The sequence below is a fragment of the Lissotriton helveticus genome, chromosome 8 (genome assembly GCF_964261635.1).
Source record: "Lissotriton helveticus chromosome 8, aLisHel1.1, whole genome shotgun sequence".
Taxonomy (NCBI): Eukaryota; Metazoa; Chordata; class Amphibia; order Caudata; family Salamandridae; genus Lissotriton; species Lissotriton helveticus.
Window position 1 is genome coordinate 289,666,653 of NC_136069.1, and position 72,089 is coordinate 289,738,741.

General features: G+C 45.2%; 1 protein-coding gene across 1 annotated transcript; it reads left to right on the forward strand.

Annotated features, from left to right (window-relative positions):
* Positions 1–13,715: 13,715 nt before the first annotated feature.
* Positions 13,716–28,928, forward strand: LOC144772617 (thread biopolymer filament subunit alpha-like). Its single transcript, XM_078657057.1, has 10 exons — positions 13,716–14,314; positions 16,507–16,718; positions 19,016–19,076; positions 21,299–21,394; positions 22,479–22,658; positions 23,743–23,868; positions 24,158–24,271; positions 25,896–26,002; positions 27,632–27,924; positions 28,159–28,928. The coding sequence occupies exons 1-10, from the start codon at positions 13,745–13,747 to the stop codon at positions 28,191–28,193; spliced, it is 1,794 nt and encodes a 597-aa protein (XP_078513183.1). The 5' UTR covers positions 13,716–13,744; the 3' UTR covers positions 28,194–28,928.
* The last annotated feature ends 43,161 nt before the right edge of the window (positions 28,929–72,089 follow it).

Consider the following 72,089-nt stretch of genomic DNA (forward strand, 5'->3'; position numbering starts at 1 on the left):
TGGAAAAGCGGCGGACTGTCTTCCCGTCCACCGCAGTACCCACCGCCATACTAATGTGGCGGGGGGATAAATGCGTGGCGGGCGGGGACAGATGTAGGGCAGATCGCCACCGCCATGCGGCCGGTGGCCATCCGAACTACATCCTAATGACCCCCAAAGTTTGCAAACTTCACAGTCTCTCTGCTTCATGCACAAGCACTTTTAACATGTGCTACCTGCTCTGGAGCCACTGGAATTATGCAGCAATGGGGGACGAAATGATGCGGCAGTGTTGACTAAATTATGCAACAAAAAATGGCTGCTGCGTAGTGCAATATATATTTTTCTACTTCATTATTTAGACATTTTTACACATGTTAAGTCTGCAAAGATTCTGCCTCATTAGTATCAGTATACCATACAAATTCAGCAGTGAGAAAGGTGATCAGTCAACCTTTGCAAAGGGCCATCCATTTTGCAGCAGCTCAAGTCACATGTTTTTTGTAACTTTTTATCAGTTAAAGCTACAAAAATGATTAGTTAAAACTGTAAGATTATGCAGTGGATGATGTATTATGTGGCAAATATGGCAGAGCCATAATTATATAGAAAACATTTGCAAACTAGGATATTTTGCCATTCATGTTTGAACTGCTCTTGTGGAAGAAGGGAGGAGAAGTGCTAATGAGATAAACTGCATGGCTTGGAAACAAATGGCTTGTGATTCCACTTCTAAGCGTATTTGGGACATTGTGTGATTGGAAATATACCCCACTTTGTGAATGTATTTAAAGGCCAATAGCTCCTATTAAACCTTAAATAATCAAGTGTATCCATTGGTTGAATTAAATAACACAATAAGCTGTAATTGGTTGGTGAAATGCCAAACAAATGCTAAAAATTGGGATGTTTGGCACATTCTGGCCACACCTCTGACTACGCCCACTGATCCAATCCTTGGGTTATCCCCGCCCTTGGAGTCTCCACTCACAGTTCCCCTATTTTTTTTTTAGTCATTTAGTGTTGTAGCCAAGCGCTGTGCCTGAATCGTCTCATGACGTCAGGAAGCTTCTGCTAAGGAGCAGCATCCAATCCAATATATAAACCTGGGCTCAGGTCCAACTGTGACCCCTGGGGCAAGATGCTGCACTTTTCACTGTCCCTCTATCGATTGAAAGAAGGTCAGGGAGCCTTCTTCGTTGTTTTAATTAAACTGCTTTCGGTGGAGTGAACAGACGGTTGGGCCGGGGGTCCCAAAGCTCCTAAGATCCACCAAGATCTTTTTAAAGGTAGTGGGGTAAGGATTAAAGGTCAGGACATTTTCATCTCTGGAGGAAATTTACCCCAATCAAGGGTGGAAGGAGGGGTGTGAAGTGGCACCCCTGTTGGCACCCCTGCCGTTCCATCTTGAGACAACTTCCATCGGGTCAAACTCAGTGGAAACCAGGATATTTTCCCCCAAGTATCCCCATCTCCCTCCCCCATCCAGTAACCAATGAAATCGACCCGCTGATAAAAACCCCAAACTCCCCTCCTGCACTAAACCCAGAGAACTCACCGATACCTGTGATTATCCTGATAAACCATACGGAGACCGTAAACACAGGAAACAGCACCCACACCGACATGCTATCACCACCAAACAAAACAAACCACCCCCAAACACAAATGGTCAGACCCGGGTCACACAGAGATCAAACCCCCCCACCACTTCCTCCTAGAGCATCACTCAAAGACTGGCTCGACTAGAATTCCAACTAGAAATAGTTACGCAGAATATTAACAGAATCTTATCCAAACACAACATCCCCTCCACCCAGGGGCCTCCCCTCTCACTCTCTGGCACTCCCAATAAACACAGATATCACCACAAAAATCTACGACTCAGATGGAAGACAACCCCCCTAAGAAACCAACCACATAGACCCAAGAGGACGAGCGCTGCAATGTCCATGCAAGAGGCGTGGGATCTTGCCGAATCCTATAAAGCAGCGCCTATCACCACCCCCAGTTCTGTGATCCCAGTAATCACTGGATTTGGTAGAGAAAACACAACTACAAAAATAGCGAGACCTCCAGCGCACCTCACGAATATTCCTAGGGCTCCCCCAAATGAGGAACTAAACAACAAGAAGGTGGCCAACTGCATGCTCATAAACTGCAGATCTGCGAACAAACACGCAACAGAACTGGCAGAAACCATCCTAACACATGGCATAGACATCATGTTCATCACTGAAACATGGTTGAACGAATCCTCTCCCCCTATCTTCGATATGCTCGTACCCCCGGGATTCTCTATCATCAACAAGGACAGGAACAACCAACGAGGGGGAGGGACCGCAATCATACATAAAAAGAACATCTTTATAACAGAAATCGACTCCTTCAAATTCCATAAACTGGAGTACCTTACAGCCACCATCAAAACATCGGATAACAAAATGCTTCACTGTCACCTCATCTACCGACCACCAGGAAACAATACCATATTCGGTGAACAGTTGGCTTACCTGATCTCACACTGCTCACTCTCAAACGAGAACAACCTAATACTAGGAGACCTAAACCTTCACTGGAATGAGACCAACAACCTTCAAATACATACCTTAAATGAACTCCTTCACAATAACAACTTGATCCAACACTGCACTGAACAAACCCACGACAAAGGCTCGATCCTGAATGCCATCATAGCCCACGAAGATGCAGTCACCATCGATCGCACCCTCCCTGTCGACTGGTCAGACCATCATCTCATCCTCTTCCACATCAATCAAAAAACACATTGAACACCTCACGCGAATGATCACTTTCACTGGACGAGAAACCTGAGACAGGTTCCCTTGGAAGAACTAGAAGAAAGACTGAGCACACTCTTCCCCTCCAACGTAGGAGAAAGGTCCACAGTAGTTCTACCTCACAATATAATGAGGCTCTGACCAACATGCTGGACAAAATAGCACCTCTGAAACAGAAAAAGAGCAAGACCCTACCATCGAGATCGTGGTTCAGCACTGAACTAAACCTGGAAAGAAGGTGACTAAGAGCAGCTGAAAGACTTTGGCACAACAACCCCTCGACAACCCACCTCGAACTACTCAAAAAGGAATGTAGGAAATACAATAAGCACATCGCGCATGAGAAATCCTTCTTCTTTTGCGACACACTGAATGCGAAAAAACGCCCCAAAGAACTCTTGAACATTATCAGACAGCAAACATCCAAACCACCATCTGCTGCAATTCCGGCCTCCAAAGACCTATGTAACAAATTCGCCAATTTCTTCAACGAAAAAATACTAAAGATTGAGCTCTCACTGATGGACCACTCTCATCCCTCAAAGGTAGGCCTGCTGCTCATCAAAGAAGACATAAACCCAACCAGCCAATCAACCAACAACTGGCTAACCTTTGCACCCACCACTGAAACGGAAATTATTGAACTAACTACCGGATCCAAACCCTCATCACACCTTGAGGACCCCCTCCCTGCTGAACTGGCAAAAAAACTCAAACATTCCTTAGCCCCTATCAGGACTGAGATTATAAACAGCTCCCTGGAAACAGGAATCATGCCTGACTGCCTCAAAATAGGTCAGGTAACACCATTAATAAAAAAAGCAGGTGCCGACCCTAACGATCTCAACAACTACAGGCCTGTCTCCAATCTTCCTTTCCTAGCAAAATTACTAGAAAAATGTGCTCTCCGTCAACTCACCCACCACATGGACATTAGCAACCTCCAAGACCCTCACCAATCAGGCTTCAGAAAAGGATGTAGCACAGAGACTGCCATCTTAAATGTCATAGATGACGTGCACAAATCACTGGACAAGAACCGCTGCTGTCTACTCATACTCCTTGACCTTTCGGCGGCCTTTGACACGGTCGACCACAAACTACTCATCAACATTCTCCAAGAAAGGGTAAGAGCAAAAAGGGTGGTCTCACAATGGTTCACCTCCTTCCTACAAAACCGCTCCCAAAGAATAAAAATCGGAAACTCCACGTCCGACCTACACCCTATAATCAGAGGTGTTCCCCAAGGCTCAGTTATTTCACCCACACTGTTCAACATCTACATGGAGCCACTCACCATCATCCTCAAAATAGCCAACATTCCATTCCACCTCTATGCCGACGACACCCAGATCTACCTAGAAACCTCCTCCATAGCAGACATGCAAAGACTAAACAACACCCTAAGAGGAGTCCAAAAGTGGCTGTCCCTAAACCATCTGAAACTAAATCAAGACAAAACGGAAATCCTTCTCATAGCCATCAAAGAACAGACCCCCAAAATCGCGGAATGGATAAAGTCTATTGATGCTCTCTACTGATCCCTCATCACAGCAGACTCAGTGAAGTCATTGGTTATCACTCTAGACCCCAACCTGGACATGATCAAACACATCAAGAACACCGCAAGAGGTGCCTTCTTCAACTAAAAGCTACTGAACAAAATCAAGCACTTCATCCCACCAACTGACCTTAAGCAAGTCAAGCAATCCCTCGTTCTATCCAGATTAGACTATGGGATTGCCACCCTCACAGGCACGGCTAAACTCCACCTTGCTCCTCTCACAACAACCCTAAATGCAGCAGCCAGAATGGTGTCGGGAGTAAAGAAATACGAACACATCTCCCCCGCTCAAAAAGAGTTTAAGTGGCTTCCAATAGAAATACGGGCCAATTTCAGAACTGCTTGCCTCACACGCAAAGCTCTGCACACTGGCAAACCCACCTATCTAGTTGCCAAATTCAAAAAAGCGGGACAGACAAGAAACCTCAGAAGCACCAACTCTCTGCAACTCATCCCCCCGAAAACCTGCAAACAAAAGACCTTATCTAGGTCCTTCACCTGTAATGAACCCAGAATTTGGAATGCCATCCCTATAAATATCAGGACGAACCCTTCCTTCAAAGCATTCAAGAGCCAGCTCAAAGCGCTCTTCCTCAATCGAGACCTCACAAAGTGACAACGGACCTACTTGAATTTCCTACCTCAAGACAGAGGACCCAGTGACTACGATAAGATCACTCCTTACAACACCTTCCCCCTGTCCCGCACAGTACTCCCCCTATTTTTACCACAAACTTTCAACTCTGTATTGAATGCTACTAGACGTATACTGATTAATGAACCTCCTTGGAATCACTGTTTTCCTGGACACTCTTGGTATACTAGACTGTTATGGACAAATGTTGTAAAGTGCTCAGATACCTCCAGGTCTGGCTAGCGCTATATAAAACTCAAAAAATAAAATAAATAAATAAATAAATGAAGCCCGGAGGGTTTGTGGCCTCTTACTATTACTGAGGGGTGGAGTCTGGCAAAGACTGAGCCGCAAACGTCACAGCGCAAGCCTAGAAAGGTCCGGGCACCTGTGTCTCACCTCCTCAGGAGCCCATAGATCAGTCTCATGGTTGGTGCCATGCCATGTTGGGATCAGGCAGTCACGTATGTGGAGCTCTCCAGCCAACGTGGGCGGCTTCAGTCCCCACCCCACAGCACCTCGACCACGGCGATCATCAACGGGTCACAGATATTGTCCAAGTCTTTTCTTTGTTGAGGCCGCTGTTAATTCGGATGGGTATTTCCAGTCGTCGGAGCCGCCCTCAATGCCCCCGCCGCTAGTCCTCTCTTTTTTGACACATTTTGGGTCTCCTACATGCCTGCATGTGACAAATAAGTACAGTGGAGAGCGGAGCCTGGGAGGATTGCGTCCACATGCCCATGACAGTGGGCCACACCACGAGCCTGCTTTTTCATGCTCTCAGAACTGGTGCACAATGTTCAGCAACAGTACCAGATTCCTTGTATGTGTGTGAATTGAGCATTAGCATAAGTAAGCAAACAGCTTTTAATGTACATCCCGACACTTCCTGAATATCCTTCTTACATATTTGTACATATTTATGTTCTATTTTTACTCAGTTTATATGTATATCTGTAAATTTTCACAGGTATCGCATTCCAGGTTGCAATAAAAACATACTTAACGATGAACCCAGTGCTTCAGTTATAACAATGTCAACATGCATAAGCCCATATATGTTGCTTCCTTCTCCCTTAAGCATTTAAATTAAGTTCTTCATGTACATGGTAAAAGTTAGACTTCTTGGCTTTATTGCTGTTTGCTTGTTAGGCTCAGAGCGGAACAAATAATCATTTACCTTTTACTTGAACAGAGAAAGTTCCTAGGTAAGGTATGTATCCACCTTTGACACACAGCTTGCCAAAACAATGCACCTGCAGGAGTGGGTTTCAAATAATTCTATAAATTGAATATAGGCTGGGATTTCCTCTAATCTATAGGGAAGGCTCGCCTTGACAGTCTATGAAGACTCTCACCATAGGTTTTAGGTAATTTTATTGCAAAACGAATGCAAACAATGTGTTTGGAGTGTATGATTTTGTTGGCTGTAATCATAATCTTAAACAATCCTATGTAACTCCCAGTCTCCCACATATAAACTTTGATCCCTGGATTTCAAGCTGCCTTTATTGAGGACTGAAGCCTCCAGATTGGAATCGCTCTAAATTGAATGACGTTGTTTCCTGTATTAAAAATAGGAATGACGGGGGGCGTGGCTTGACCGGCGATGTGAGCAGACGTGCTCTTGCGGAGCTCCCGCCGCCGTTGGCCTCTTCATAAGCATTCAAGGCGGAACTAGGGGTACCCAGGCCCCCCCCGCGACACCCCTGTGTGCTGGCCGGCTGAGGTCGAGTTTTTGGGGGCATCGGCTGCGCAGCAGTGACCGGAGAGACCCGTGGTGCGAGTGAACGGCTTGGCGCGAACGGAGCCTACCTTTCCGCCATCTTGGGCCACTGCGGAGGCGACTTGCTGCCGATCCTGAAGGAACGCGGAGGGCGCCTACGGACGCCTGCAGACCTCTTCTCTGCCCCTACAGCGAGGTGAGACTGCCGGACCCCATATCTGCGGACTTGCGGGAGGGAGGAGCGCTCTGGCTGCACCCTTCGGTCGCTCTGCCCGCCTGGCGCGATCGGCACCCGCCTTCTTGAGGCATCGGGGCGGAGGTGCAAGACTCACTATCCGGACCTGCTTCTGGGAGATCCCGTCCCCCGCCGTGCACCGGAGTGGAGGAGCTGCGCTGCGGCTGGGGTCCGGACGGTGCTCCGGTGCAGGCGGTGCCCCCGGGGCACATTTCGAAGCGGACGGCACTCGCCATTTTCCCAGTCCGCGCAGTGGTGCACCGGCTGTGCGGCGGTACGGCTGATTTGCGCGGCGGGGAGCGGAGAAGGTGGGCTGCTGCTCTTGGTACTGCCCGGGGACGGTCTTTCCCTCTGCTGGCCCTGCTGACTCTCAAGAGGACAGGACTTCGGCTAACTCCCCCCGCCATCACCGGCGAGGGACAGGAAGAGGCGGTGCGCGGGGCCCTAGCAGTGTGGGGTGCCTGATACTCTGCTGGAGTGGTGTGCTGGGACGAGGGCTACTCCCCCAACGCTGACCCCGGACTGTGGGGCTGGAGCGGAGGGCTCGCCCTGCAACGGTGTGATCGGCCACAGGGTGCTGTTGCCGGGTGGGTCCTGTGGAGGGTACGCTGGGGCCCGCTGTTACAGGAGTCGAGTGAGCAGAGCCTTGGGCCCTCAGATACCCGAGGTGTGGGCTGACCCTCGGGGCTCCACGCCTGAGTTCCTCCCCCCCCCTCCTGGCCTTGCTCCCACGAGCTACTTTAGACGGGAACCCCAAACCACAGCGATGGTCTGCGGCCTACAACGACCTCCCTTGGCCACGGCAGACGATGACGCGCACGAACAGGGGCGCTAGGGCGGATCAGACGACGGCCCCCAAAGATAACCCTGTGTTAGCCATGTGGGGCAAGGCGGGGGCGCCGGCGGCCGGAGAGGGCCCATCCAGAGGAACGGCGGACTCCCCACCAGTCACACAGGCATTCATGGCCGCCTTTATGTCTGACCTCAAGGCAGAGATCGGCTCCCTGAGAACTGAGGTACACTCATGCGTCACAGAGCTCAAGCGAGAGGTCACGGAGCTGGGAGATCGCGTGGATAGCCTGGAAAGGACTATGGACACGCGCACGGAGGACCAGGAACATTTGTGGCAGCGCTTGTCGGCCCTTGAAGAGCAGAACATTGAACTCCAGATCAAGCAGGAAGACTTGGAGAACCGGGGCCGGCGCAACAACCTCCGTATTCGCGGCGTGCCACTCGGCGCAGAAGGGAAGGACGTGATGGACTACGTGGCGCAGCTCCTCCACGAGGTGCGGGGTGATGAGGATGTATCGCCCCCCACTCTTGACCGAGCACATCGGGTGGCGGCCCCTGCAGGGAGGTCGGGCCTCCTCCCGGACATTCTCACGAGGGTGCATTTCTTTGTAGAGAAAGAAGAGATCTGGAAGTGCGCCAGGGACAAGCCGGACTTGCAATACCAGGGCCATAAGATCCAAATTTTCCAGAACTTGGCGCCCCATACCCTGAAGCGGCGACGTGCTTTCTGCCCGGTGACGGAGAAGCTGCGGAGCATGAACATTCCGTACCAATGGGGCCATCCCTTTGCGCTTATCTTCCAGTGGGAGGGGGGACGCAAAGCTCTGCGATCATACGATGAGGCGGCGCGACTTCTCAATATCTCGGGCTCTCCCCCGGAGAGTCCTTCTAGGAGCCCATCCCACAAGAGAACGCCGACTGGGCCGGATTGGACCACGGTGCCGCGGAGGCGACGCGGACCACCTGCTGATGCGCCCACGAACAGCCAAGCTCGGCAAGACGTCATAGCCCACATTAGAGCTCTGGAGGAAGCAGAAACCAGCCCTGAGGAGCGCTCTCCTAAGGAGCATCCCCCTACGCCGTGAGGATGGCGAGACGCTTACTGCACTCTGCTTGAGGTACTGTTGTCACACGCTCCACCAGCGGACGGAGGGTTGTCGGACGAGGGGGTGGGTCTGGTGGGCCCCTGATCCCTCGGTGCTGGGCCTAGGTGGGTGGGGGCTCCATACCTCCTAGTGCTTTCTGTCAGCCATGTCCCTCTGGAGCTGCCCCCTGGGGAGTGACATCCCGAAGGACATTCGAACCCGAGGGTGTAGGATGCCCTATTCTGGGGACAGCGAACTCTGGCCCTGTTGGCCGCACCTTTACGGTTCATACTTCCAGCCTCAACGGCTGACGAATGTTTGGTTTTTGTACTTGGCTCTCTCTCTCCTCCTCTTTATCTCTTTTCTTCCTTCTCTTATCTTCTATGTGGGACCTGGGAGGGTGGGTGTAGGGGCGGATGGGGTCGGGGAGGGTGGGACCCTTGTCTGGGGTGTATGGATGGTGTGTGACTTGTTGAGGATGGCGCTGATTGTGTATCCTAGTGCTCCCTGCCATGGTGAATACTGTGAATAGACCCCTTAAGATCTTGTCCCTTAACGTTAAGGGCCTTAATTCGCCCAATAAGCGCAGGCAGATATGGCATTACCTCTTGCGGCATGACCCAGATATCCTTTTCATACAAGAGACCCATCTCCTTCAGGCGGATACTGGGCGCATGGCGCACCCCAGATACCCTCTCCAATATTGGGCAGTGGCAACCACGAAAACGGCAGGGGTGGCAATTTTGTGCAAAGCTGGCATCAGGCGAGGTACCGATAGGCCCTTCCGAAGTGGTGATGGCCGTTTCCTCAAGGTGACTGTTGAGGTGGGACTTCGCCGTCTTACGCTATGCAATGTGTACGCCCCTAATCAGGCACAGGATCGTTTCCTCCGAGACCTCTTGCGAGACCAGGTGCTTCGGGGTGGGCCCTCTATTGTCCTCGAGGGGGATTTTAATTTGGTGTGGTGCCCAAAGATAGACCGGAGTGAGGGCTCCTTTCATGGGGCAGGGGCGATGTCTCTGGCGCTTCGCAAGCAGATCGGCGACCTAGGCTTATTTGATGCATGGCGATACTTCTCCCCGGATAAGAGAGAGTACTCTTTTTATTCGAGTGCCCACCGCTCTTACTCTCGCATTGACCATGTCTTCCTGTCCCATGATTTACTTCATGACGTGGTAGATGCTGGGATGTCGGACATATCCATATCGGACCATGCTCATGTGGAGCTGCTTCTTAGGGACCCGCGGGACGGTCCCCCCAGAGAGCGGAAGTGGCATCTACCCCCGCACCTCCTTAGAGATGCAGCATCTGTTGAGGACATTCGCGCGGCCATTACCTCCTATTTTGAGTACAACGACCTATCAGAGACGCCTTTTCCGGTGGTCTGGGACGCCTTTAAGGCCACGATCCGGGGCCACATTACCTCCCTCGCGATTGCGAGGGCGCGAGAGGGGAGGGTGGTGGAAGACGGCTTGGTGAGGGACTTGAAAGAGGCGGAGACGCGGGATCAGGAGGGATCCACCTTGAAGACACGGCGACGCCTGGCACATATTCGGGGCCAGCTGCGACTGCTGCGTACAAACAGAGCTGAGGGCTCCCTTTTGGCTCTGAAGCAGTTGCACTTCGACGGAGGGGATAAGGTGGGGAAACTATTGGCGAGGCGGCTGAGGGTCAAAGCGGCCAGATCCCACATAGCGAACGTGAGGCTCCCCGATGGGTCTCGAGCGACGGCGGCAGGGGACAAAATGGGAGCGTTCCGGGACTATTACGCCACACTCTACACGGCGGACCCACCGGCCCCCGCTGTGTCGGAGGCAGTGTTGGAGCACTATAGCGGGATGCGGCTGCACCCCCTTACGGCTGAATGTCTGGAGGAGCCGTTAACGCTGGATGAGGTGACCTCGGCCATTAAAGAACTAAATTTGGGAAAGACACCAGGCCCTAATGGCTTGCCGCTCTCCTTCTATCGCCTATTCCAATCTCAGCTGAGTCCATACCTCCTCCGACTCTTTGCCTCTTTCGATGGCGGTCAGGGCCCCTCCCCGGATATGGGGATGGCGGAAATAGCTTTGATTCCAAAGCCTGGGAAAGACCCTGCGCTCTGTTCGTCGTATCGCCCGATTGCGTTGCTTAATACTGACTTTAAAATATACACCAAGGTGCTGGCGAAGAGATTGGATCCCCACATGCCTGACCTCGTGCACCCGGATCAGGTGGGCTTCATTCATGGCCGCCAAGGGGCTGATAACGTGCGGAAGGTTGCTCATTTGGTGGGGAAGGCGAGCCATTGGCGTATCCCGGCGTGCCTCCTCTCGTTGGACGCTGAGAAAGCGTTCGACCGCGTGGACTGGTCATTTCTCTGAGCGGTCCTTTGTAAGATAGGACTCGGTCCACTGATGGTTGCTAGGATCATGGCACCTTATGCTGCGCCTAAGGCTAGGATCCGTGTGAATGGAAGGTTGACAGACCCGATTGACATCGGGAGAGGGACTACATAGGGCTGCCCTCTCTCGCCCCTACTGTTCGCCTTGGCGGTTGAACCTCTGGCGGATATGATCAGGCGAGACCCGGGCATCCACGGCATTACGATGGGTGGACAAGTCCATAAAGTGGCGTTATATGCCGATGATCTCATCCTTACCCTTACGGAACCCCGACAGTCCTTACCAGCGCTCCATGCAGCGCTCTGCTCCTTTGAGGGCGCCTCCGGCCTGAAAATTAACCATGATAAATCGTGGGTACTTAACCTTACGATCCCCCCGGCCGATGTCCCCTCGCTAGAACAGTTATGCCCCTATTGCTGGACTGCTCGCCATATTCGATACCTCGGCCTGTTCCTGACCCCTCCCTGGAAGATTGGTCGGCACTCAATTGGGCAGATTGCCACAGGTCCATCCTTGAGGACTTGCGACGCTGGAAACCACTTATCCCCTCGTGGCTGGGAAGGCTGAACGCCATTAAAATGTCTATCCTTCCTAAGCTCCTTTATCTGTTCCAGTGTCTTCCCACACCTATCCCCTTACCGAACATCCGAGCCCTGCAAAAAGACTGCACTAAATTCGTATGGGGAGGTAAGAGACCCCGCTTCTCTCAGGCACTTCTTATGGCCCCGCGAGATCGCGGCGGCCTTGCGTGCCCTAATCTGGTGGATTATTACTGGGCCGCTCACTTGCGTTTTGTGATTGAGTGGGGCACCAGGAGAAGTGAGAAGGGGTGGCTCCATATGGACCGGGCGGTCACAGGCCGCACCATCTGGAATCTGGCTTGGACTCATAAGGCGGGGCGATCCCCTAGTGCATACTTGGCGGTGCCCACGAAAACAGTTCTGAATGTATGGGACAAGACAGCGGTACAGAGAGGTCTTACGACCTTCCCCTCACCGCACACCCCTATTGAAGACAACCCGTGGTTTCCTCCGGCTAGCCGCACTACTGCCTTTCGTAAATGGATGCAAGGCGACTGTAGAGTCCTTACAGATCTCTTTGATGGAGGCACCCTTAAGACTTAATGCTTGCATTGCACCGAGTTGCAGTGAGTAAGTGAAGTGAAGAACATGGGATTAACTAGTGCATTTTAAAGTTAAATGCTCACATACATTTGCTAAACAAATAAGCATTGGCATAGCCTATAGGTCTCGCTTTTGGGACCTTATAAGTATTTAGTTATGCAGCACAATATCCTTGGTACAACAACACCAACCGTTGCATGGCTAAACACTTATAAGGTCCCAAAGGCGAGACCTTTTGGCCACGCCAATGATTTTTTATTTACCATTAGACACTCCGGTAAGATTAAATAAACTGCACTGGCAATGAGCAATATTACGCTGGCGGAGTTAATTTTTCCCCCAGCAAATTTGCAACGAACTGTTCAAACCAAAATAAACAAGCTTACATGCTGTCCAATGCAGAAACCGTTTCACATTATTGATCATTCTCATTCGGAATTGCCTAGCACCAGTCCAAGGGTGTCCTTCGCCGACCCCTCTCCACCGCCCCGGAGCAAAATGCTAGTTAGTTTACATGATTTGGTCTAGTGTGCGTTTTTGTTAGCTGGTCTAATAAACTGATATCAGCGCTTTGGAGCAACCCAGCACCACAAAACGTGATGACAAGCATCGTAATTAATGTGAAAACAGAGGACTTTCTTTGCTTTAAATTTCCGACAAATATGTTAGGCAAACTACAATCCACAAACAACAGATCTATCTGTCAGGTAAAGCAAGTCACATAAATTAGCCCTGTATATTTGGACACCGAAGCAAAGTATACCCTATTTTCCAGTGATAATAATTTGGTGGTTATGACCCTCAGCCGAAAGTCCGAAAACTGAACATTGTCCTACTGAGTATGTACTGGAACGCTTGCATCCATTGGAATAGAAATTTTTGGTTCGACTATCATTCCATGACACTTTGAAAACCTACAAGTGAATAGTTGCTGTTTCAGGCAGTCTGAACCCAGCACTCGACCTTTTTTATTCAGATTCTGAAGGAATCAAATGAAGACAGGTATGCGTTGTAGGCTGTATCATATGTGTGCCTCCATCTCCCAGTGCCTTACAACGTGGCAGCGGCTGCATTTTTGCTGTCAAGTGCAGCTCAGAGGAGTGATGCCTCCGAGGCACAAAATGAACGCGCTAGATACAGTATGCGGCCTACAAGTATCAACACCTGCCGCCCGGCCCCGGGGCAGCGGTGCTGCAGCCCTCCTCCCCCACCAACGCGCTCCCCGTGCCGGCCCGGGGCTGCACGCTGACACGCGGTGCCGCGGGGCCTTGTCAGGCAGAGGCCCGACTCGCAGGCCAATGGCAGCGGCGGCCGTGGCGTCCCCCTGGCTGGGCGGCAAAGTATAAGAGGCTCGCCCCGGCACCAGGGGACTCGCTTTTGGGTCGTTCCTCTTCTCCTCCCCGCTAGCACAACAAGCACCATGGCCATGGAAAAGCAACACAAAGTGCAGGGCGGCGCCGTCCGCATGGGCATCGTCTACGGGAGCAGCAATCTCTTCAGCAAGAGGGCCAGCTCCTTCGGCGGAGGCGGTGCAGGCGCCGGCTTCGGGGGAGGAATGGGGGGCGGCTTCGGGGGCGGCGGGGCCCGGCTCATGCGGTTGTCCGGGGGAGCCTATGGGTTCGGCGGAGGCGGCAGGGCAGGGGGCTTGGGCTTCGGGGGCTCCAGCATGGGCATGGTCCTGGGAGCAGCCGGTGGGGGTCACGGCGCCGGGGGCGCGGCAGCCAGGGCGGGGGCGGCGTACGTCGCTCTGCTCAGGGGCCGCACGGGCGGCCGAGTGACCAGGGTGGGCTCCTACGGCGGCGGCCCCAGCCTGGGCTTCTTGAGCTTGAAGGCAGGAGGGCCTGGAGGACCAGGGGGGCCGTCGGCGCCCTTCAGCATGCCTTCCATTGACCCGTCCCTGCCATCCATGGACACAGTGCAGGTGACCCGGCAGCGCGAGAAGGAGGAGCTGCAGACACTCAACAACAAGTTTGCAGCCTTCATCGACAAGGTAAGGAGAAATGTCGGGACACTAGTGCCACTCCAGATGTATGAGGGAGGCGTGCACCGAGTGACACTCCAGCTGTGCTTGGGGTAGTCCTAGCTGCCTCTCCACCCGTGTGCCACTTTAAGTCAACATCAGCAGTGTATGGAAGCAGGGCTTTAAGTGGGCCGGGTCTCAAGGGGTCTGAGCACCGGCAGTTTTTTTCAGGGGGCCTCGAAACGGGTCTCTATCGGGCTCTGTTTTGAGCCCTGGCACAGGCGGTCCGTTTTTTTTCCCTGGACTCTGTCACTGCAGTCCAGGGGAAAAAAACGGACCGCCTGTGCCAGGGCTCAAAACAGAGCCCGATAGAGACCCGTTTCGAGGTGAAGCTGTCACTGCAGTCTGGAAAAAAGTGCCAGAGTGCCAGAGCCCGATAGAGACCCGTTTCTAGACAACAGGCACACCGATGTGCGCTGCCCACACTGCTTACTTCTCAACTAGTGAAGAAGTTACGACATGACGTCATGCAAGGTGAGCTGTAGGGGAAGGGAAATCCTTAAAGAGAGTCGTTTTCTCTCTGGATTTCCCTTCTCTTTATTAAACTGCAGGAGCAGCAACATTGTGTTAGGGTCACCAGGGCTTTAAGTGGAAGTGTTTTCAATATTATATGTAATACGTCATAGTTGCAATTTATTTATCTTATGCAACTAATAACCATTGACAAAGCCAATAGTCCTGGCTTGTTGTAGGTATGATGTTACTTGTTGTATCTTATATCTGGATGCAATGACAAAAACAGCAAAATACATGTTGGGCGGCACACTATGCTAAGCACCGATTTTGAACATAAATGTTTTAAAGCCACGCCCCTAATTACACTGACCACACCCCTTTGAGAGACCCCCCACTTTTTTCATCCCACTTAAAGCCCTGTATGGAAGCGAGGACAGAGACCACTTCAGCAGTGTTTGAACTCTTCTTTTTTGTAGCGAATTGTAGCAAAAACAATTGGTGCATCTTAAGTTGTGCTTGAGGCAGGCGACTGGTGCCTCTAAGAGCGAGAAGGCGCTAGATATCACTTCATATGGACACGAGAAAGGACTTAGTGTTATGCCAACTGTGTTTGAGGTGGGAGGAGTAAGGGGCAGGTACTGGGCATCACCCCAGCTGCATACGTGGTACTGAGTGATATTACAGCTGTGTGCGGGTCCATGAGATTATTCAGCAGACATTCAGCGGGGCAAGGAAACAGGCACAGCGCGGCCCTCCGGTCTGCACTTGGTGCCACTCAAGCTATGCACGAAGGAGGCGACGGGTGCCGCGAAAGATGTGTCTAAAGTCTTGCATTGGATGTCACTTTAGCTGTGAGTGAAATGTGTGATGGGTGACACCTCGGCTACTTAGAGTCCTGCATTCCGTGTCACTTGAACTGTGAATGAGATAGTCCTTGGATGGCACTTCGTCTGTGCATAATGCCAGTACTGCGAAGCTCTTTAGTTGTGTATGGGCAGGGCCGGAGTGCCCTTTCATTCCATCAGGCATTTTCCCGGTGGGCTGGGGCCATTTGAGACGACTTTGAAAGTCCAGGTCGTTGATGGTGCATCTGTCTCTTTCCTAAGCTTCTTGCTGGCGCATTGAGGCAAGTGCAGGGTGCTTCAGAAGAGAGAGAGAAACGTGAGAAGGGAGGCTTTGAGAAAGAGATCAGAGAGGAAGGAGAGTGAGAAAGAACTGATGGATGCAGGAGACAGAACGAGAAGAGGAAAGAAGCGGGACTGATTTGCACATTTTTGCCAGGGCTGATTTTAGACCCCCATTCTGGCCCTGTTCATGGGACATTCACCGAGTGCCAGGACAGGGGTTAGACGCCATGGAAGCATGCACTGGTTGTCATTCCAGTTGTGTTTAAGGACAGTTATTGCCTTTCACGTCAGCTTGCCAGATGTGCATTAGAAAGCGCCTGGATGTCACCTTATCTGTGTTTGGTGCCTGGGCATGGTTCTAGTGCCATTTCAACTGTGCATAGGCAGAGACGTGCTGTCACTCCAGCTTTTCTTGGCACCGAGTGTTATTTTAGCTTAATACGGTGAATGTAATAGATGTGAAGTCAGCACTGCACTGGTCTCCTTGAAGCGGGCCTGGCGGCTGCGCTATTCAAACATTTATATTTTTAAAGACGTAATTGGAAATAATAATTAACTCCTATGATCGTTTTGTTGCAGGTCCGCAGCTTAGAACAGCAGAATGCTATCATCAGAGCCCAGATCTCCGTCTACACCACCACTGACCAGTCCGGCCCTGCCAACCCAGCAGTGGTGGCCACTACAGCCACAGCCGGCTACAAAGCACAGCTGGACACCCTCACCCAAGCCAAGGCAGCCATGCTGGCAGAAATCGACCACTACAGCAAACTCATTGAAGAAATCACAGCCAAGTAAGTCACGTTGTTCTGTCAAAGGTGAATGATTAAGGAAATAGGGTATAACAGCTACCACAAAAGCCCTCCCTGTCGTATTTATGTTCATAGTGCAGTCATAATATAAATTGTACCTTCTTTTATAACAAACCCAGCTTTTGTTTTACCAGGGCTAAGAAGTGATATTGACTCCAATAATGTACTCATAGGAAAGAGGTTGAAAGGGATAAAGTATGATTGCCTTGCACACTATATTCAGACTGGCAGGAGTTTTTTTTCCATCACACCAACCCATCTTAAACTTCACTTTTAAAAATGCCGAGCAGCTAATTTGCAAATTTTAATTTGAAATGTAGATTGTCAACGTTGAAAAAGCTGCTTTGCGGTTGATATGCTTAAGGACAGTGCTGGTTGCCAATTCGTTTCCATGTGCAAACATAGCTGGTAATGAATAGGAATTGTTTAACACATCTTTCCGAAGTACATTTCAGTAACACCTGCTTATCATACGACCGTGTTGGCTTGTGTACCATACTGCAAGTGCTGCTAAAATCATTGTCTCATTATATCACTGTGAGCAATTTTTTACACAAGTTTGATCTACACTGCTTGGTCATTTCATACTCAGTTATTGTGTTAGTCACTTACTGACGACAACTTTCAATGTGTCTGTAGCCTTTGCGAGTACTAGTATACAGTATCTGATGCTGCAACACCCATACGTCTGAGAGAGCATCCCAGCACGGCTAGATAAATGAGCACAACTTTATCCTTGTGGCTTCAAGTCTAAAATTGTCATCATATTAGGTGAATATATCATCGAGTAAAAACCTAGGCACTCAAAAGCAGGAACCAGAAGAGGTAAACTAGAATACAGGAACCTTCTTTGATGGGCTCTCCAATGTGGGAATTCCAACCCACACAAATGACCGTGGGGACAATTAGCCCAAATTTAGTAGAAAGCTCTAAAGTAAATATGTGGCTTATTTCACATTACAATGGGGGTTTGGGGGGCTTGCCAACCACAGGCAGGTCTCCCCCCAGCTATAGGTTGAGGGTGGTCAACCCAGGAGACTGCTATCTTGTTTGGGCTATTTCTCATGCTTTGCTTAGCCAACAGGTTTTATATGGGCTGTTTTGGCCTCCCTGCCACGATTTTAGGTACAGGTGACCTGGTGACTGGTAGCAGTAAACATTTTGCAAGGCCCACCGATCCCTAATTTTTTAGTTTTCTCTGTTTTCCCCCCATTATGGTTCTTTTCTTTTCTGGCTTCCTGGTTGGGACAGGTGCGCAATTGAGGGTCGTTGTTGTACAGGTTTGTCGCTCAACACGTGGTTGGCGGTGGCCTGGAAAATTTTGCATGAGTTTACAGAAGTTTGACTGCCATTGCCATTGGCAAAACACATGGAAATCGAGGGGGTGCACAGCCTCTCACCTCCTGGACTAGATAGGAAGTTCAAGGTGAAGTATAGGGAGTTTAGTTGCTTAGATGTTAATACATGCAGTCATGGGATGTAGGGGAAATGTAAGGTTGCAAACTGCTGAACTGCAGTACAATAGGAAGTAGATAGTTGCAGGGTAGGGTGGTGTATGTGGGGGAAACATCACTTACAACGAAACTTTTACAACGCACTACCATTACAACACGGTCATTACAACGCAAACTATTACAACGCATTGCGCTGGGGGGCGCTCTAGGATAGGGAATAGGTTAATTTACTATCCAATAACCTTCCCTAGTGTCCACGGGGACTGGAGTTGGAATAGTAAATTAAACTATTCACTATCCAACACCCAAAAGCGCTATGCGTTGTAATGGTATGCGATGTAAAAACCGCGTTGAAAAGGCAGGCGTTGTAATAGCCTGCGTTGTAACGTCATACATCCGTATGTGGGTATGACAGGAGAGGTGGGAATATGAGATTGCATAGTTAATTTGATGTATAGGGAAGCTTCAATTTTGTAAGGCAGATTACCCTGTAAAATATTATGATGTGCACCTGTTTCTATAAAGTAGCGTTTATCACACAATTTAAGTGGTCGGTGGTCTATGCTGCGCCCATTACATGCAAAATCGTCAAAAGTGCAACTGGAGAAGCCTTTAAGATTGGCAGACAAATACGCCACGTCCATTAGCTAGCCCAATAATCAGTTCTTTCGAAATCAATTCATGTGACATCAAACTACGTGCAGATCAAGCATCTCTTTTCCTTGGTCACACCAGTGTTCTGAGCTTTTTAAATGAAATAGCAAACATTATTAACATATTATTGTGCTTGTTTATTGTAACATGTTTCTTTACAATTTTTCGCAGGTATGAACAAGACAGCGCTGTAACTAAGACACTGGAGGGAGAATGGACTACCCTGAAAGAGGTTAGTTGGGATAGGTAAAGGTTGCATAAAACTCACAAGGTGTTTAAGAATGCTATAAGAGCAGCATTGACGTTAGCACCTGCTTTGCTTCAATAGAGCAATCAATCAATCAGGGGTTTGTAAAGCGCACTACTCAAACGTTAGGGTCTCAAGGCGCTAGGGGGTGGGGGATGGGGAGGGTGAAACAATGTCGGGGTCATTTGAAGAGGCAGGTGTTGAGGTCGTTCCTGAATTGGTGCAGTGAGGTTAAGGGGGAGATTGTTCCAGGTCTTGGCTGCGAGGTAGGAGAAGGAATTTCCACCGCTCTGTTCCTGTAAAAGCATTGGCCGGTGCTTAAAGTCATTTATCCAGTGCTTTCCAAATGCACACCTTGCGCCAAGTATAGTTCCTGATTCAAGTTCCAAGATACAGTAAAAGCCAACCAGAAGGCCTCAAACTTCAAGTTCTTTTGTATTTGAGATATCAATCAGTTATGTTGTATTACAGTTGACTGATAAAGTATGACATATTTATCACAGGAACTTGCACATCATGTTGTCAAAATCAGTGTTTCCTTAAAGAGAAAAACGTGCTAGTGGCGGCCCAAGGATTTTTGACCTACTTACACCACTTTCTCCCACTGCTCAAACTAAAGTCCCCAATTTACACTAGGAGACTCAATAAAAGGAGGCAATAAATATGTTTTATGGGGAAACATACAAGGATGGACAAAGAAGCAATGATTCCTGTATGCTCTCCCCAAAAACTTTAAATCCCTGGAATTTTTTCAAAATTGTAATTACCGGGACCAACAGAATGGAAATTCCAGGGTGGGAAATAATGAGGATTATTTTGGGGCACTCATAATCGAGGCCTAAAAGTATGTCATACTAGAAACAGACTGGTCTCTTTCTCAATAGACGTGTGCTTCGGAAATATAAGTGTGGCTTACTTGTCCAAGCCGCACTGTTCTTCGAGTAATGGGGGAACGGCCCACGCAGTCTGGACTTGCCAATCCTCAGACTTATTTATGAAATTACTGACGTAAACATTTAGGAGATACAGAGAACACCACACGTTTTCAGTGGCAGCTGGCACAGATTGGGGGTGGGATTGCGAAGGTCGGGGGGAGAGGGAGTAGAGAAAAAAAGTACCTTTCTTCTCGACGCATCTTGCCGCTCTCTCCACTGTCGTCTCCGGAACTGGATCACAGAGCACCCAGGCCCCCCTGAGCCAATGACAATGCTGCAATACAGCGTTGTGATTGGCCTGAGTGCTGTGGTTCGGCGCTCAGATGGGGACTGTAAAGCAGTCTGCATGGAGAACATGCAAAGTGTACATGGCTGCAAAGCTGCAGGAACAAGGAAAAAATAAAACGATAATAGCTTGCAGTTATTATCATTTTATTTGTCCTTCATTGATACTGCTTAAAAGAAGTAGGGCACCGCTCCTTCACCTTAGCGGAGGAGCCGCCAATGCACGTTTTTATAGGTAAGGGAAGAAAGTCTCCCACCAAACATAGAGCAGGTTTGTGTTTCAGGCTATTTTTTTGTCTACCACATTAGCTTCACCCTTCACAAATATCCTTTTGTGGGCACTGGCAGAACTTTGGAAAATATGTACCTTCCTCTGTGAGATCCAACTAAGCATAGTATTGAGTAAGGATCAGCACACTTTTAAGCATGAATACATGCAAAGTACAAAGACATTTTAAATAATGAAATTACATTTGTTAGGTACAATTAAACAGAGAGATAGAAAAGCTAATTATACTTCTAATTTCTGAAAACAGGCCATAGGTTGCACTGATTCAGGGAGTCCTAGATCATTGGCTTGTTCTGTTCTTTCAATCAAATTTACTATTAAAACAGTCAACTTTTAAAGGTGGCATCCAAGACAAACGACTGTATTTCATAAACAGGCAATGGCTGATGCATGCTTCCCAATCTTCAGCTCTAACATGAGTATCAGAAGTGCTGCTTGTCTCTGCTTTAGCGTGCTACAAAATGCTAATTAATAGCTAAATTAACAAGTACTTAAATATTCCATAATTAATTATTATAAATTAATATTCCACATGATAAATAAGAACAATGTAATCACTTTGCTTGAAAAGGTCTTCATTTTAATTGGATCTTTTATCTACCGCTTCTTGACGCCCTATCTAAAAAAATCTTGTAGCATGAACTTTGTATTCTTTACCTCTGTTTTAAAAGAGTTTTTCTCGTGTGCGTTTTTTTTAGGATGTGGATCACTTGTATTTGACAATATTCGACCTTCAAACAAAATTAGGTGGCGTTGAAGACCAAATTACTCTGTCTAAACAGATGTATGATGCTGTAAGTATTACAATGTGTTACTAAAAGTGAGAATGCTCCACCTATATGTAACTTTAATTATTTTGGAGAATGTGTTTATGTTGCCTTTATTTGTTATGCAAACTAACGACATTTACCTTTGCAATATGGCACTGCAGTAGACTACGATCTTAAAATAATGTGAAAAGACTATCAGAAATGTGTCCCCATCTTTTAGCCCAGTATGAAAAACTCCCCTTATTGCCTCTTGAAGCAGTATTCCTGCTATTTTACATGTACTGTGGAAGTATTTCGATTACATTAACACTCATATGAACAGAGGGTGGTCTTTTGTTTGTAAAACAGAGTTAATTTTCATTACCTTCTTTGGAAAGACAACAAAACTCCCGCTAAGATTGACCAAGATGGCTGGGTGCTATTTATTGCACCTGATAAAATCTGTCTCCCTGTGGTTTGGAGTTTATCGGGTGTTGTAACTTGCGCTTATTCTGACCTTTTAGGGAATAACATGCAGTTTTTGGTGCTTACCAAACCAAAATCTACGTCACGGTAAATAACATTCCCTATCCCCCTTTTAAATTCCGGCAGGGTGTAGTCTTTATCGAACACAGTAATTAATAGGCACAGTAAATTCTGCACAGTTCAGGATTCTGAATCCTGCACAAACAGGAGTTTGAGAGAGAGAAGAAAACTATGGCACACTCGTAACAGGGCCCAGGTGGAAGAAAGTACAGTATCTCAGTAATCCATCACACATTATAAGATGCAGCATAGAAGATGTTAAATCAGCTTTAGTTATTAAAAATTATTAATTAAAACGTAGTAAAAAATAAGGTGTATGCCAAGATATTCTATCAAAAATGTTTCTTTTCCTACACTAACCACTTAACCACTTAAAAAATATATAATTCTCACTTCTATTCGTTCAACTTAATCAGAGGTTTTTACGGATTCTGTCATATGACATAATGTTTGAACCAGCAGAACTACGCAAAACAATGCCATTTTATACCTGTATTTGGAATGAATGGTCCATTTTTATGGTGGATAGGGGTGTTTGTATTTTGGTTGTCATTTGATCATTCCTTTCTCATCTTGCTTCTAGAAAGTGAGAGAGGTTCAGTCCATAATTTCTGGTGGCGGCACCAAAGCTGCAATCTCCATTTCCATTGACAACTATGACCAAGCTGCGGATCTCTCAACGGCTATCGCGGACATGAAGCAACAGTATGAAGTTTTGGTGGAAACAACTAAGCGTGAAGCATTCGAAGCAGTGCAAGCCAAGGTAAGTCATTTCTGGCATGTCTTGAGAGTGTGGGCCCTATTAAGCTGAGTCCTTCTATGCATCCCGCACCAGAACAATGCAACCTTAAACTAGATAGGACAAAAGTATTGCATGCATTATGTAGCACTTAAGGCTTCTCTCCTATATGTGTATATATGTATATATATATATATATATATATATATATATATATATATATATATATATATATATATATATATATATATATATATATATATATATGTATATATATGTGTGTATGAACTACAGTTGCAGTACCAACCAATTAAGTTATGCTATGTTATGACATAGCTGAATACATTTTGACATTAAAGTGTATTTACTAATTATATAGCTGAATTATGCGTTGCACTTGTACATTATGCCTATAGAACTCTCGCATTGTTTTTTGAGTGTTTGTGCCCATATTTATCAATATTTGTTTTTTTATAACTTATTATTTCTTGTAGGTAGATGTAATAATGGAATAGGGAAATCACTTGAATACATTAGCATTGTAGTAGTAGTACCTGCACATCTACAGCTATTTAAGCTTCATCAGAAAACGTCATCCTCTTTGCTTTTTTAATGTTTAACTCGGTATGCTGTAAGTAAATAAGGCTGTTAGTCTGGCACTCAAATTGACAAGAGGGATAAAAAAACAAATGTTTGCATTTCTCAGTTTTAAATTTGTCAGACAGGGAAACGTACTGCTTTCTGTCTGGATAAGTAGAAATCAGTAAAAACAGAAAACATGGAGAAATTCATTTGACTAATGTTCATACGCATTGCAGAAAAAGTCTGAAGGTAACAAACCAAAAACAGGCCTCACATTAATGATGTAAGGTACATCATCTGGGAAGCAAGATGGCCCACCCTCTTGAGCTCACCTGTGAGCATCTGAGAAAGAAGTCAAAATTGCATGCAGGGTCACTGGCCAGAGAAAGGAACAACCCTCAACAGCTTCACATGTTATGCCTGGGAGTATGATGTTCGCCAAAGTTCTTAAAATCAGAGCATATCACTGTTTGAAGTTATTCACTTTTACCTCCCTCCAATTATTGATTTTTCCATTTTTTCCAAGATCTCTGCTGTTGTTGGCTCTACACGACCAGTGGCCCACACTGCACAGGCACACAAAGAAGAAGTGAGGGCCTTGAAACTACAGATCGATTCTATCCAGCGAGAAATCGAGCGCGTTAAAACCTTGGTAATTAAAGTTACTTTATTTGTTCCGAGAGTTGTAACGAAGATGGATTAATGGACTGCTGTATGTTATGGACTGTTGTAGGTTATGTTTTTCTGAAAATCGGCTAAAGAATGAAAATCTTTGTTTGCTTCCATTTCTATTTAACGCTTGATCTGATATGTACAATGCATTCCTTCAATTAGTAATGTGGATGTCAACTAGTTGCGCGATAAATGCAAGGCCATCTCTTAATACAAGTTAGCCTCTTTTAAAATATAATCATTTATAATTATAATTTATTGTTTTACAGAACCTGCAGTTGGAGACTCAACTTGCTGAGGCAGAATCTGGTAGCAGCAGTGAAAGTGACCAATACCAGGAACAAGTTGCAGCTCTGAAATCTCAGTTAGATGACATCAGGAAGGTAAGACGGGCTGAATAACTTCCAGATTAAAAAACAAACAAAAAATAAGTTAAAAAAATAAGCAAAGCATGTTCTGGAAAAGATAATAGCGAATGCATAATTTATTCTGCATGTTTTCAAGTAGTGCACAATATCTGATGGGGATAGTAGGCAAAAAGTCACATTCAGTTGAGCTAAAAGTAACACATAGTTGATTTAGAAATGCAAGCCGACCCAAGGAACACCATGTTTGGTCTGGCCAGAGAGCAACAAAAGTCATGTAATGAATAAAAACTAGATCAAGGCTGCAGAGGGGAGACAATACGGCAGCCATAATGAAAAAATAGTGTGAAAACAAATACTGTACATTGCCATCGAGTTACATAAGGTGACCAAGCCTATTATGTAAGGGCAGCACTCAAACGTGTCATCCTAAAACTGTATCTTGAAAAGAAAAAATTGGGAAAGGGGTTGCTGGTGGAATTCTGTAACAGCACCACCTCTTTCCTCCTGTATTCGAATAAGACAAAATGTGTGTCAATCTGGCTTTTTTTTTTACATTGCTCATATATCATAACAACTAACACGACAGTGGATTTTAATTGACTTTAGGCAATACGACCCCTGCTCTTGTTGTCTATAGTGTTGCTGTACATACTTACTCTTGGATTATTAAAACAATGACATATGATGGAGCGGACCTTCAATTTGTGTTGCCCATTGCGGTATAGAAGTCAGTAACTGATCTAGAAAGTACTGTTCACACACCCTGCTGACACTTTGTCCTTTAAACTGCATTATTACTCACTCCTGTCTAAACAGTGAATGCCCCTCTGTGAATAGTGTTTGTAGTACCTGGATCATTTATGATGTTGCATCAAAGATTAAGGCACTCAATCTCGTTCTCTTTGTACTGGGGATGCCCAACTCTTTACACATTGTCTCAAGGGACATGCAGGGGAAGCAGTGATGGAGAGAACACAAACATGGCACCTTTTGTGTCCATCCACATCTCTTTCAATCCATTAAGTCCGTTTTCTTCCTCTCTGTGCAGTTTGTCGATGAATTACAACCCTCGCACGATCACTCTGAGAAAACAGGCTTCTGCCTCAGCACTTCTCTTCTCTCGTGCAATCTTGCAATTCCTATATGTCCTTGTTCATGGAATAAGCGAATGGGGTAAGCCCACGTGGGGGGAATCTGGCCATATGCCTCTGTCCCATTTCATTATCAGAAGCTTCTTGCCTCCATCTGGGGCGTCCAGAGTTCTCATCCCAGAGTCCCCATTGCTTGCCTTTGCTGGTTGTGGTTTATCAGCCATTAAGAAAAAGAGTATGGACAGAATAGCTTTGTGTAAAGAAAACTGATGATAAATGACCGAGTTTGTTATATACATTTTTATAGAATATCGTAAACCTTTTTGATTAATCAACAACATGTGGTGCTAAAGTAAATCGCTGTAGTTAACTTGAAATTAAAAGACAGTGAGAAATTACTTACAGATGTAATTGGTGTAATCTCTAAGACTTTCTACCACATTGGATTTTTTTAAAACCTCAATCAGTTTAGACTTTCATGACAATTTCACTTATGAATACGATTCTTCAGCTGTCAGTTACTGATTGCTTATTGTTTCCACTTACAGCAAATTGCTCATTATGGCCAAGAGTATCAAGAACTATTGGCAGCTAAGATGGGCTTGGATGTTGAAATCACTGCTTACAGGAAGCTTATGGACAGTGAAGAACTCAGGTAAACATCTGTACTTTACTGCTGTGTGATGACATTTTTTGGAGATGTAATGCTTGAAAAGTACAGGAGTTAGAGTCAATGTTTTTTTTTTATTAAGTAAGTTCAAGCATACTTTATCCACACTTCACATCCAGACGTATTTACCGGGTACATATTGATTGTCGACATGTGCTCTATATCTAAATATTGAGCTCACAAGAGGCATGAAACCTACACACTCCGCTGTGTTGCAGGCTGCCTTTCTTATGTTCCCTAAATCGGCGAAGGACAACAATCTACCATATCCTATCGCAGGATTATGACTGTTTCAAAATATTGAGCTAGTGTCTGAGAATATGTTTAAAGATGTTATAGTTATTATTCAATCCTAAATCTGTTTTTGCAAAAGTAAAGCCCAAATAAGTCAGCTGGGAAGCGAGGCAGCTTGAGTGTATTAACATGCTGGAGAGATTGTGTTGTGAGAAATGACACCAGATGGAGCCCCAGCTGTCACCTTGAAAAAGATAACACTTTGGATCGAATTAAAATGTACTTGGGGTTATATTTCTCAAACATTGTGTTAATTTACTTTTCATTTACATAGAAAAAATAAAGGGAGTTATAATTTACGACTTTATTTGGCCTTATCTTTATTTTCAAATATGAGATCTAAATATGTTCCTACCCCCTGCTGTTAATTACCATATTGTCCTCGAGGAGAAGGCATCACTGCAAATCTATATCCAGGAGTCCCTGGGCTTGCAATGTGAGAGTGTATGAAGTTTTTATATTAAAGTTCTACAGAAGGAATAATGCCCAGGCTATTTATGCAGCCCATCTGTGAATGCGGGTGCACGCATGGAGCAGGCCAGTAACCCCGAGGTGGGCTAAAATGAGACAAATTTGTTAAAAACAAGACTCTAGCACTGAGGATTGTTGTGGCGGGCGGCGGAAATCGGAGCCCGATAACAAAAGGCTAAATATCACTCCTGTTGGATGGTAAAATGTATCCCAGAGGAGTATTAGCCACAATAACGAAGGTAATCAACTATTGCTTTTTTTGATGAGGAAATGGGCCAAGCATTATGTCTGACCACCCCTTTTCTACTAACACTTCCATCTCACTTTCGTGGCTACCAGTGCTAACATCAGTGCATGCAACACCCTCTGCAGATCTTCCGTTTCATGACTAGGAGAGAGGGAATGATCCTCCCTTTGAGGTGGCTTCGGTTAGGGATGTCCACTACATTCCTTTGAGTACCCAGCAGGAGCTCTGATACACCACCTAGTATAACCACCAGATACACCACCAGGTATAACCAATCCTCCAGATGAACTTTTATTTGCTGATAGGAATTCACCCAACATGGACCCCTTTCACTGTAAGTAATGAGCGTATTATCTGACTAGCCACCAGATAATTTCTTTCGGTTGCACTGGCAGCAAAACTGAATAATTAAAGGCCATTAGTCAACACTTATCAAAATACGTGAATTTACCTACAAAAAATCTAGGTGCTTGCACCTCAAAATGTGTCATTGTTAAATGCTGTGTAATGTAGTAATTTGGCACTGATGTTTTTTTGTCCTGTAAACTCTGGCTTTGAAAGTTATGATAATAATTGAAATGATTATTTCTGTCTTCTCCCAGATTGCTCTCTGGAGGCAGTGTCACAGTTCACAAATCTACTACGAGTGTAGGAGGCGGAGGTGGTGGTGGAGCTGGTAGTGGCTTCGGATCAGGAGGTGGCTTTGGAGGTGGCCTTGGTGGAGGCCTCGGCGGTGGCTTTGGAGGTGGCCTTGGAGGTGGCTTTGGAGGTGGCCTTGGAGGTGGTCTTGGAGGAGGTCTTGGAGGTAGTCTTGGAGGCGGAGGCGGTGGCGGTTTCGGATCTGGCTTTAGTGGAAGCAGTTTTCTTGGAGAATCTACAGGACTAAATAGCTCATGTAAGTAAAGCCATGCACATTCTACCATAGTAAATGTTTACAATATAATGAGAAAATATATAACCATAATGTAACAAAATATTTTTTTAAAGTGGCAAAATAAGATTCATGTCATTTTCAAGTTAATGACAGTCAGAGAACACAAACCCCAATACTATAAAGTAATGTAAAGAAAATATTGCTAGCTGATACAACAAGCTGTATACTAATAGCTGTCTTTTCAATGTTTTACAGATTCTGTGCGTTCAACAGCATCTAGCGTGTATTGAAAACTACGCTGAGTAAGACCTAGTGGCTTGAAACATGAATTCAACGCACTGTACTAGTTCCAGCAACAGTAGTGTTACATCAGTATTCTTACACCATTCAGCATGTACAATGGATTATACCTGACTAACTGAGCATACCCCGATGCTGGGGTAATATCCGAACAAAATGATAAATCCCTTGAAGTTAATCTATTCTCGTCTGCATACTCTCTGCATATACGTTTTCACCATAACACATCAAGTTGTGATCCATGTAGCTCCTCTCATCATGCTTTTTTGTTTGATATTTTTATTTTCATATACTGGACTGGGGGATAGCCACCTGAACAAAGAGTCATTTATGTGTCGAAACCCAAACCTAGCACAAACATCCGGTTACTGATGTGAGCCATCACACACAGAAGGCTTATCACATGACCAGTAAGGATTGTGGTGTTAGAGGGCCATATTTCTAGTCGTTACACTCAGGCAGTGTAATATGTGGGATTTGGTGTTTGAACCAACACTGTGCCTTGAACGTTTGGTTGGAAAATAATTTTCTAATGTAGAATGCACACTGTATAGTTGATTCTAACAGAACCATATCGAAATGTTGCATACATGTTGTTGTTAAACATGTTTTATATTATGGTGTCGTACTTAAACTCCATCAGGGCTTTTTTATAACTTACACTGAAAGCATTTCAAACTGAAAACATGTTTTTGTGTTTGGAAATAAAACAGACATTTCTTGAAGGTGTTTCATTGCTGTTGATTATTGAAGAAAACTGAAAAGTGATCTATTATGTTTGAATGTCTTTAACAAGCTGACAGCAAAAGGCTGTTTTTTTCCTAGTGTCAAATAATTTTTTTAATTACCTTAAAACTGATGGTGTAGAATAATCACCACCGGCCTAGTGAGATGTCAGTAGGTGGAACCAGGCAATTGGAAGTACACAGTACATATCACCACATCTTCATTGCCATTCTGAGCTTGTGGTTCATTTCTACAACCTCCTCATCGTGATGCTGCATATTGATGTACAAAGCAAAGAAGGAGATACATTGGTCAGAGTGGTAGTAGGAGTTTTTCTTAGTGTTGTATGAGTTATTTATTTGCAATGGTTGTTGACTTTTAGGAGATAGAAGTGTCATCAGTGTATTGTAAAAAATATTCCCCCAAACATGCTAAAATTGATTAGGTGGTCTGTCATTTATGATATAGTTTCTATAGGAGTACATTTTAATATCATATCTGAATTCCAAGAAGCATGGATACAGATGCTGGTAGCGATTGTGAGTTCTAGAGTCTGGAGAACTTGAAATGACCATATTGCAAGTTTTTTTGTTGAGCTGGGGGGGGTGGGTACGTTTGGCAGCACCTGGCCCCTTGCTGATCATTCATGACTCAACTGAGAGTTTTACTTGGTTTGCATATTAAGGCAGCTTGCTGGTTTCCATGCCTTACGCCGTATGTCCTGGAAAGAATTAATGCTGTACAGGGGAGTCATGTTTGAATCAAATAATATGTGCTCACCATCTGTTAGCCCGGCACAGAGCAGTCAGGCTTATCTAAAGAGGCAATGTGTTAAGTATTTGTGCAACACTCACACATACACACAAAGTAACACAATGAAAACACCACAAAAAGACTTCACACAGAGTTAGGAAAAATAGACAATAATTATATAAATAAAACATGAACAAACCAAGAAAAATACAATAAGTAGAAGTTATGAATTTTTAAAGATTAAATGAAAATATAGTGCTTAGAGCCATAAAACACCACCCGGGGACATTTGATTGCTCTTGAAGGGGCCAAATTCAAAGTTAAGGCCGACTGCTGTGAAGCGTGGGTCGGATACAGGGACCGGCCTTGGCCTGCTGAGAAAGTGCCTTGGATTCACAGATGCAAAACCAACAGTTGATGGACAGAATGCAGAACAATGTCATACATTCAGCCCAGTACAGAGATGCAGTGATTCCGGTGGTGTGGAGAGCATGGGACTCACGTCTGAGCATACCCATCCCACTCGGGGTGACAAATGCAAAACAACAGTTGATGGACAGAATGCAGAACAATGTCATACAATCACCCCAGTACAGAGATCTGGGCCTAAATCCATCGTTTTTTTGCAATCCACACCACCCCAGTTCAGACATGGCCATATGCAAATCAGCCTTGACCCTGTGCCTTATGGCAACAGTCCAGCCCGAACTGTCAAGCCATGGTATGGGTATGCTCAGACGTGAGTTCCATGCTCTCCACACCACTGGAGTCAAGTTATCCTGGCTGAAGATGGCTGATAGCCAGAAACCGGTCCTAGGATGCTTGATTCCGGTCCAGGAAAGACATGGCTTGGCAGTTCGGGCTGGACTGTTCCCATGAGGCACAGGGTCAAGGCTGATTTGCATATGGCCATGTCTGAACTGGGGTGGTGTGGAGTGCAAAATAAAGATGGATTTAGGCCCAGATCTCTGTACTGGGGTGAATGTATGACATTGTTTTGGATTCTGTCCATCAACTGTTGTTTTGCATTTGGATTCACAGATGGCAGAGTCTAGCTAATGTTGCAGCATTGCAGGAAGTCTTCAATGTCCCTGAGACTTCAGAACGAGGGACAAGCCAGCATTCCCCTGCAGTCACTCTATTCAGGTACAAGTGTCAGCTTCTCCCTCCCTTCCTGGCCAGGAAGGGCCATCAGAATGCAGATGAATGCTCAGACACACCTAACCATCCTGTGTTTGTGTCTGTCAAGAGGGAATGCACAAAGCGAAGCTATTACCCACCCCAGACGTGTATTGGATACAGGCAGCAAGCACACATAGCAATAAAAGCAGATACATGCCTATTTCTAAAAGTGACATTTCTAAACTAGTAATATTAAATCCAACTTTACTAGTAAAGAGGATTTATCATTACCATTCCAATGATATAAAACATGACACAGCTACTCCTTTCCAATCAGGAGTTACAGCTTAAACGTGTATTAAAGAATTCTCAATGTTAGTCTATGAGTGGAGTAGGCCTCACAGTAGTGAACAATTAATTTGTGTGTTTTTCACTACCAGGACACGCAAAACTTAAACATACATGTCTTACCTTTGAGCTACACAGCACCCTGCCCTATGGGCTACCTAGGGCCAAACTTAGGGGTTACTTAGGTATAATATAAGAAGGGTTGTATGTCTGGGTAAAAGTGTTTTAAATGCCAAGTCGAAGTGGCAGACAAACTGCACACACACGCTCTGCAGTAGCAGGTCTGAGACATGTTAAAGGGCTACTTGTGTGTGTGGCACAATCAGTGCTACAGGCCCACTAAAAGCATTTAATTTACTGGCCCTGGGTTTATGGTATGCCACTTACCAACGGACGTAGAAGGAAATTAAATATGTCAATTATGTGTCAATGTTATGTTTAGGGTAGAAGCACATGCACTTTAGCAGTGGTCAGCAGTGATGAAGTGCTCAGAATCCTAAAGCCAACAAAAGGAGGAGGTAAGCAAGCAAAAAGGTTAGGGGAAGACCACTCTAAGGCTGACATGACTAACATTCGTTATAGAGAAAAGTGTAAATTTCTGAAAGAGGAGATTGCATATCTTAGGTATACGTTATGTGCACAAGGAGTTACACCGAAAGGTGATTTTGTCAAGGCTATTAAGGATCTTACAAAACTATGGGATAAGAAAGTGTTGAAGCCGTTTTTTGGGCCTTGTCAAATATTATGGAAAGTTTGACATGAGTTTTCAGACAAAACTGAACCTTTTTAAGTTTCATTATGGAAGAAAGGGAAATTTGAATGGTAACGTGGTCAAGTTCAATCATTTGAGATGATAATTTAAATTGCTTTGCCATATTATTGACACCTATTTATTATCAAGCGTAAGACATTCATCACTGTAGATGCCAGTGTGGTGGGTACAGAGGCTGTTTTCTTGGGAAACCAAGTTGGTTTAAGAGGAGGGTTACCTTTGCTTTCACCTCTTTGACAGATGCAGAGCATACTTATTCAAAAGGGAGATGTTGAATGTCACATAGGCTTTGAATCATTCCAGGGCATATGTATGGGGGTGTGAGTTTAGTTTGGAGTACAGATCACAAACCTTTATTGCAGCAACGTGGTGGGACTTGTATTTTTTTCTGACTTCTTGGCAAGATTGCCCCCCATGTTCAAATTACAAATACAAGGTAAAGTATGTACCAGGTTGTAGCAACACGCAAGCCAACTGCTCATCTAGATTGCTGTTGCCTGGTTTGTTTGATGGGAGGATAATTGTAAAGAAGTGGTGGCTAATGTAAAACATGTGTTTGCAGAATTTAACAGGGCTATTACTAGGGTTGAGTGCTCAAAGGAAAAATAAAGGGATGAATTTTCTGGTGGTGTGTGAGTAAAGAAGGCAGTAGACATAGTGGAAGGTTGTGATCCTACACAGGTTTCCTTTGCGATAATGAACATATCATTGTATCCTTATTTCCCAATGAAGATCATAACTCAGTTACTATTAACTCCTGCCTTATTAATGTGTTGACTTGGATGAACCGTAATTCCCTACAGTGGGGGCTGCTTCCAAGAAGCAGCAGTAGGGCGTATAGGGGGAAGAGGAAGATGAGGGTTACAATAAAAAATCCTCCTCAGTCCTCTTCCTGGCTTCATCTGTGGAAACGAGAAGCAGGAAGCACCCCGGCGCCCAGGTTCCCCATAGCCAATCATAGCGCTGCAAAACAGCATTGTGATTGGTCTGAGTGACGTAGTACGGCACACAGACAGACAGTGGGAGCATGGGCATGTTCTCCAAACAGGCTGTAATGGAGTCTGCCTGGAGAACATTCATGCGGGCTTACATAGTGCCCACCACTCCTCCCCCTGCTCTGTGAGCAGCAGAAGTCCCAGACTGGGAGAAGATTTAGAATCATCAAAAGAACAACTTTAAATTAATCATAGTACATGAAATGAATCTCAGTAGTATGTTTGTTTATTCACAACATACCAGAAACCTACAATTGGTTATAACAATGTTAAGTCTAAGACAATCATTAGATTATTGTACCATAGTTGTGCCCACGCGCGCAAAGGGGGAAGGGGTGGTGGGGAAGTGATTGTGTTGTGCAGGAAAAATTGTAACTAGTGCAAGAAGAACATTCATAAATCGAGAAATAGAATTGCATTTCATTCTATATGTAATCACAATTTATTCAAAATGGCTCCCCCTCCAGGGGCCACAAAAAGCTGCTTAGACAAGTCAGAAAAAACAGATTGGGAAAAACAGTCTTCTGGTTGGCTGAATTAATCCTGCTTGGGACAGAAGCTGGTATCGTGGTAGGTAAAGTCTACGTTTCGACCCTTGTGGTGGTAGGGATAGTTCCCCTTACGGAGCGGGTCTTCATCAGGACGGGGGATTGGGTGGGCGAGAAACCTAAAAGCGATTAAAAACAGGATTTAGGTGAGGAGGAGTTTGAGAAAATCCCCATCTACATTTAAGGGTAAACGCCCCATTGGGCGTAATCAAGAAGAATGGGTGCACAGAGGATTTGTTAAAAAACGAGGTTTCCATATTTTTTACATACAGGATTACATAGAATTTTTGAGATTCCTTCTCCTACATCTACCCATCATGGTAGACAAAGAAGTCCTGACGTACACAGAGGATTATATACATCAACTTTTACATGACCCAGCCAACAATTTTCTTTCATCCAACACTCCCGTCATTGACATTACCCTTAATGATAAAGTTACCCAGCTAGAACGTCTTGAAAAGAAATTAATCAGAACTCGCTTGCATGGTCATTTTCTTGCACAGTGCCTACAATCCAACATCATACCTGTAGGTTTACAGATCAAAATTGAACCTGCCAACTTCGTGGATATTCCCAAGTTCAGGGAAGGATTCAGTTTCGTCGCAAACAACTGTTCCCGGCATTGGATGGTGCTGGGGATTGAGACGGCGGCTGAACAGGGCATTATCCTCACTAAACAAATAGCGGACGTGAAGGCTGAAATCACAGGCGATAGTACCTTAACTAACTCTAAAGAAGCATTAACCAAATTAGTAGCGACCCTACAGGATTTTGAGACCACTACCATCAAAAGAAAATTAGAGAAACTTGCTCGTGATCTACGTCTCTACGACAAGAAAAAGACCTACCCTTACCTACAGGAGGACTATTACCGACAAGACCAACAAGGACGATTCACTAATCGGGGTTACAGGGGCCCTAGAGGGAGACGACCTTTTACAACTTTCTCCGACTCATCATACAGCTCCGGTGAAGATACAGAACAGACAGGCCCTAGCACATCCTACGGATACCAGGACACATACCGTCCAACGTATCAATCAAATTCTTTTTTAGGGCAAGGCACATGGAGACCACCCAGGGGCCATGGAAACAATTGGAACAGAGGGACAAATCGGGGCCACCAGGGCCCACCGATGGAATGGGAAGGCAACGGGAGAGGGAGAGGAGTGAAGGAAGTCCGCTTCCCCCCAGAGGAACATGGAGAGAGATCAACCCGACGCAAGAATTACAGATGGTGAGACCCACTGTGAGTCCGGTGATTAACCTTTCATCCTACTCCTTAAGAAATGAAGAAATCAATGTGCTAAGCAAAGGTTTATCATATGTCCCCACAGCTGTACCGAATGAATTCAACACTCTTACTGAGCTTCATAGATTCTTCAGAAAGATACGGTTAATATATTTTTTCAGAGACAGACCCTCACAGCTCAAGTCATCAGCTACTGGTCTTAAAATACCCTCTACCTTTTTCCCCCCTAGACACACAGTAACTCAGAGGATTCTGGCATATGAAAGCATCGTAACCAACGATGTTAAGAAAATTCTAAAAGAGAGAACCTACATCAAATTCAACATTAATAAATCTGAGAGGATGGCTCTGATTTCTCTGAAAGACAATAAAGACGTGGTAATTAAGCAAGCAGACAAGGGCGGCGCCATCGTCATACAGGTTGCTACCAAATATAAGGGTGAAATCTGGAGACAATTGAATGATGGTATTAGCTACAAAAAGCTGGCTTGTGATCCATCAAAAGAGCTTGCATCTGAGATCCAAAGAGTGACTAAAGAGGGTTTAGAACAGGGTTTCCTATCAGAATCAGAATACCTATACCTTAATCAAAAGAACCCTCGTTTGCCCACAATCTACACCCTACCGAAGGTTCATAAGGATATGCTGAACCCACCCGGCCGCCCGATAGTTTCGGGATGTGGGTCTCTCCTGGAGCCACTGTGCCGCTACATTGACTTTTTCCTGAAACCTCTGGCTGAAAAAACTACCACATATCTACGTGACACCACTCACACTATTAATATTGTAGAAGGCAGACAATTCAGATCAGGTAAAGATCTCCTGGCCACCTGTGATATTGTCTCACTCTATACAAGTATTCCACAGGAGGAGGCTTTGGCCGCGATGGAAATGGCACTCGACCAACGTGAAGCACCAGTCCGTGTCCCTACTAAATGTATCATTCTTCTTCTTAAAATTGCAATGATGAGGAACTTTTTCTTTTTTCAAAACTGCTCCTACTTACAAACGAAGGGAGTAGCAATGGGGGCAGCTTTTGCCCCTGATCTGGCTATAATATTCATGTCCATGTTCGAGAACACTTTCATTTTCAATGACTCAAATCCTTTCAGGTCTAGCATCCAACTTTGGATGCGTTATATCGATGACATCCTGTTGATTTGGTCAGGAACTCAATCTGAAATCAATACATTCCACTTATGGCTTAACCAGAAGTCTCCTGATATCCAATTCACGATAAAATCCGACACGAAGAAGATAGACTTTTTGGATTTGACAATTATAGCGGAGAATGATACACTGCATACGACTCTTTTTAGGAAACCAGCGGAACGTAATTTTCTGCTCCAGTACTCCAGTCACCATCCAAGGGGCCTACGTGACAACTTACCCTCTGGACAATTTTTAAGAATCAGGAGAAATTGTTCTAAGAAAGAAGACTATATGGTGGAATCAGCCAACCTGATGGAACGCTTGATAGAACGAGGTTACCCAAAAAGGCTCACCAAGAAGGCGAGAAAACGAGCATGGTTCAATCATCGTGAATCACTTCTGGAACCCACAGTCCGACCACCAAGTGGAGAGGAACGGTTAATATGTGTGACCACATATAACACAAAGAGCAATGCTATAAAAAAGACTATCAACAAACATTGGCCTCTGGTAGCTGAAGAACTGGGGAGTAACACTCTACCCATGCATTCTTTTAAAAAAGCTAGGAGCATCCGTGACCATGTGGTGTCTTCATTTCTCGAGACGCCTACACCACCAACCATAACATCCATCTGGAATCTGGCACCCATTGTGGGTCATTACAAATGCGGTAGTTGTAAAGCTTGCCCTTACACCATTCAGACCAAAGAATTAGTGTTCAAACATCACTGTATTAAACTCAAGTCCCAAACCAACTGTAACACTGCAAACGGTATTTATTGCATTACCTGCCCATGTGAGTTGACCTATGTCGGCCAGACACAACAAAAGGCAAAAGTACGCTTCCTGCAACATTGCAGTCGTGTCCGTTGCAAGGTTGTGGGTGCCCCGTTGGTAGAACATTGTGAGAACAAGAGCCATACTCCTGAAAGTCTGAGACGGATTATTTTAGAACACGTAACAATGGGACCCAGAGGCAGTGACATCACAACAATTCTCAATGTTAGGGAGTTAAAATGGATTTCATTTTTTGATTCAGTCCAGAACGGCCTCAATGAGGCAGAGAACAATTTTTCCCAATTAGCCACTTTATGAGTTCTTTCTAATAATCTGTTTCTATTTTCTTACTGTCTTTCTGAGCCATGATATGGAATCCTTCAGTTTCTTCAGTTTTCACGACCCTACGCTGGCACGTGCACTGAAATCTTGCAAATTGTTCTCATAATGGTAAGAAATGTTAATTCTTTTAATGTTTTTTTACCTACACTACCCTGCGAGGTAAGTGCGGTATTTATATATTTTTTTGAGCGTAAGAAAAGATTTACCATTGACTATGAGGAACCAACCAATTAATTCCGTTTTGTTCTGTTGTACAACACATCCAGCAACATGTGGTAATATCAGTATTTAATATAATATTTTACAATGTTATAGAATAATTTAGCGTCTTGTCAGTATTAGACAACCTAGTCTGTTCACTATGTCCATGATGACGCTGGTCACGCCCCCTCACAACGCGTCTTGGTAACAGCTATCGCACAACGCGAGCCGTCCAAGCTAATGCTGGTTTACTGAGAGAGACCCTGTTACACGCAGTAAGATTTGATCCAAGGTGAGTGTCACTGCCCCGCTGCCCCGTTACTATATTGTAAACCGAGACAGCCCCGTGCTATACTTATACTGAAACCATGCTCATTTTCCCGCAGAAACGCCCGCCTAACGTGTGAGGGGTTCATTTTTCTGTGACAAACCCTGATTCACACACCGAGATTCGATCGAAGGTGAGCTTTTACTACATTGATGCCCTGTTGCTATGTTGTAGAGTGAGACATCCTCGTGTAATACCAATACTGAAACAATGCTCATTCTCCCGCAGTAACGCCCGTTAAACATGTGAGGCGTCCATTTTTCAGTGCCGGAGCCTGCTTCAATTACGCCAAGGTGAGCCTATTTTTGCAAACTGTCTGTAGCGCATAGATCTACCTCTACCTCACTACCTCATCCGTGGTGGTTACAAATGATGAATTTGTATTTCATGACTGGTCTTTGACGCCCTGCCCGAAAATTGACTTCAAGGTAAACCGTTTACGGGCAATCTAGCCCCTAAGTAACCTGGTCATTTAATATCCCAAACCTCTGAAGGGTTTCATGTTTAACCTTACTATGTGACAGTACAATTGTTTTTTAACAAATCCTCTGTGCACCCATTCTTCTTGATTATGCCCAATGGGCGTTTACCCTTAAATGTAGATGGGGATTTTCTCAAACCCCTCCTCACCTAAATCCTGTTTTTAATCGCTTTTAGGTTTCTCGCCCACCCAATCCCCCGTCCTGATGAAGACCCGCTACGTAAGGGGAACTATCCCTACCACCACAAGGGTCCAAACGTAGACTTTACCTACCACGATACCAGCTTCTGTCCCAAGCAGGATTAATTCAGCCAACCAGAAGACTGTTTTTCCCAATCTGTTTTTTCTGACTTGTCTAAGCAGCTTTTTGTGGCCCCTGGAGGGGGAGCCATTTTGAATAAATTGTGATTACATATAGAATGAAATGCAATTCTTTTCTCGATTTATGAATGTTCTTCTTGCACTAGTTACAATTTTTCCTGCACAACACCATCACTTCCCCACCACCCCTTCCCCCTTTGCGCGCGTGGGCACAACTATGGTACAATAATCTAATGATTGTCCTAGACTTAACATTGTTATAACCAATTGTAGGTTTCTGGTATGTTGTGAATAAACAACCATACTACTGAGATTCATTTCATGTATTATGATTAATTTAAAGTTGTTCTTTTGATGATTCTAAATCTTCTCCCAGTCTGGGACCCCTTTATTTCTAACGCTCAGCTACCCAGGTCCTTTCGACTTAGTTTGGGTGAAACCCTTTCCTATATACTGTGAGCAGCAGAGCAGATCTGCCCGCCGTGCCAAGACGCTGCAGTAGGAACAAATAAACTGATAATACAGCAAGTTATTATCTTTGTATTTTCTCTTTTTTTCCCTGCGAAAAGCAGTAGGGTGATGCTCCTCCGCCTTAGTGGACGAGCCGCCACTGATTCCCTAATGCTAAATTGGATCAAGTCTGAAATCCGACTGGTCAGTAATCTACCACATCTTTGGGGCCCACACTGTTGGCCCGGCGATCTGGAGGCCACTCCTACCCCTGCTTGGATGGTAAGGGAACTTGGGCTTTTGGTTAAACGGCATGTTCACTATGGACAAACAAGTTACCAAGGTAGCTTCCCCCTGTTTCGCCGCCCTGAGATGGCTAAGAAAAATTCTTTGGCTCTTTTCTGTTTTGGCCCAAAGGACGGCGGTACAGGCACTGATCATTTCTAGGCTTGATTATGCTAACATTCTTCACTTGGGGGAGACAAACGCTGCACTTAGGCAACTACAAGTCATTCAGCAACTTGGCTGTTATGTCATCCTGAGCATTTCTCAGTCTCTCATCTTCTTCAGGACCTACAGTGGCTCCTAAGTGGCAAGCGAGATCAGTTTAAGGAATTATGCTATATGTTTAAAGCTTTGTTTAATCCTGGATCACCTTTCCTTAGGTCAATGATGTTGCCATATTGTCCCAATTTGTTTTTCGGCTGTAGCAATCTCAACATTGCAGTTGTCCCTAGGTTTTGCAAGGGAAGGCAAGGAGGTCGCTCCTTCTCTTATCTTTTTCTGTTGTTGAATTTTTAATTGATTTTCCATATGTTGCAAGTTTGGTTACAGTGCAGTATGGGGTATGACCCATAGAAAGGTAAATACAAGTCAACTAACAGACAATGGTATACACGGTGACCATTCGGAACAAAGCATCTATATTACAGGGAGCAGTAAACATACATATTAAGGTTACAAAACCTGCAGAATCTCACCTATCTCATGCGTACCCTCTTTCGTCCCGTCCCATTTAGGAGTGTGGAAGTGCCAGTGTGGAAGTGCCACCAGTGTCCCGCGGCTCCCGCTAGTAGGAGTGGAATGGTTGCTATATGTCAAGGGGCCTAGCAGTGGGTGGTTGTAACTGTGCATAAGTGTTGCTGTTAGTGTTGCAATATGTCATACTGCACAGCCATAAGTGTACTGTAGGCGTGCGTGTCCTTACCCAATTAATAGCCACTTCTCGTTTGGCAATAAGCAGTGCAATGGCGACAAACCGCCGTTTGGGTTTAGGGAGATCGTGTGTGTACCCAAGCAATGCCATAAAAGGTGTGGTTGTAAGCACCATTTCTATCATTCGGGAAATTTCCCTAAATATTGCTGCCCAGTAACCCATTATTTAAGCGCATGTCCATGTAGTGTGTGCAAAGTCCGCATCTGGGGAGCGGCACCTCGTGCAGGAACATGATCCGGAGGGGTCTATCTTTTGTTGTGCACTAGGTGTCTTATAGTCCCTACAAAGAAGTTTAAAGTGTAGCAGCATATGACAATGGCTGGGGGATACCTGGCGTATTTGTGTACGGCACCTAAACAATTGTAAATCTGTAATAGGATGTCTGAGATCCCGCTCCCAAGCTGCACCCCAGCGTCCTGAGATGGCACCCGGGCCACTGCAGCCCTATACATTCTGGCCACAATGTGCGTGCCATCTCCTGCTTTGATGATGTCTGTCAGAATTGGAAATTCAGGGGGATTTAATGGGTAGTTGAAAACATGAGCTCATGGAGTTCTTTGGTGTCTTTGCAGGACAAAGTGGTCCATGACTGTTGCCCCACAAAAGCGGGGTTCCTCCGTGCATGAGAAAACATGCCCCTTAGGGAACAGATCTCAGAACTTTATTAAGTGAAATTGAGCTAGTGTACGCTTAACAAGTGCCTCTTGAAAAATGGAAATCCAGCCATTTCCCGTTAGCGATGTTTCGGGTTTTCGGATGAGTACAATATGAGAGATCTTGTATCTTTAATAATTTGTGCTGTGCCTAACTAGTTGTAGAGAATGTTTGAATGTTCCACACACCCCGCAGGAACCTCACTGGCAGCAGGGTATTGAGGGGGCCGTGAGTGCCAATTCGGCCTCCAGGCTGAAGTAGGGAATCCTCCTATCCGCCTGGTACCAGTGCCGAGCGAAGCTCGGCCGCGCCCCCAAATAGTAGACACGAAAATATAATATGCCAAACCCTCCTCTCTCATAAGGCAGCATTAGTGTGTACCAGCTGATGGGGGCTGTTTACCACCCCATACAAGTCGGATCAACTGTGTTCGAAGGGTTGAAAAGAAGATATTATATAGTGGAATCAGAATATTATGAAATAGGTATAAAAACGGGGGGAGGACAATCTTTTTGGACAGGGGTACCGTCAACCACCGCTCTATGTTACATCCCAGCTTTTCCATTTCTGGGCCATAGTTCAACTGAAGGATACAATACTTCTCTCTGTGTATATGAACCCCATGATATTTAACAAGGACCTCACACCACTTCAATCGAAACTCCTCAAGCCTACCACAGGGCGCCTCCGTCAGCTGGAACACGTCTGATTTCTCCCATTTAATACATAAACCAGATAGGTTGCTGTATCTTGTCACTTCAAAGATAAGTGGCGCCATGTTGTCATCCGGGTGTGGTACATATAATATAGTATCATCCGCGTATAATGTGAATAGCAAGAGTCCTGGGTTAAACTGTAGGCCCCGATGACTGTGCCTATCCTTCAGATGACTACACCAGTGGGAACAATGCTACAAACAGCAAAGGGGAGAGTGTGCTTCCCTGCCGTGTTCCAGGTGTAAGTTGAAACTGAGTCGTCAACATGCCATTAAGGCATATGCGCGCCATGGGTTGTGTATACAATAGTTTATTAACCGCCAAAAACCAATCCGGCACTCCCAGACAACCCAGTACAGCATAGAGAAAAGGCCACTTGAGAGAATTGAAAGCCTTTTCCATGTCGAGCAGCACAGCGGTTGCTGGATCCAATGGTGATATTCTATGTAGGGTCGCAAACAACATACAGAGATTGAGCTCTGTGGACTTATGAGGTATACACCCTGATTGAGCGGGTGAGATCAGTTTTTCTACTATTAGGGCTAGTCTCATTGCTAATATTTTAGCTAAAATCTTGTTATCAAAATTTAAAAGTGTCAGCGGTCTGTAGGAACCAAAACGCAACGGATCCTTACCGGGTTACGAAAGTAGGATTATGACCGACTCTCTTAGGGTCGGCGGGAGCACGCCTGCATCTACTGCTGTAGTGTAGTTCCTATACCCCTTATAGGCTCTGCTCATTGGAATAATATACACTATAGTTTTGACATAGGACTGAGGTCAGTATGTCTCTATAAAATACATTAAACGTAATTACTTGTGTGTGCCAGCTAGCTCAGAGGTCACTAAAAACTTCTCGAATGAACAAGAAGGGATTAGTCTCTGACAACCACATAAACATGACAACTTTGTTTTCTTTAGAATCGGAACACTTCTCAGAATTGTGGAAACAATAGATAACAGTTTCACTTAGTCAATTGTGCATGCTTCGTTTCTACAGTTACACAGAAATAGGTAGACAGGCGTTTCATTAAAAAGGGTTTATTGAACAGTCTTATTTCTCGTGCAAGAGATATGAACTGCTACATTCGTAAGACAGAATGCGAAGTATGTTACGTACAGTGTTAGCAGTAAGATAAAATAACACTGCAATAGCATGGTTTGTAGCTATAACATATATTCATAAAATACATACATAAATAACACAGGTTAAAATGTGTATACTCATCTGATAGAGACTCCTAGCCACAGGTGTGAGAATGGATCCAGAAAACTTTTTTGCCACAGCATCCCTGCACGCCAAGGGGATGGCACCACGTGACTCCGCCCTGACGTCGTCCGCGTATGTGACGACAGCGAGGATACCAAAGTCCCACCCTGGCGCGCCTATGTCAGTTTTCTCCTTTTCTGCGTGCAACGCATATCCGGTTTGTTCCTAGCCTGTTTTCAGGCCTTCACTTTTCGTTTCTGAAACGTATTTCTACCTTTGGGCTTTAAGATGTGCTCTTCTTGCGTGTGCCAGATGTCGGCGACAGATCCTCACCCCAGCTGCATGTGATGTTTGGGAGAGCACCACAGATTCTACAGATTGTGATGCGTGTCAGCAGATGAAACCGAAGTCACGACGGGAGCACTGGATGAAACTCCTTTCGGCGCTCATGTCTAGGTCAGCATCGTCACTGTGCCAGACCCCCGTGGATGGGTTCAAGAACCTCCGCCTCTGTCTTCAGCATCGTCCTCCTCCGAGGCCTCAAGAGCGTCGCTCACCTGTTGGTAAGTGTTGCAGTTTGTCCACGAGGGCTAGTTCCTGGCCCATTGGGGGCATGGACTCTCTGTGTGTGGTGCGGCCCTACGCATTGTCTCCCTATCCGCCGTTCCCCGGCACTGGGGTGACTAGAGCCCAGATGGAGGCCTATGCGGCGGACTTGCAGGCCTCGTTGGCTTCTACTCCTCCTTCCCCTCCTGGGACGTCTGTGGATCCCTTTCCGTGTGCGGGGACTTCTGAGGCGTCGCCGGTGGCTTCGGCACCGGCTAGTTTGGATCCAGGTTTGGAGGATTGGTGCTGTTGGGGTGTGGACCTGCGGGGTTTCCTCCTTTGGACCACGGCACCTCGGCCTCGCTGCAAACCCCCACAGGGGTCCTTGTAGTGTTACAGGAGGTTGCCCGGGCTTGGGCATTTCCCCAAGTCCCCCTCGGCTCTCAGGGCAGGCGGCAGCCTTGTCAGAGGCTGAGGTGACGCCGCTCAGGCGGCAGTGGATGCTGGCCCTGGCTGATTCGCAGGGGCTAGCTGGGGGCTGGGGCGTGTCCACAGGCCCCTCTTGTCCCTCCACGCAGGCGTCTGCCTCGTCGGAGGTCGAGTCGATGCCTTTTCAGCGTCATTCTTTAGCTGCCACGGCTCCGACCCAACTTCCGTCTCCTGCACCCCGGTTTGTGGTGGAGGTCATTCCGGCGTCTCTTTCGGAGCCGGTCGACGTTGACCTGACTCCAGTTGCGGACTCTACGGCGCCAGGCGGGCGTCGGGTCATTGACTCGTCGTCGGACGCCTCCGCTTCTCCAGAGGTTTGGCGCTTGCTGGTTTCGTCTTCTCCAGAGACGGGCCGGTGCCTGGTGGCTTTTTCCCCAACGTAGTCAAAGGACAGCTCTTCGCCGTCTCCGCCGGAGACACTGCAGGTTCCCCACTCCTCAGCCCCCCCTTCCTCCTTTCCGGACTTGGTCTTTTCTTCCTCCAGTTGGTCTCGGGCACGGCCACCTTAGCTTGCAGCTGTCACCCATAGAGGAGCTGCTTTCTCCACCGCGGAGTCCTACGGAGGCGGGTGCTGCCTTCGCTCGCTCTGTTTCCACGGCTGCAGGAAGTTTGCGCATTTGTGATCCGGCTGCCCATTTCTCCACGGATCACCTTCTGGAGGTCCTCCATCAGGTCTCTGGTGGTAGGGAGCTGCTGCTTCCCTTTGAGGCTTCGCTCCATTCTTCTCTTTTGGGGGCTTGGGGCCGTCCCGCCACGGGGGACCTGGTGCCCCAACACGTTCTGCACTGCCACCATCCTGTGCTGAGTGATCCTGTGTGTTGTTCCCTCCACCCATCTGCCAGGGGCCCTCTTTTGCAGACTGCCTTTACCTCCCTGCCGTGGATGTTGTCTCCCCGTCACGGGAGGCCCGCTGGCTGGATTCCTGGGGGCGCAATAGCTTTGCCTACACCAGTGCGGCTTTAAGGGCCCTGAACACTCTTTGTGTTTTGACTAGGGACACTTCTTGCTTGAGGGATTTGGCTTAGTCCCTTCTGTCAGCCATTTCTCAGGACGGTGATGGATCAAGCCCTGATCTGTTGACTGGGTAGGAGTGTTCTGATTAACTCAGATACTCTGTCCATCACCACCCCCTTTTTGTAATTATTTCTCAGGAGGGTGCCTGTGTTGATCTGAGGCATCACGTATTGGATGGCCGGGAGCTGGCGACATTTATTCTTCGTTCCGCTTTGGACATTTCTGAGGTGCTTGGTCGTACCATGGCTTCAGCTGTCGCCCTGCGTCGACGTGCCTCGCTCCGGGATAGTGTGTTCCCGGAGAGCGTTCGGAAACGGCTGGTGGACCTTCCTTTTGATGGCGCTCTTTTGTTCCACGCCCCTGAGGACTCGACCCTTTAGATGTTCCTAGCGGGGCTTTGGCTTCCCCCTCCTCCTCCTTCTCCGCCTTCTTCTCCCCCTCAGTGACCTGTGAGTTGGTCTAGATTGGGAGGTGTTCTCAGTTGTGATTAATGCACCATCGAGCCCTTTTTGTTAGGACTATGGTGCTGTTGGCTGCTGGTCCGGCCCTTTTTCGGATTGTGGTGTTTGGTTTTTGGTAAGCTATGTTGGCCTGAGTTTAGGCCTGCTGTGTGCTGTTGTTAGCTGATTGGTCAAGCCGTCTGCGGGCCTTCGCAGGTCTTTTCTGTTTGTCCTCTGCTGTGGAAAGTTTTCCTAAGAGGGTTCCCATGTCTTGGGATGCAACTTGCCCTATGTGGGGTTCTGGTAGCTATTATATAGCTCTGTCATGTGTTGGGGAGGTGTGGTCGCCTTCAGGCCTTTGCTCTCCATGGCGTCACGGTAGGTCGCAGGTGCGATCCTCTTGCTGATGACTTTGTAATGGCTTGCGTTGCACCTCGGTCTGTCCATCTCGGGGGTTGCTGTGTCACGGGCCTGGTCTGGTCTGTTGTCTGCGGCCTTGTGTGGGGGCTCTGCCTGGTTCCACTTCTTTTGTGGGCCGTGTGTGCGGCCGCTCCCTTGGGACGTGTCCGGGTCCCTCTTCGCCTGCCTGGCCTCTGTCTTCGGCTGGCGTCTGGCTTGTCCTGGGTGCACCGTTCCATGGTGTTGTCTGCTGCTGGCTGTGTTTGCCGGTACCGACCTGCTGTTCTACTGCACCATTGTGCCTTTCCTTGCGCTTTAGAGGGGCAGCCGTCCTTGCCTTGTCCACTGCTTGAGGCTGGGGTGTGTTCGGCTTTTCTCCAGTGAGCCCTGCCTTCAGTTTCACCTATCCTCCCTCGGGGTTGAGGGGGTCTTTGGGTTCCTTGTGCCTCATTGGGTGCTGTCTGTCCCTGAGTGGTGTTGGCCAGTTCTCCCTTGGTGGGACTGGGCTATTCTTCTTCCACCTGCCTTCTTGCTGTGGCACCGTTCTGTCTGGTCTGTTGCCCTCTGGTTGTGATAGGCTTGGCCGTCCTCTTCACTGGGTGTGTTTCCCAGTGGGGGGGCTTGCCTTCGTTCTACCCCTTCTCCTTGGAGTCTCTGGGTTGCTCCTCTTCCTCGGTGCTCCTTTGCATTGCTTGGGCCTTTGGAGGCATCTGACAGGCATCCTTGGTCTCCTACCTGGGCGTGGGGTGCCTTGGTCTCCTTTCGCCTTGCCCTTGTTCCTTCTACTGGGTGCGGGTGGGCTCCCTCTTTTCATGTATTTCCGCTTGCCCTCGGGGTTGTGGTCTTTTAGATGGAGGGGTCCCCCCTTGCCTGGGGGACAAGGTTCTTCTCACTGTCTGTTTCACTCATCCCCTGTTGGGGCCCTGTGTTCAGTCCAGGCTGTTGATGTCCTCTCGCAGACCCTCCCTCGCCTTGGGTATGGCTAGGGTATCTATTATACATTAAGGAGTCTGCGGCTAGTAGTCTCTATCAGATGTACGAGTTACTTACCTTCGGTAACGATGTATCTGGTAGAGATGATTCTAGCCGCAGATTCCTTCACGACCCGCCCTTCCTCCCCGCTCTGTGAGGACCTTCGACTGGTCTTCTTCACTCACCTCCCATGAGGGGCTATGGCGTCTGTTAGTGCATTCTTTCTTTCTTTCTTTCTTTCTTTCTTTCTTTCTTTCTTTCTTTCCTTCTTTCTTTCTTTCTTTTTTTCTTTCTTTTCAGGATGCTTCGTCCTGTTTTATTGTTCCATTCCTTCCTTCTGCAATTGCAGGATGGGTTTCTAATCGCAAAAAAATCTGTGAGTTCGCGGGAAAATCCGCAAATTCGCTGACTTTTTTGCAATTTTGCGAGAATTCGCAGACCGCAGATCTGCAAAATTCGCCCATACTTAACCAGGGGTATTGCTGTTGGAGCAGAACCACTGCTTGTGGGAGTCCCAGTCTTCTGGAAGTTTCAAGGCAGACATGTCCTCCGGGATTTGTTGTGGTTGCTGTCTGCTGGAGACGCCGGAGTTTCGCAGGAGCAGGTTCAAGGATCAACAGGCCGGTAGAGTTCTGAGGACAAGCCGGTGGGCATCGTCGTTTTCTTAGCAGCTGCATGGCAGGTCTTCGGGTTTCTTGGTCTTCTTGTTGTTGCAAATCGGCATCTGAGGAAGGAAGGTTCAGGGTGTCCCTGAATATTACATTTAGGGGCGTTACAGGTAGGGCAAGGGCAGGGACCAATGTGTCCCTGCCCTGGGGTGAGTACACCCCCTAGTCTGCTCCTCTCCTGTGGGAGGGGGGCAGGAGTCTAGCTGTGATTGGGCAGGGCTCCCGATCTTCAAGAGGGCCGGAGTCCAGAGTCTTGTTTCACCTCGCCTCTCCCACCTGAGAGGTGGGGTTGGCATAGGCTGGCACACCCCCTTTCCTCACTTAGGGTTTCCCGCCATTCTTCCCACCAGAGTGGGGGTCAGAACCGGTGGGGGCCAGTTGATGGGTACAGCAAATGGTCTGGAGAAGCTCACAAGGGCGGTATGCCTTTGAAGCTTACCCTGCCCATCCTGGGGGAGGAGGCCTGGCACCTCGGCCCAGGTAAAGCATTGTTTCAGGCCCCCGAGAGCGGCAGGCTCTCAATCCAGGGGTCTAGAAACATGTCTGGTGGTGGCAGCCTCGGCAGCCACACAGTCAGGAGGGGTTGGTTTAGGTTTCAGGGGACATCTCTAAGATGCCCTCTGTTGTGCATTTTACATTAAATCCTACACTGGCATCAGTGCGGGTTTAATGTGCTGAGAAGTTTGATATCAAACTTCTCAGTCTTCAGTGAAGCCATCATGGTGCTGTGGAGTTTTTAATGAAGACCTCCCAGAACCATATACTCTTAATGGCAGCACTGCACTTACAGTGCCCACGAATGGCCCTGGGTACTGTAGGGGTACAGGGCTCATGCTCCTGTGCCCACACCACTGGCAAAGGGCACTGAGCTAGAGGGGTGACTGATGGATGCCAGGGCAGTGAGTTTGTCGGCATGGCACACAAGGATGTGTGCCCTGTCGACTCTCTGTTTAGGTCTGTACTTAGACACTCAGCCTGCAAAGGCAGTGTGTGGGTGTCAGGGTACAGGGCCCCTAAGGGTAAGGGTGGCACAATAAGTGCTGCAGCCCTTAGGGGTCTTCTCTGGTCACCATGCCCTGGGTACCTAGGGTACCATTTACATGGGGCTGACAGATGGCCAGAGATGCCAATTGGGTTTTAGTTTCAACACAGTTTTAGGGATGGAACACAGGCCCTGGGCACCTGGTCGGCAGGAACCCAGGGCACACTCAGTCAAAGCACATCAGCAATTCAGCAAAAAGTGGGGGCATACCCATGCAAGAAAGATGGCACTTTCTCACAACTATTTATTCAAAATGAGACCTAAAGGAAGCGAACTCTAAAGCTGGAAAGGTAGCTGCTGCCGACAGTGAACATGACCATATTTTATATATAATTTTTTTTTAAAGTCCCAACCACGACAGAGCTTAATTAAAAATTTTATGAACGTGTTTCCTCTAGCAATATTTTCAAGGAATTCCAGATGATCGCAGATAATAAATTCCACAGAATTAACTGCTCTGAACGTTATAAATCAGATACCGAAGGCAGAAACCAGGAACCAGCGGGCATCACCATTGACGAATTACCCGAAAGATGATAATCTGAAATGTAAACTGTTCCTTCCCAGGAGACTCCCAGACTGTATAAATACAGTGAAGATGTGCATAACGTTTAGAGAGTGACGGCTTGCAAATCATTAATTGCACCATATTTATAGTTCAGTGTCATTTGAACAGATTAAAACCAGTGTTGTCTTTCCTGAAAATCAGCAAAGAACAAACATTGGCCAACAAGGATAGCTGGCTTTTTGGCAGGGGCAGTGTTTTGTAAACGTTAGGCGACTGTGTGTGTTTTCCCCCCAGCTATCCGTCAAAGAAAATCCCATAAAGGAGCAAAGCTTCGAATAAGGCCCGTCAGCTAAATAGACTGTATCAGCAGAGTTAAGTTGTGCCCTAAAAGAAGACTGTAATGAAAAGGAGTCAGAAGATGAAGTTTGTATTATAAGTGGTGAACCTAAAAGCATACACAGCAAAAAATTCCCAATAGGTGCCTTTAGGTGAGGGCCAGTACTTTGTTGCACCTGTAACAAAGCCTTTGTGCAGGTACATATCTACTTTGTGAATTAAAAAAAAACTGTATAAATCTACACAACCGTTTATCCCAATAGCATAGAAAAACCTATGAAGGAGCAAGAGTGAATAGTAAATAGCATGGTGTCTTTCTGACAGGATAAACAAAAAAAACATAAATCAGCAATGCAAAATGAGTACAAAAGTCAAAGATCACACACTGGCTTTTTTTAAAAATCCAAGCTACACACATTTATGAGGTTACCAAATGACTAATTGATGCCCCATAGCCAAACACCTAATGGAAACACAAACTAAACAATGTATCCGTCATAAAATGTCACAATCCTGATGGAAAACCTATCCAAGCAGTGGCAAACTATAAAAAACAAATGAATGAAAGAGGCAGCCCCAAAGCCCACTCTCTTTCTGCATTTCTCTAAGCGGAGCAGAGTTCACCTCCCAGACCTAGTAATTTTCAGTAAATTGTGTTATGCAGAATTACCAAAATTATGACAATTAAGAGGCCGATTATGATCGCGGACGGACTTGAGTCCGTCCGCGACCCCTGAGGAGGAGGGAACGTCCGCAAGGGCTGCGGCGTTCCCTCCGAGCACATTAGGATGTGACCGCCAGGGTGGCGGTCACATCCTATATCTTTAACATTGCGGCGGGTGAGGTTCAAGCTGCACCCGCCGCAAGGTTAACAATGCATGCATCGCATTTGCATGCACAAAGCGGCAGGCACCGCGCGGTCCCTGCCGCTTCATGCACGCAAAGGCAGGGGGGTACCATAGGTACCCCCCATGTTCACCCCCACCCTCCCTTCACCCCGGGGGCCCGCAACGGGCCCCCAAAGTGAAAGTCCGTATGCTTTTCCACGGCGGAAAAGCCGTTGCGGAAAAGCATGTCTGTCACACCATCCTAATATGGCTGGCGGTGTCTGATAGACACCGCCAGCCATTTTAGAGCTTTTCCGCCGCGGTCGGAAGGCGACCCCGGCGGAAAAGCTGCGGATGGAATTTCAGACCCACCAGCCATCCTAATATGGCGGTGGGTCTTTCGAGGCTCGGCAGCGGTTTTCCCACATCCTCCGGGCCGGCGGTGGCTTCCGCCGGCCCGGAGGATGCGGGAAAACCGCAATCATAATCGGCCCCTAAGTTGGCATAATTAAAATTTCTTTCAGGCTTTATTTTTTAAGTGTTAGTTTTTGTTATTTAAACAGCTAACAATGAATTCACTTTAAGTTGTGCTTTTTTGTGAATGTCCATTTTCTTTAACATAAGGTACGATCTTATTACCATTCCTAACTATAACCTCACTTTATCCGTTTTTTATATGAATACCACTGACTGCTTTAGTTCATGCACAGCAGGAGCTGAAAGAGGGACTAGCCTCTAGTGGACTGCCAACCCCTGCTGTGCACGGCCTTTCGCCATGCCCTGTGCCCAACCCTGCCACGAGTGGCCCACCCTTTACTGCCTTCTGCCATGTGCAACAGGAGGTTGGTCACAGGGCCTGACCAACCCAGTGCGGGTGGCCAATCCCCTGCGGTGGCCAACTCTCACGGATCTCCAACCAACATTTCAAAAAGTATTTTAAAATCTTTTGCCAGTACTGTAGTACTTCTTTGGTACTGGAAATCAAGCTTCCTCCCATTGAACTGTTGAAGAGCCATCCTGGGTCCCATTTAGAGTCTGTGGTACCCTTTCCATAAGTTTTGTTTTGTATCTTTAACCCCTGGGTTGGTCCCTCTGGGTCCCTGCCCTGGCTCCCTTTGTTTTTTTTAATACAGCTTCAGGACGCACGGACAGAGTACCCAAGTCTTGTAAATGTAAGTCGCAGAATTTTTTTCTGAGTTGCACCCAGCAAATAAGAACACTCGTTACCGAATCAGTGGTATTGAAAGAGTTGACCGGAGAAAAATTTCCCCTGGCCAAATAGAAGGCCCTATTCAGTTACATGGAACTCGGAGTTCCCTAGCCTCAGAAAGATAATTGGCTTTCTGCCTTATTCCTCTGTATGGTCATGGAGCTCCTCGGTGACTTGTAATATCCTTTTAATATACGGTCTGGAGTAATTTATCCCATTTGTATATATACAGAATGGAATGGAAGAGTATTTATATAGCGCCTAACTACCCGGAGGCCTCGTAGTGTTGTATGGCACTGTATAGGTGTAGTTAGGTCAAAGTTTCAATTCAAAGACTGTTTTTCATTTTGCTAATAACTTTGTTGCTGATTGATGAATCTTCACTGAAATGTCCAAAAAAACTTCATCCACTTTACGTCTTTCCTGGAAAGTTTTGGGATGATCTGTCAATCTGAGGGAAGACAAAAGGGAATTCAAGACATCATTTTCCCATGTTAATTTGCAGAGGAAATTTTGAGAAGCAATACAGAAAAAAATAGCTGAACAGAATTACACAAAATGTTGTAGAAAGTTTGAACTTTACTCTGAAATTGTGCTATTCTTTATTTGGTGTAAATCTGTTCAGCTGTTTTACAGAAATATGTATTTAAAGTTAAAATTAAAGTGATATCTGGACTCTTGGTCCCCTGGGTGTCCCACAGTACTGTCAATTATGAAAATACTGTGATCTGTTTGGCCAAGAGGGCTTTTTTTTGGCGGTCGTTTCTGTCCTGTGAGACCGGTACCAGTATTGCAGGACTGAGCAATCTGATTGGCTGGCGGCAGCATGAATTAAAATATTGCAACAGCAATCAAAGGTCAGGCCCAGTAGCAACCATATGCCATGCACAATGAAGACTGTGCACGGCAGGGTTGAATGCCGTGTACAGAAGGGGATCTGGACATCTGTGGTGGGCTAGACAGAGGGCATGGCTGAAGGCTAGAACCTGTGGCCACCCCCATGCTGCGCATGGCCAAAGGCCACACAATGTGAGGCGCAACCACCTACAGGCGGCCAAGTAGGGCAAGCCCTGCCACCTGTTTGCTCAGTTGAAGGCTTTGATTAATATGATAAATTAAAAACAGAAATTCACTGAAAAAATCAAAGATTAAATTCACTTTATAGTTAGATATGGTAAAAATATCAAATTTTACGTTAATAAATAAAGCTTGGAAACTCACTAAAAACAAAGGTTGAAGTCACACTATAGCTAGGTAGGGTACTAAGATTTGAGCTTGTATAAAAAAAACCTGGACATTCACTGAAAACAAACAAATGTTAAAGTTATATTTTAATTAAGTGTTAGGATTATTTTGCATTAGCTCTCCAGGGCACGTTCAAACTTGTGTTTGTGCTGAATGAGAGGTAAAAGATGCCTGAAAACTGGACCCAGAACAGGGACAAATGCCTGGCATTGAAGAGGCGTCTATCTTTCAATGGCAGACAGACTAGTTGAACCTAGGGACTTAATTAACTTCAAAAGGGTCTGCCCTGTGATAAGTGAATATTTGATGACACCTTAAAAAGCCTCAGCCTTTGCCCTTATAGTCAGGCTGGCACCAAAGTCATCAGAAGGAAAGCCAACCCCAGAACTGGTTTTGACTGTTCATTACCCCGGGCCTAACTTTGTTGGGCACACAGGCTCTGCACAAAGGGAGAAGGGATTCCATATCTTGGAACTTGAGAGTGAGAGGCATTGTGGAATTTTTTGCAGTAGGAGAAAAGGAACTGTTGAAAAAGTGGAGGGGTTACCCCCAAGTACATTTACCCCATTGGTAGGGAGGTTCCATTATTCACCACCACACCATAAGATGAGAAGAGGACTGGATCTGCTCTCTGTGGCTTGAGAGGAGCTCTGAATAATTGGACCTGTTCCCTGTTGAACCCAGAACAAAGCAGGGATTTCAAAGGGTTTGTTGACTGAACTCCTGTGTAACTACAGAAACAGAGAAAGCTGCAAAAGGCCTTTCCCTACAGTGCCCAGGAACCAGTGACAACTAGACATATACTGACCTTTGCTTATGGCCTCTTCCTGGTCCTCTGAGAGTCTGTAAATGTTTTCCCCTGAGGTCCTGTGGACATTAGAAGTGTACTCCTGTGGTTGTTTGTGCATCAGAAGAAAGTTTGGAAACGCTTGAAAACCTTTTATTCCAGAGCTTCTGGAGAACACACCAGAAAAAGTACCCACTGTAAGATCCAGCTCATCAAGTTGAATTTCAGCTTTGTCCCTCTCAAAGATCCCTGCACCTCAAAAAAATGGCTAAGTCCCATTCTGCACTGAGACTTACAAAAGTTTCATCGTGAAATTTCAAAAGCCCGAGAGCACCAGCGGGACCAACATGCTTCAGTTATAAAGCCTTATGTTCCACAGCTGTGGCTATAATTTCAGCATGGTTAAAGGTGGTGATGTTTCTTCTCAAAAAGTGACAAAGTCCCTTTCTGCATTGGGACTTGGAAACGGTTTTCAACTTTTTGACTTCAAGACTTTTTACTAGGACCAATCCACTTAGTGTATCTAAGGGCTCCATCGTGGTTGACCTCAAATCGCACCTAGGTCCCGGTCTACCGCTTCCATAGATTATCAATGGCTCTAACTACTTTTTGGCACTGTTTCTACTTAAAACTTTAAACGTCCATTTCTCTTGTTCCCATTATTGAATATTTGTCATTTTGTTATCAGTTTGTTTATTGAATTTTACTCTCTTTTTCTTATATGGTATTGGATTTTTATTGCTTAGTCTTTTGACTTCATTACTGTTTCGGCACTGCATAAATTCTTTACACATTGGCCAAAGTTAAGTCTGTCTGCTCTATACCATAGCTGCCACGGGGGTGAGCTCAAATTAATTTAGTGACTTTGAAGGTCCACCCTTACAAAGAATGTTATTATTCCCTGAGGTGGGCAGACACCCACCCCAAATAATAATCCATGTTCTTACAATTGGAAAATAGTAACAATAATTCCAGGGCCCTCATCTTTCCCTACTCTTATTTCCCACACCAAGTTCCACTCCCCTACACCCTCACCCATAATTCATTATAAGTACAACAAATATTTTTCCCAGGTTAGGAAGCTAGTGAGTGTTAGGTAAGGTTGACGTTTTAAGGCAGGGCTTGCACTAGGTTTAGGTTTGGCTATTGACAGATCAGGTGGTTACTGGAAGGTAGAAGACACACCAGTGTAAAAGCTGGCATAAGAAGAAATTTAAGAAGAAGTTGAGGGAGGCACGTGGCGGGATTGGATGGGATAGGAGTTGGTAGGTATGGATAGGCAGTTTAAACTAGTTTGCCTTTTCTTCTACCCCTAAATTTAAATGGCTGAGTGCCAGAGTCATAAATATAAGGAAGGTGCATAACTTAAAATGGAACGGGGACTGCCAAATTAGCTTTCATGTATTTTCCTGAAATTTAGGGAATAAAATGCTAACTTATGCCTAATTATGCAAAATGAAAATCTGTTATTTAGTGCTCTAGTTTAGTGCAAAATGCTTGCCTAATTACATTTTTGGCACTATGATGCATTTTGTGCTAACAGTAAGTGTGAAAGTTCTAAGTAACAAGGGAACCTGAGAGTAGTCAGGGACCTTGGATAAACATTATATTGCAAAACAATGACTCCTAGACATATAAAATCAATGATAGCTTCATCCAAATGGTTATGTATTCATGACATCAAAGAAGCTTTCTTTGAAAAGAAACATAGACATCAATGCAGATTGTGTTGGTGAAAAACATGCTTATGGCTCTCTCATCAGTGATACATGCACGTAACAACAGTGATCAAAGTGTGTATATGATAACAGGAATAGCACAGCCCGTTGATAATTTGTAAATGATGTGAATAGGGTCCTATTAGGATGCTGGAACACAGGTAAGCATGAAGCTTTTATTCTTCAACAGCAGGATGCGATGACGACTTTCACTCCGCACCCAGCCACCAGTAAGAACCGCCACCCATATTTACCCAGGATCAGATGTATGACCCTTTTTTGCGGCCGCAAACGGGAGATCCTCCCGTTAGTGACCGTAAAACAGGGTAATGGCATGTGTAAATGCTATTTTGCAAGTCACAGAGTCGCAAAATAGCATTTGTGACTCCCGCTATAAGGAAGGGACGTCCCTTCCTAATAGCGAGTCACCATGCCATGTACAATTGTTTTGCGACCGCATTTGCAGCCGTAAAACACTCGCAGTTTACCACCTATTTCAAGTAGGTGGTAAACCACTCGCAAACTGGACGGGGTCTCCATGGGACCCCTTACCCTTTGTGAGTATGTGAGGAAATATTATATTAAGAGCAGTGCCGCCCTTAAAAAAATGAAACTGAAAAGTTTCATTTTTTCTATTTTAAATGCATCCTGTTTTCCTTTTGGGAAAACTGGATGCATAAAAAAACTGCTTTATTTAAAAAGTAGTCCCAGACATGGTGGTCTACTGACCCCAGCAGGCCACCATCCCTGGGAGCGTTAGCCATTCCCAATGGGATCGCAAATTGTGACAGCCTCATTAATATTCATGAGGCCTGCAATTTGTCTCAGTCTGAGACACTGTTGTGCATCCCAATTTATGAGTCACAAACTGGTGGGTCGTACATCTGGCACCCAGTTCCAGAAACCTTCCCTTTCACATTCCTTCACCGCATGATAATGGCAGCATTGCGTAGGCAGAGCAGCAATGTACAGGCAAAGCATTACAACCCAACACATCTTCCTCCTTTACAACAAAACAATTACATAAAAACTATATACAGTCATTGGGGTTCAACAACAACAAAAATGTAAAACCATATTATTTACAATTCTGAAAATCCCCTACAATAATAGGAGACCCTTAAATAGGGGAAAATACCAACATGTATTTTATACAAATAAAGTACATAATGGTCTCAACACAAGAACATTGGAACATGATGTTACAAAATATAATCCTGGTACTTGTTCGGTGATCTAGTCACCCTGGACGAAGGTGGACGTGCTACACCTTCACTCTCCACACACCTACCACCCATCTTCTCTTGCTTCACAACCACTTGGTCTCAACGAGAAAACACAACTTTATTCTTGAACCACCATCTACCATCCTCCAGTTTCGCCGCACTCTTTCTCACTTCTACCACTTTCTTAGGCTCTGAAAAATTAGATTTTCCTTTGGGTATGAATCTGGGGTACTTGCTCCTCACAAGGTCTCCAAAAGTTACTCTCTGAGAGCTCCCTGACCCCATGCTTTGACTACGCTTGAGCATATTTACTCCGTGCTTTTCTACCTCCTTTATTTTTTCTTTTGGAATTTAAAATGTACCCATCCATTCCCTCAACATTTTAGAAGCTGGTACACATCCTCTCAATAATATGAAAGGGGAAACATCAGTTTCAGTGTTTGTCGAGGTACGCACAGCCCACAACAACTTATTCAGTTCTAATTTCCAATTCAACCCACTGCCTACAGCCAGTTGCACGTTCTACTTGATAACTCTATTCAAACTGTCTACTAGACCATTGCTCCATGGGTGATAGAGGGATGTTTTGGTATGTGTTATGCCCATTAACTTCAAGAATTCTTCAAATTGTACAGATGTAAAATGACACCCATTATCTGACAAAAACTCATCAGAAATCCCTTCCCTGGCAAACATAGATTCTAAGAATTCCATTAAACACATAGAATTGGGAACCTTCCCAAACTTGACCTTAGGCCAACGGCTTTAAAAAATCCATCACCTCAATGCCATATAAGGGTACTCCTCTAGCAAACACCATCAGACATTACTAACTTAGCCCATGCTCTCTTAGAAACTTTGATTGCCTCCAAAGGACTAGGCACCGTCACCTGTGACTTGACACTGATAGCACAACGCATGCAGTCCCTCACAAAGTGCCCCCTATTTTGTATCTAGCCCAAGCGTCCAAAAGGGTTCCCTGATTCTTCTTTTCATAGCATGCATGCCAATGTGGCCTTCATGAGCCAAAGTGAATACTTTGTTTCTCATAGCTACTGGAACTACTAGTAAAGTGGAACAAAAAACAGACCATTAATTTTATATATATATATCTCGAAATCAAGTTATATTTCATATCCGATCCACCCTTGGCACTCCTTCTAGACCAACCCAGACTTACACCATTCATGACGTCCTTAATTTTCTGATCTGACACATACGTACTCCTCCATTACTGTTACAATATTGCACCTTCCGAGTGACTCTCCACACTACACACAACTTCAGTGCCATCCTCTCTTAATTCCTCTTTGACTTCCTCCTTCACACTTCCAGGTAAGCCGGACAGGTAGTCTGCCAACAATTGTTTCCTTCCTGGCAGATACTCAACTTTAAAATTGTATTCTTGAAGCCTGTATTGCTGTTCGGTAATTCTGGTTGTTGCTCGTTTGCCACCATTGGTAGTAAATAACTGTACCATAGGTTAATGGTCTACCAGCACAATGAATTTTGAGCCCCACAAATATGATTTAAAATGGACTATGCTCGACCAACACGCCAGCACCTCCCAATCAATATCCTAATAGGTTGCTTCAGCCCCCTGTAGTTCCGGAAGCTGATGCAACCACTTCATCCTTACCCCCTTGGTGCTGAATGAGCACTGCTACTAAACTGTTTTGACTGGCATCAGTCATGACTATGGTCTGATCCCTAGTATCAAAAGGCTTGAGGGGTGCAGCCTGTGCTATTTCCCTCTTGATTTGCTTGAACTCACTTGCACATTAATTAGTCCATGCAAACCTGGAATTTCTTTTAAGAAGACTCCTCATATTGAGTGTCTTTTCAGCACAATTGGGCACAAATCTTGCATAAAACTCATTTAGACCCATAAATAACCTCAATTGGTTCTTATTACCCGGGGAACAAAAATCCTCAATAGCTTTTCCTAGGCTGGTTTTAGGTTCCACGCCCTTAGAAGATAGCTTGTAACCTAAATACTCTATAGGGGATTTGTTCATTTTATATTTTTCAGGACTTACAGTTCACCCTTGCTTCTTAGAATGGACAATACCTGATGCAGTTTTTTATCATGCTGTCTCTGATTCTCACCGTAAACCAAAACATCATCTTGGAATGCCCTCACTCCGTCCATTCCTCTGAACATGCTTTCCACTATCCATAGAAATACGGCAGAAATTGAAGCTAGCCCAAAGGGTATGCTTGTGAACTGAAACAGCCATATTTGCTCATTCAAATCCCACAACTCAATACACACGCTGTGGTAGTTTAGCAATAATTAGGTTAATCATTAGCAGAAGACATTCGGTATTTCGAGACTACCTTGCCCGTTTTACGGAATCCATTTTGTATTTCTGTCGGCCATTTTGTTTGCCATGTGCTCTGTCCTACCTTCCTGTCAACTGCTCTTGAAATCTGCCTAGAGACAAGATATGTTTAGTCTCCTCTACTTTGCACATATTCAGAAGAGCATACAGCTGTCTCCAATTTGTAACTGTCAAGCTGTGTCCACCAAAATTAGCTGACTGTCAGCCCTTCCCACTTGTTGCTAGCACACTCTCTGTATGACCTTGTATGTATTGAAACCAGCACTCTGTGCCTTGTACCGCCTTCATTTCAGCCCCTGTGTGGGTATACAAGGACCAAGCTCCTTCTAGTCAGTGTGCTACCTCATACTATACCGAAGGGTGTTGTGTGAATGTAGTTCCACCTCATGAGGTTTAATAAACTCTGTCTTTTCTATTCCAGTTTCTGTGCCAACTTCTTACTATTGGTCTAAGGACTCTGAGCAGAGAAGGGCGAATCCCTTGCACTAGTAGGCCTGGCTGAGGCTTGCTACTACAAATTGGCGCGTCCAACGTGGGGCTCATCTGTGACTCGGATGCCCGAAGGACTGGTCGAGATGAAGGATTGGAATCTCGCTTTGAACGTGATCACTACCGGAAGAGACCCGAGTCTTGGCATCCACAGCGTTTTCCCTTTTTTTCTGATCTGACCATCCAGGTGCGCCGATCCTCGACTGAGATCTCTTCTGTTGATTAGCAGTGCAGTGACCGTTTGGTCGATTTGAGAACTTGGCAGGAGGAACCTGGACACCATTTCACTGGTAAGAGCCGTTTTACGGCACTTGCTCTAAGTATGAAGTCTTGTATTAGTAAGGTAGTTTAGAAACGCTTACTACGGCATTAGTATATGAATTGGCCAAAATATTGAACTCATCCTAGGTAAATGAACCATATCTGTGTTGCAACACATATAGGCAGGTAATGAGGAGATTTTTCTCTATTCCTATGAAATTTGAACGGCGCAACGTACAAAGAGTACTTTAAGCGCGACTTTTTTAAAACACTGCATATTTCGCACTATTTTCAGCATGCCTGTTTCCAGCACACTTCGTAAGATGTGTTGCTTTTGTAGTGGTACCAATTTGACAATTTGAGAATCGATGAAGCACAACCCCCCCCCCCCCGGAGGGGATGCCTGATAGGGATATGTATATTATATATGGTATTTCGTCCATAATGTACAGCATGTTATGGAACAAATATACCCGTAAGGATCCTGAGTTGCGTTGGCCTATGCATGGGTCATTTGATTCAGTATATGGAGCAACAAATGTTTAAGCGAAAGGCTAGGCAAGATATGTTTGATTGTGTGCGAATGTGGGAGAAAGAAGTGCGTGAGCGAACGAAGCGTGAGCAGGCCTTGATTGAAAAAGAACAACGTAAGAGCATGTATGCCAAAGCATTAGAAATGAAAAATAAAGAAATTAAAGAGAGGGAAGATAGGGAGCGTCAGTTACAGGTAAATGGCCAATACGCTATTCATAGGCCTCTTTTTCCTATTCTTAATAAACCCCAAGATGATTCTCTCTTATTAGATCGTTGTCCACCTCCATATACTCTTCCCTCTGCTCCTGATGAGTCATATGAGGACTCTATATAACAAAATTAAGGAGTATCACCAAAGATGAGGCTAGACAGCCAATATTGGTGGAATGAGACATTGGTATGAAAGAAGAAGTCCTTCTTTGTTTTTAAGGAACCCCTCACTCACCGACCTGCTTCATCATCGGGGCCACCTTGACAGCCGAATGCCATCAAGGTGTGCTGCGACACCTGGAATACAGTGGAGCGGGTATGTGGGTGATGAATGTAAAAAAAGGAAAAAGGTCAGTGAGTTAAAAATTGTCCTGGTATGACTTATCCAAACATTATTTATTCTAAGACTACTGGACAATATTAAAAACAGTGTATGTTGATACAATAAAGGCTTTAATAGGACCTAGTGTATCTGTGGTATGTGTTAGGTCTACATGTTTCAAACCAAATGGGAGTTGCCGGTTTTTCTTCAGGACCAAAATGATGTAAAAGGAGTTGGGTGGTCAGGGTACACTAACACCCTGCCATACCTGCAACCCTTTCAAAACCCTAAATAGCAAATTGCTAAGTGGGTAAAGGAAAATGCAACCCAAATGTGGTTACACTCATTTTGGTCCTGAAGAAAAACCGGCAACTCCCATTTGGTAAATAATGTTTGGATGTCTCATTCCACCAATATTGGCTGTCTAGCCTCATCTTTGGTGATACTCCTTAATTTTGTTATATAGTTACCTGACCAGGGGAGTGGGAGTACCCTTCCATCCACTTCTGTGGATAAAATCCCTTTGCTCTCTAATCCTTCTAATCTAATCCTTGTTAAGTATATATCATATGAGGACTCTCCTACGGATCAGGTTAAAGCTCGAGATACTCGCTCAATGTTAAATACCGAACGTTCCTCTCAGATTAGATCTGCGGCGCATAAAGCCGATCGTAGTACTAATACTGCTTCTGAAATTTCAGATACTATTCAGAATTGGTCGGAAAGGGAACAAAAATATTTCACCAAGATATTTGCTGGAGAGGTTCTTGAGCGATTTAGGAAATATTCAATGAAAGTAGAGCCAGATGATATAGCAGCGGATTGTAAGCAATTACGTGAAAGTTCTTTTGTCTTCTCCCAGGTGCCTGACACAATCAGACGCTTGGTTAAACTACGTGATGAAGCAGTCCGTTTGCGGGAGGAGAAAAAGGCAGCAGAGGCAGCTGCACAAACATCTCAAATCAACATGACACGATCTCCGACGCTCTAAACAGATAAGAATGTTGTAAATGTGAAACTTATGTGGGAAGCCGCGCCTTTATATGTTCATCGTAAAGGAACAGGCACAAGTGATGATAAGACTTCTACTGACGCGAAAGGGTATTTTATTTATTATTGGGTTTACACTCCTTGGAATAGAGCAGATGTCATGGCTCTAAAAATGTACTGCCTGATCCACGAAAGAATCCAACAGCTTTTATGAAGAAATTGAGGGTGCCATTAGTTCTTGTACTATGACTTTGTCTGACATTGATTTGTTTTTTGGATTAATATTACCACCTGATATGTGGAGAACTGTGCATAAAGTTGACGATCGTGCGGTATTTGGGGCATTGTGGTCAGATATAGAACAATTAGATAAAGATTGAGAACCTGCACAAAAACCATGTCAGCAAATTTTAGATCTTCCAGCAGCTATATTGGTTAAATTAATTCCCCCTAAAAAGATAGATCGGACTGTGTTATCATCTTGCAAACAAAATGTAGACAAATCAGTTTCAGATTTTTCACACGCTTTGAGGAAGCATTCCACGATTTTAGTGGCCAGTCATTGACAGATAACATGGGTAGGCATCTATTTGTCGATAAATATGTCACAATCCTTTTGCCAGAAATAGCTAGCCGCTTAAAGGCCAGCGAAAGTTCATGGACTACATCCTCTCCCGCTTCTCTCCTAACTATGGCTCAGTATTATGAACGACAGAAATTAGAAGCAAAAAGTAAGGAGGATAAAAACTCTAAAGAGTTAAAGACAAAGGTTATGATGGCTCAAGCTTATGGCCCACCTTCTAGAGGTGATAATAGAGGTCGACGTGGATCTTATGGTTCATCCTTTCCTCCCTAAACTCGTTAAAATTTGTCTGTTGATCAGTGTGCGTATTGCAAGAAATTTGGTCATTGGCTTTCTGACTGTCCAGTACTGCGTGCTCAGCAGGGTTCACGTGGTCGGGGACAAATGAGAAATCGTGCAGGATGTTCAGGGCCTAGAGGGAACACAAATGATCGTGCTAGGTTTGATGCTAATACACGTGGACAGGAGGGGTCTAATACTTTTGACAGACGGAACCAATATCAAATGTCCGACTATGAGCCATCTGATTTACAACATTCTGCTTATGCATAGGACTGCCTAGGATGGGGTCTGTTGAAGTTCCAGTAGATCAAAGGAGTCCCTATGTTACAGCACATGTTCTGGGTTCTACTGATCAGTTTCTGGTTGATACAGGAGCTACTCGTAGCGCCTTGTCTAAACACTTGATTCCTAGGGCTCCCCTGTCTGGCTTAACTATTACATCGATAGGTTTCGATGGAACATCTTCCCTTAGCCCATTGTCACAGCCACTTGCACTCCATGTTGATAAGTTTACTGCTCCATGTCCGTTTTTGCTTTCTCCAAATACACCAGACAATATTGTGGGTCTTGACATGCTCAAATATTTCAGGGCCACGACACGATGTTCTCCGGAAGGAGTACGGGTTATTTTAAATGACAACCACCCCATGATTGAGAGATCCTGTATTGTTAAAGAGGATATTGCACTAGCTTCACTCCCTAGTACTTTGTGGGCTACTTCACACTGACGTAGGGCAAATGATTATTCCACCAGTACATATTAGTGTCAAGGAGGGTGCTATACTGCAGAGATTGCCTTAGTATAAAATTTCTCGAGAAGAAGAAGAGGCACTTACACGTATTGTACAAGATCTGATTAAGGTGGGAGTGGTGGAAGAAGTTCCTTATAATGTTTGCAATAGTCCGATTCTTCCCATTTTGAAAAAAGATGCTGGCACTAAGATTTATAGATTTATCATTGATTTGAGAGAGGTCAACAAGATTGTAGTACCACAGTATCCTGTAGTATCTGACATAACAACACTGTTTACTTTGGTCCCTCCAACTGCAACTACATTTTCAGTAGTGGATCTGAAGAATGCTTTCTTCTCGATCCCTATTCATCCTGATAGCCGATATTTGTTCGGTTTCACTTTGAATAACAGATCATATAGATTTTGTAGAGTTCCTCAAGGGTACACTGAGAGTCCAAGTATCTATAGTCAAGCCTTGAAAAGACAACTCGATTCCTTTATTTTGCCTGACGGAGTGGCTCTCATATAATATGCCCCAATTATGTTTTCATATAAGAAAACAACTACAAATATGACCCAAACTAGATGGACACTTAAGAGGGGAAAGTTAGCCGACCCAGATATTATTCAGGCCATTAAAATACCTTTGTTAGAGTTTTTTGATTTAAACATCGGCTCAACGGCCATTGGAGTTGTTTGGGACGCCTTTAAGGCAAACTTGAGGGGTCGGCTCCATGGCCTTATATGCTCCAAAAAGAGAGCTGAAGGCCGGGAATTAAAATTAATAGAGGAAAAAATCAAACAGCTAGAAACAGATTGCCTCTTTTTAACAGGTCGGACCCCTGAAAGACTGGGAAAAGTGCAGGAGGATCTTGAGCATGCTAGGCAAGACTTTAGAGGGAAGCTAGATGAGAAGTGTAAGGCTCAATGGTTGATTAAGAATATGGAGAATTATGAATATGGGGAGAAGGCAGGTGCCCTGCTGGCATGGAAGGCTAGAACTGACCGCTCCAAAAATAACATAAGTGAGTTAGTGATAAATGACAATGGGGATAAATCTACCTGCATAGAGGATATACAGAAATGCCTCCTCACTTTATTCTCAGTTCTTTATAAAGAAAACTTGACCCCTTCAAAACAACAAATACTGGCATGGCTGAGCACTAAATCATTATCTTCCTTGACCCAGGCTAGCAAAGATCTTCTGGACTCCCCAATTTCGCTGGTAGAGATAAAAACTCAAATTAGGATATCTAAAAACAACAAAGCATCAGGAATGTATGCCCTGCCAAATGAAGTCTACAAACTTTTGTCAGAGGAATTAACTCCAGCCTTGGGAACTTTATTTCATTCTATCTACAGCTTAACAGGTACAATTCCTAGCTCTTGGAGGGAAGCAACTATTGTATTAATACCTAAACTTGGAAAAGACTCCTTAAGGGCAGATTCTTATCGTCCGATCTCCATGCTGAATGCCGACAATAAGATCTTTATGGGCATTTTAGCAGGGAGATTGGCTAAACTGGTCCCCGGATTGGTTAATACCGATCAGAAAGGCTTTATAAATGGGCGATATATTCAGGAACAGACGCAGCTGCTTATAGGCAATATAGACCTTGCAATAGGTCGATCAGAACCCTTGGCAGTAATCGCATTAGATGCTGCCAAGGCGTTCGACAGGGTGTGTTTTGCCTACCTCTGGGAGGTATTGGAAGTAATGGGTTTTGGTCCCATATTTATAAAAACTTTGAGAGGATGCTACTAGGGAGCATCAGCAAAATTTTTATTAATGGACTGCTTAGTTCCAGTTTTGAAATTCACAAGGGAACTATGCAAGGTTTCCCTATTTCACCCTTGTTATTTGTCCTGTACATAGAGCCGTTGGCCCAGGCCATAAGGTTAGATGAGTTAATCCCTCCCTTTAAATCTCAGCAGTACCAATCTAAAATAGCCCTATATGCTATTGATATAGTCCTATATACCAGCAACACCGAAGTAACATTGTCTCGGGATGGGATCCTCTTGAAGAGTTTGACTTGATTTCTGGCTATCTAGCCAACTCCTCCAAAACGGAGGTGATGTGCCTAAATATTGATCAGTGGGGGGGGGAATTGACCAGTAAAGAGTTGAAATGCCTGGGCATCAACATGGTTAAAGACCATGAGAAAATCCCCCTTATTAACTTGAAAAAAGTTATTAAGGATATAGACCGTTTCTTGGTAAGGCGGAGGAACCTTCCCTTAACTATCTATGGGGCGGTAAATTTAGTAAAAATGATTATCCTCCCTAAGTTGACTTATTTATTCAACGCTGTTCCCCTGACGTTTCCCCAACAGGTTATCTATAAAGTTCAAAGTAAGATCGGGAGCTTTGTATGGGGGGATAAGGGAGTAAGGTTGTCGTGGAAGAAATTGAGGCGCAGGTTAGTTAAAGGCGGGTTAGCCCTCCCAGACATTAGCTGGTATCTGGTCGCATTTCAATTCAAAGCTACTCGGATGCTTTTGTCTAAACCAGCGGTAACAGCTTGGGGATTGTTTCATAGTTAATTGGCAATGAACGAAGGCGGGGGTAGCGCAGTGGGTTTTCTCTACATGTTTGGGTCACCTACGTTTTTTAAAAGAGTGCGTTTGAAGGTTCTCAAGAACGCATTAGAAATTTAGTTTAAAGTAAGAACTAGGTGTGGGATTGGTTACTATTCTGACCAGACCCCCATTTGGGACTCCCCGGGGACTCCAATTTGTCTGCAGTATGGTTTGCGTGGCCCCATTAAGAGAGCAGGAGTCTCTATATGGTCGGACTTGGGGGACACAAATGGCATTCAATCGTGGGAACTACTGAGAGCCAGGATAGGCCCCGGTATATCAAAATGTAAGTTCTTACAACTAAAATCTTGGTTTGAGGCTGGCATTGGGGTAATCAGGGGTAACTGGGATGTAGAGGTCTTGTTTATATCTGCTCAGATTTGAAGAAAGAAATTTCTATTTGGTATAGGAAGCTTGTTGATGCAGACGATTCAGATACCCCACTACAGGCGTCGGTATGGAACTAATACCCTTTCGAATCTGATATACGTGATCTTTTGGAACCATCTTTAAAATTACTTTATAAGTTCACCAAATGAGCTAGTTTGAAGAAAAAACACTTCTTTGTGGCCAACCATATTTACTATACCCCAGCAAAAATAGCCAAATTTGCTCCAAACCCCGAGCCGAAATGTCCCAAATGTATGGCTCCTAAAGCCAACGATATACATATTTTTTATGAGTGTCCTGAATTGGGATTGTTCTAGGATAGGGGACTTCTTGCGTAAAATTCTTGAAGCTGACGTAATGGTTAACAGATCTTTAGTTTTTTTTGCTAACAACAGACTTTCTACCTCGGATCTGGCATTGACTCACAAAGAACTATTGCTATGTTTGATTCTGCTGGCTCGCAGGGAGATATGTATTAAATGGAAAGACCCCACTCCCCCAAAAACTGAAGACTGGCTTAAATAAGCATTTGCAATGGCTCGGCTCGGCTCGATCTCGCTGGACCTAGCAACAGACCAACCAGTCTCTGGCAACCCCTTATTAGTATGGGCCGAGATTTGAGACTATTTTGACAACTATGGCAAAAAGACATTTGGTCCTATGATTACACCTTAGCTCCAAAAGGGGTTAGTCGGGCGACCTAAGCAAATGCAGGAAGCCGGTGGGCGCCCAGGTTGAGAACGACGGCTGTATAAGTTCTGCAGTATGCTTATAGGTGAGATGAGGACAAAAGAAAAACAAACAAAAAAAACTTTTTATCCCTTAATTATGTGCTAACAAGAAACTTGATCATGTACAGAGTTTGATTGCAGTGGTTACTTTTCCTGTAATGCAGGGTGCTCTGATAGGGGTCATGCCAGTGGGGGATTGCAATTCTGCCTAAGAACATAGGGCCATATGTATCAACATCCTGATTTGCGATTCTCAAATAGCGAATTTTTAGAAATCGCTATTTGAGAATCACAAATAGGGATCTATGTAAAAAAATCGCAATTTTCTTAGCAATTTCTTAATATTCCTTAATTGCGATTGCGATTAGCAAATTGTGAATCGCAATTAAGGAATACTTTCCCATTCATTTCTTTGGGCCAGGATCCCCACAGGAATGAATGGGAAGTTATTCTCAATTTGCGATTCGCAATTTGAGAATCGCAAATTGAGAATAAATTGAAGGGTGCAGGGGTGTCAAAAGGGCACCCTGATGCACCCCTGAAATAAGCATGGGTTCACATGTGGCGCACATACATGCCCTAAGGGCATGTATGTGCTTCACATTGCACTCATTGATTTCTCCACAGCATTTGATAGAGTAGATCGTCAGATGTTGTGGAGTAACTTATCTGCTTTTGGGATTCTCCACCATCTTTTGGGATTTATCATGGCGTTACATATGGATACCTGGTGTCAAATTTTGATGGGAGGGACGCAGGGTTTTTCCTGTAAATTCAAAACTCACAACGGGATTAAGCAAGGTTGTCTGTTGGTTCCCTCTTTTGTTTTCCCTATATATATCTGATTTACCAGGTGCCGTAAAGCAAGTAAGGGATGATGCCCCAAGAAATGGTGCAATGACATAGCCATTATTTACCTAACTCCTATTGGCTTACAGCGCTGCATAGTTGAATTATCAAAGTATGCCAATACCCATTTTTTGAAGATCAATATTTTCAAAACCGAAGTCTTTATCTTTCATGAGAAGGGGTCAAGAGTGACTAAAGCTGAATCTTAATTGGTATACGGGCAGTGATAAGCTTGAAATAGTAGATTCGAATTTCTATCTCTGGAAGGTCTTCTCCAAGAATGAGAGGGATAGTGACCACATGAAGCTATGTTCAAGGAGGGCTCTTTCTCAGGCTAATGCCCTGCATAAGATTCTATAAAATATGTGGGGGACATCATTGTGGGCATGTTTCGTCAGTTTATGAGGCCAAATTCCCTCCTTCTTTATGTTACATGTTTCTAGTGTTAAATACGAGTTATTGGCTCTCCTTCGAGGGGACAGAAGGTCGACTTTTGAGCAAGATTTATAACTTGAATGCTCTTGCTGCTCTACACGCTTTGTGCCTGGAGTTCTCCCTGACTGCTATTTTGAGATGGGGTAATGCACTCCTCTGTGGAGAGGATGGTACCTTATGGGCAGTCCTGAAGGTTGAAATGTTTTCCCTGTTAAAAGAGCGGAGTGCGTACTTTCAGTCTTTTAAGCAACCAAACAACATTTTTGGGATTGATCTGAATGTAGATCAGTTTTTACCCAATGACTCATTGAAGTGCCTTATGGAGTGTTCCGTGTTTAAAGTAAGTGGGCCTAGAGATATTGTCCTATGTAAACCAAAATTGCGCAATCAGGTGGTGCAGAAGAGTAACCTGGGGAATAAACCCAAGCCTTATTTAATATGGACTCTGCCTTATGGGATCAAAGGACTGGTCCTATTGTTAAGACTGGTCCTGCTTCCCTTGCATGTCATTACTGGCATTTGGGACAAAATGACCGAAAAAGGACAGAAGATGTGAGCTGTCTCACTTACATGTTCAGGACCTCAAACATGTATTATTTGTCTGTCCTGCATTACACATCGTTCGTTGCCATTTTTTGAAGCCTATGTTTAATAAATATAACACACGTTCTGCTTTGGAGGCCCTCAAATTTGTATTGTTTCCCTCGAATAAAATTATCTGCAATAAGAATTATCAATTTTTTAGATGCTTTTTTAACATCTACTAAGACCATTGGGCATGACTATCACGGTGCGGGGGTAATATTGGTGAGAGTGCCAAAAATTATTGTAATGTTTCCCCTGAATTAATTAATCCCTGGATCGATGACCATATCAAGAACTTAATATTTATGGTTTTCCAGCACTTTATTCAGGGTTTTGGCTCCTCGTAGACGAGAATCCACACTTAATGGTAATGTGCTACAATTCTCTAAAGGATGGGGCTGGAAGGTCTCCTTCTGGTCATGAGCATAAATTATGCACTATTGTTACTTCCTAAATTTGTGCTGTTCATTGCTATTTGATAAGGCTGCAATTTTAAATATGTATTTCCATAACTTGCACTATGCACATAGCACCTTATAACGGTTCTATTCTCCTTTTAAAGTCTATCATCGATCATGGGAGGTTGAGATTAACCAAGTGTATGGGGTCTTATTTAGGGCTGGGTGAACGGAAATGTGATGTTTATACATTTTATTGCATTACACCTGATTAAATTTTAAAGCAGTTGCATCTATAGAACAACAAGATATGCAAGTTGTCCCTGATACTGGACAGCTAATGTCGTTTTATATGATGTATGTAGCTGACTGGTGAATTTAATATGTTTTTTAATAATGATTTTAGCTTGTATCATGTGTTCTGTCGGGCGGGTAAGCTACGGGTCATGCACAAATCTGCCTCTGACAAGCATTCCACATCTCTTGCCAATCTAGACAGATCACTATGGATCTGACTACTGGCTCATCTCTGACATAGACTCCCCCGTCTGTAATGGACACTCCCACAGATGAACTTGATTTAATCCTAGCTGCAATTGCTGATTCTCATAGAGCCCTCAAAAAGCTAAATGTAATGCTATATCTAATTACGTTGCAATTATTTGAGAGAATCAGCACAAATTGCCTGGAAAAGTTGATGTGAACACTTTGGCAGTAGATAAACTTTGTCTGTGCACACAATACCTATCTAAACACATGTAGTCGTTTCTAGAATGATTTTGCACATAGCGGAGAGCAGGCTGGAAGATGCAGAAGGATGATTGTACTGTGATAACATCTGCATTGTTGGTTTAGCCGAAGGGACCGAGGGTGTCGACGCTACAGTCTTTCTAGCAAACTGATTGAAAAACAAAATAGCATTCAACACTCACACTCGTCATTTTGTGATTGAGCTCACACACATAGTCCCAGCATAGTGCCCTGCCCCTGGGGTATTGCCTATGGGTGCTAGGATTCTTAACTAATGCAATGCGATATTGGTAGCGGCCCACTTAAAGGCACAATCACATGGGGCAATATAAGACTGAAATTCTCTCCTCACCGGCGTTCCTCTTTTGTCCAAGTGAAAAGAAACTACAAGCAGTGGGCCTTAAATATGGTCCTATGTTTCCAGCAAATCTTTGGAGGTTTTTCTCAACCAGAAGAGGCCTGATGTTTGGCAGAAATGTACGACAAGGGATCCCCCCTCCTGACTTGTCCCCCACACCCTCCTTCCACTCTTCAGAGGGTCCAGGTTTCAGCTACAGCCTGAAGAAAGCACCATCGGGGTTTGAAACATCGTGACCCCGCTCAGGACCAGTTCGGGAAAGAACAACAGGACACCTCGGTTGCAGCAACATCACTACATGACCTCTCTGTTTCACTTCCACTGCTGTCTTCCGATTCCAATGCCTCTGGCGATGACCCGCTTTCTGATAGATCCGACTTTGGTTGTATAAAGCTGCAGAATGGTAGACAAATTAGTTTGATTTTCAGATATCCTTTTCTATTCACCTCCTTTCTGAGCACCTTGATGTATTCTTGCATATGTATCTTATGGGGGCTTCAAGTCTATTCAAATTGCTTAAAACTGATATGCTTATATGATGTCTGTGATACGATTTTTTTGAATGGTTGTTTAATGTCATAGCTCTTGCCTACCAACTACAGAGCTTTTCTCAGCCTGGTTATACTTTGCTGTCCACACCTTCACTGTTACTGTCATACATCAGCGGGTTTGGGGCTTTTACTCTGTGGTGGCCATCCCCCTCTTTTAATTCCCTCTCCTTTCTTGACAAAAAGCTAGCTGTTGTTGCAACTTGATATTTCTCCCTCTTCTTTACCCTTTTCAAAAAGGTTTGGCGGGATAAGTTGAGAGATTTATCCTGTGATTGTTCCACGTTTACATTTACATATTTTTTTTTGTATTGTTTTTCCCAGCATGTCAATGAGTCCTGCCTATTCCTTACTCTGGTGTCCTCTACAGTTGCCTTTTTAATTCCGGATCTTGTATAGATGCCCTGTCCAGCCGCTGCCCGTGCAGGTAAGAGCGGTGGGGCCGGGGGATTTCGACAGACAACGATGAGGGAAAATGTAGTATTTATTTAATTTTCCCCCGTGGTCGTATGTTGAAACCCCACCAACCCGGCCCCACTGCTCTTACCTGCACGGGCCGCTCCTGGCTCTTTCATTTATGTTGTGTCTATATATACTTTGCTGCCTCATGTAATTCAGTCATATGGAATGTCAGGGGCATAAATTCACTTCAGAAATACTATAGAATTGTCAGAAGCAGTACCTGAAATATCCTGAATTCCGTGGAAGCGAATGACCAAGGCTTTCTAGCTGAAAATTTCCAAATTCCCAAACACCCCTGCACCCGGAGACTATCCAGGCACAGGACTGGAAGGGAAAGGGGAAGTGGATGACAAAGAGAGACTGCCACACGGGTGTCTTCTATCGCTGCCTTCAGTATTGGAAGCTGGTAGACACCTGTGAACATTTAACAGAGAATTACTACCGTTCAAACAAACATGTGGAATTACAGTTGTCAGCTCTACAAATCCCAAATTTTACCTGTTACTGTGTGGACCTTTGCCTCTCTCTGAAAATGACACTTTGCAGCTATGTATGCTGTCTCGCTGCAGAAGCGCTTGGATAGTTCGATCAAAGGAGTCAAGGCTGTGGAAGAACGTAGCTGTGGTGGTAAACACTAGTATAACTATATGCATATATTTGATACTAACATTTACATGCTGCCTTACGAAATGTCTTGCCTTGAAATGCTCAATAGTTGAATTGAACTCCTTACGCTGTGTCACTGGACGAAGAAGTGCTCAAATAAGTACTGACGCCTCTGGACTCTAATGCCCCGTGAAGAGCCTGACTTAACACCTGGAAACCTTTAGATAATGTCCAAGCATGCGTAACATTTTTTTTTCCTCCTCGCATGCAACACTGCAAAATTGTTCAGAAGAAACTACTGCACAGGCGAACAATTTGCAGTTTCGAAATTTGGTCACAATTGGAAAGAAGAAACTTCTTACCGCTCAGCTTATGACTGGGAGCGGGAGTAGTGTCACCAAAAAACGGGTACCTCTGACGGAAGCTGCCGAAAACAGGAACTGAACTCGCGGAAATATCCTCTGACAGGCGAGCTTCAGCGGGAGAAAACGGAAGAGGGAACCCAGAGCAGGAACTCAAATAAATCCCTGGGAACCCTCGCAAGGATGGAAAATAGGAACAGTATATGAGGGAAGGAGTTAGTGAGAAAACTAATGCCTGAATTACGGGAGCTCTACACAGAACGTCTGACTGCTCCAGAATGTCAGT

What these genes read in the sequence shown, in the direction of transcription:
- LOC144772617 (XM_078657057.1), top strand. Translation starts at nt 13,745, where the DNA reads ATGGCCATGGAAAAGCAACACAAAGTGCAGGGCGGCGCCGTCCGCATG. An exon ending in AATGGACTACCCTGAAAGAG is followed by an intron (nt 19,077 to 21,298) that starts GTTAGTTGGGAT and finishes CGTTTTTTTTAG; the next exon opens with GATGTGGATCACTTGTATTT. An exon ending in AGTTAGATGACATCAGGAAG is followed by an intron (nt 24,272 to 25,895) that starts GTAAGACGGGCT and finishes TTCCACTTACAG; the next exon opens with CAAATTGCTCATTATGGCCA.